At 50.9% G+C, this 60,948-nt stretch overlaps 2 protein-coding genes across 2 annotated transcripts; both read left to right on the top strand.

The window, feature by feature from the left end:
- Window positions 1-3,601: 3,601 nt before the first annotated feature.
- On the top strand, window positions 3,602-30,331 carry VAX2 (ventral anterior homeobox 2; the record flags this gene model as incomplete). The annotated part of the gene is made up of 3 exons (XM_082852014.1): window positions 3,602-3,839; window positions 23,422-23,609; window positions 29,894-30,331. 3 exons carry the CDS (start codon window positions 3,602-3,604, stop codon window positions 30,329-30,331), a joined length of 864 nt encoding a protein of 287 aa, XP_082708140.1.
- Window positions 30,332-32,636: 2,305 nt separating this feature from the next.
- On the top strand, window positions 32,637-58,856 carry ATP6V1B1 (ATPase H+ transporting V1 subunit B1; the record flags this gene model as incomplete). The annotated part of the gene is made up of 14 exons (XM_082851997.1): window positions 32,637-32,754; window positions 39,333-39,388; window positions 51,849-51,947; window positions 52,156-52,249; window positions 52,841-52,918; window positions 53,808-53,947; window positions 54,886-54,987; window positions 55,505-55,602; window positions 56,582-56,705; window positions 56,851-57,001; window positions 57,241-57,323; window positions 58,171-58,275; window positions 58,473-58,602; window positions 58,693-58,856. 14 exons carry the CDS (start codon window positions 32,637-32,639, stop codon window positions 58,854-58,856), a joined length of 1,542 nt encoding a protein of 513 aa, XP_082708123.1.
- Between the last annotated feature and the right edge of the window lie 2,092 nt (window positions 58,857-60,948).

Raw genomic sequence — 60,948 nt, forward strand, 5'->3', positions numbered from 1 at the left:
AGAAGGGACGGATCAGTACCTGGGGTTTGTCTGCACTCAGCTGTCTCGGGACCAGAGCCACTGAAAAGGCAGTTTAGGTTATCGCCCCGCCCCCTATCGGCTGAGATCGCCCCACATCCCCCAAGCTAAGGTTCTTCAATCGCTTTACAAAAAGGGTAAGTGTGTGGGTGGGGGCAGAGAAGCAGAGGAAATTCTAGGGGTTCCTTGCGTCTTGGCCGGGTCGAGATGTGTCAGACGGCGGTTGGAGACTGGCGGTGACGGTGAGGGCAGTAGGCATAGGCCACGGGCCCTCTGGTCCCCGCTGCCCGGTGAGGAATCCCGGATCCACCCAGATCCTCGAAAATTCGAGCCAGGCGGACTCAGGACATCTGGAGCTCTGTGTCCCACTTACCCTCCTGGGCGGGAGAGTCCCGGCAGAGCCAAACAGCGTTCCAACCTGTCCGCAGGCGCGCGCGCACGTGCACACACACACACACACACACACACACACACACACACACTCAACAAGGCCGATCCTACACATCCCTGCCACGTGGCCATACAGAGCACTGGCGTTCCCAGCCTTCCTCAGCCAGGGCTCAGAGGATGTAGTCCGGCAGGGCACGGGTGGGAGCCCAGTGGACTCGCTTCCTGGACGGGGAACTGGGCAGCCTAGGCAGTGTGCCCCAGGAGGGTTCAAGAGCCTGGGTTTAAGGGTCGCCCAGGCTCCCGGATCGGCTTGGTCAAGGTCTCTGCTGGGCCAGAGCGGGGGATTGACGAAAAGCTCCAGCCCACCACCATCCCCAGCCATACACACACGCGCACCACAAACTCCGCCTCAGGGAGCAGAAGCCCTGCGTTCCTCACTGGATCCCCGCTCGCACAATCACGGAGGCCGCGATCCCATTTCCCAGTCCTGCAGAGTAGAGAGAGCCGGGACTTCTGCGGGACGCCAAATCCCTTACTGCCTCTTAAGAGAGAAGGAGAGGATAGAAGAAAGGGCGCGGGAGGAAGACTGGGAACTCCCAAGAGTCAACCTGGGGCTGGCCTGTAGCCGCCTCCCATGCTCCCTGCCGGGCTCTCCCAGCAGACAGGAAAGGGGAGGCGGCCCCAACTTCCCAGGTCACGGTTCCACGGGACCCTGCGGGAGGCCACCAGCCTCTCTCGGAGAACGGCCCGTATCCCCCGGAAGTGTGCGCATGCCCGGAAGCCCATCGACTGACTTTGGAAGAGGACGCCGGGACGTAGACCTGAGTTCCTGGCGCGTAAACCATCATTCATCAAATGAAAATTTAGAAGGGTGAAAACAAACAGAACCTGGTAGGGTTCAGCAGGTGCTGTTCTATTTTTCTTTGAACAGAAACCCGGGCCTCCCATGTGGTCGACGGAACAGCGAGGACTTGGGGGCCGGGGAGATTCCAGCCGAATGTTTGCTTTCTGCTTAGAATTTTTCTACACCAGACACGTCTTACTTGAATAATAAAAATAAACTTGAGAGAGCCAGAGAGGAAAGACTGAAGTGCAGAGCGAAGATGACGGGGGCTGGATCAAGCGACCAGCGCCCTATGGGTCTGGGGTGGAGGGCGGGCGCCCTGGCCCATTGAGGCGGGGTGGGGGGATTCACAGAGGAGTTCGGCATCCCCTCCAGGCACCAGGCTCCGAGGGACCAAATGCAAGTGCAGGGCTCACGGTGCCACGCGGCATGGGTCCTTCCAGCCGAGCTGGATCCCTCTGGGTTACACTCCCTAGAGCCCTTCTGTAACTATAACCCTCCTTTTTTCCCTCTGAGAGTTAGGGCGCCACAAATTCTCAGGCCCCGCAGCTGGTGCGCGCTGCTCTCACTCTGCACACCCTGCCCTACACCCTGGGCGCGATCCCGAACTCCCCTCCCCCACCCAAACTACCTTGCGACCGTTTCCTTCCTTTCTCCCTCTCTCCCTCCCTCCCTCCCTTTCTTTCTTCCTTCCTTCCTTCCTTCCCTCCTTTCCATTAGTACGGACCAGCAGGCCTCCTCCCCTGCCCCCTTTACCCTCCCTTTTTCCCATCCCCAACCCTGTGGGGAGGCGCCATTAGTCACCCAATTAAATAATTGGCGCGCCCCTCCCACTTCGCCTTCAGTTGGGGACATTTGAGATTGGACACATGCACACACTCAACCGCGCACAAGCACACTGGACACCCACTAAGGCACTGACTCACACACTCACTCATTTACCACTCCTCCGGCTCAGGGAGTCATGGAGGCTGCACCAGCAACGCTTGCCACCCCACTGCCACTGGCACCCGGCACAGCCATGGGCCCTGCCCACTCTCGATCGGACACACCGAAGCACCCCCGCTCGCTAGCATGCTGCACAGAAAAGGGAAGACAAGTCTGAAGTTATAGCGTTTTAGGGAAGGGGGTCACGGGCCCTCCCGCGCGCACACACAGGTTTGCACACACGTCTTCGCTGCGGCCTCTCAATCTTTCTTCCAAGCCCCTTTCTGAGTCAAAGGAAGGGAAATCCGGGCCTGGCCTCTCCAGGCGCTGTCCAAGGAGAAGCTCGACTCACGAGAACACCAGGATCCTCATAATGTGCTTGGGACTCGGAGGGCCCAGGGGCCCCACTGCTCAGCTTCAAAACCCAGCTCGGCTTCCAGCCGCGCTCACCTCCGCCCTTCCCCGCTCCCCAGCCCGGCGAAGCGGAACTGGGACCCGGGAAAACCTCTTCGGGGCCGGGAGTCGGGTGGGGGAGACAGGGAGATTTTCACCTTCTATCTCAGTCTGAGATACCCCGTGTGAAGGCCTCAGAGCCGCAGGGGACCTGGGCGTTTGCAGCCTACCACAGTCTCGGCCTCACTCGACCCTCTCGGCTCCCGGACCCGGCTATCCGTCTGCAAATCTGTCTTCTCACCCCGGCGAGTGCGGGTCATTCCCTCAGTACCCTTGCTTCACTGTCTCGGGCTCTTTTTACCACAGTCTTGGCCTTGCCCTGCAAGGAACGCCGGGAAGGGCCTGCGATCTATGCTCCTGAGTGTGGGCAGAGGTATGAGTCTGGAGGCAAGGGCGGCCACTGAACCCCAGGCCTGAGCCCCAGCCCCAGCCCCCCACCCCGCCAAGCGCCCGAGCAAGGCCAACTTCCTGTTTTCTGCTCGGTCTCGTAGGTGTCGCCTTCCTGGAACACTTGGGTTATTGATCCCGCTGAAAGAGCCGGCGTGCGGAGACAGCGCTTCCCTGGGGATGAAGGGAGTGGGGAGGGGAGTAGGCTGGTGGTTGGGGGAGGGAGTTGATAAAATTTAGGAGAGGATGTAGGGCCTCCCTGGCCTCCCTCTGCCGGGCTAAGTGTGGGGCTAGACAAGGGTGGGGGAGCAGGGCCAACGAACCCCCATCCCTAGGCGCAGCTCCCTCGCGCACCGCTGGGAGTCGGAGAACCCCGACTCGAGACCAATCAGCAGGGAGGAGTGGAGCGGCCGGGCGGGGGCGGGGCCGGAGGAAGAGGAGGCGGGCGGGGGGCGCGGGGGGGCACGGGGGGCGAGGGGGGCGAGGGGGCGAGGGGGGGCGGGGGGCGCGAGGGGCGGGGAGGAGCAGGCTTGGCCGGCCCAGGCTGGCCAGGCGGTGGCTAAGGCGAAGGTGGCGGCCGGCATGGGCGATGGGGGCGCCGAGTGCGACCGCGGCACCTCACGCCGGGAGTCGCGGAGCGGGCGCGGCGGGGACCGCGGCGGAGCGGAGGACTCGAGTGCTGATGCCGGCGGCCGCAGCCCAAAGGAGACTGCCGGGACCTCCGCCTCCAGCCCCGCGGGCTCCAGGGAGAGCGGCGCCGACAGCGACGGGCAGCCGGGGCTCGGAGAGGCAGACCACTGCCGCCGCATCCTGGTGCGAGGTAAGAGGACAGCTTGAAGCCCTGGCCCACCGGACGCCCCTCCCATCCCCTACTGGCGCCTCCGACCTTCCTGCATCCTCCACCTCCCAATTCATATATTCATTCAGACAGTCATTATTCAGTCATTCATTCAGCAAACATTGTTTTGAGCGTCTATTGTGTGCTGGACAGCGAGCTGAGTGCAGGGGACAAAGCGGCGCCCGGTACCGAAGAAATCCGCATTTCACCGCCTTACGATTCTCAGCTTCCCAGGCCCATCCGGGCGGGTTACTGTGGCGGGGGCGGAGTTGCGAGTGCGGGATGCGGAGAGCCGAGTCCCCGCCCCGCGGCCCTCGCGGCGGGTGCGGAGAAAAGCGTCACGAGCGCTCCGCGGGGTCAGGACGAGGAGGCATCAGCGTCCGGAACCGCGGGAGGAAGGGGCTAGGCTCCGCTCAGCAGCTGGGGCGCTCCCCGACCCCTGCCCAGCCCTGTTTCCCGTTCCCAGCCACGCAGACGCACCGGGCTGCTCCCGGGAGAGGGTGCCGGGACGCGGAGGGCGGCGTGCGCCCCGCTCGCCCGCCTGGGCTTCGCTTTCTCGGTTCCCACTTCCTCGCGGCGCCTGGGCGCAGCGGGCTCTCGGCGCGGCATTCTCCCGGCCGGGCCTTTTGCGTCTCTCCCGTTCTCCCTCACCCTTCGCCCTCCTCTCTTCTTTCCTGGCCATTTCTCTCCGCCGAGCTCGCATTCCCTTCCTGCAAGCGTCCGAGTGCCCAGCTCTGCCTGGCTTCCTCGCCGCGAAGCTGAGGCTACCCCGGCCCCCAAAGACAGCCTCACGCGAAGCTCTAGGCTCGCCTTTAGCCGGACCCGGGCCTGGCCTAGCGAGATGGGAGAAGACAGGGAATCCCAGAGTCTTGCCTTCAGCCCGTCCGTAGGCCGTGGTCGGAGCCTGAGGTCTGTTCCCCCATCATCCCGGAGTCCCAGGACCGGGAGACCCAGCGCCTAGAAGAGGCCACTCGAGAGTAACGGCTGCCCCGGCCTCCTCCTCCAACTCGCTCCCGGCTTCCTCCCGCTGCCTGTTTCTTGCCCCTTCTTTTTGAGCACCTCTCCTGCAAGCCTAAGGGCCTAGAAAGAAATCAGCCAGAGCTGATTTCCTCGGCCACTGCCTAGGGAAGGGAAACCAGCCTGACTGACACTGGCTCGAGCTCGCTCCAGCGCTAGGACCCCGAGTTTGTCTGATCTCGGCTGGGCTGTGTGGGAGCTACCCAGACGCAGACTGGGACACCTTGGCCTGGTCGGGCACAGCTGCTGGGTTTGGGTGGCTCTGGGCAAAGGGGCTAAGGTAGAGCATGGAGGCGGCCCAATGTGAAGTTGACTGATGACCATCTTGGACACAGACTCAGGGACCCTGGTCTTCAGAAAACACAGGAAACTCCAGGCCAGGTATGGTCACCCAGCACTGTTCTGGGTCAGGCTTGGGTCAAAGGACGGTATGGGGAGGTGGTCAAAGGACAGGGTATGGGGAGGTGGTCCCCGCCCAACAGGGATTCCAACAGGTATGTGGACCTGTTGGGCACCTGGGATTAAATTAGATCTCATTCCATAGACTGTGGGATGTCCTGGGTACAAGGTGTTAGCAGCCAGCTTGGAGTTCCATTAAGGAAATCTGCAGGGCTTCCAGAAACAGAGAAATCAGCCCCTTAAGCCCACACTCCCAAATTTAGGACCTCAAGTCCCTGCAGGACACTCACCACCTCACACTCCATCTATGGGTAGTCATTTCCTTCTGCCTGGACAGTTGTGAGTTCTGTGTCCACTTACCATCCCTTCTGCTCTACTAACTCCACATGTAGATCGGATAGATTTTGTGTATGATGTCAGTCAAATAAATCCTAGGTAAAAAAAAATAATAATAACTCCTAGGTGTAGACTCACAAAAGGTAGGAGTAAAAAATTACCCTCCAAGAGACCACACTCTAGGAGCAACCCACAGCCAGGAAGAGAGGGACCCCCTACTGTATGTGGGGCAGCTTGTGTGCATTGGCAGGTGTACTTTTGCAAATGCGTGTAGGCAATACAGCAGTGCCATTACACTTATACAGTATAATGGAAATAGAGCACAGAGGAAGTATTTATGCACCTAAAAGAAATAAAAGGTAAACAGGGCCCTCCTAAATCCCTCTGTCCTTTCCATTTAATGACAAGGAGGTTATTACAGGCCTGAGATACCAGGGACCTCATTTACCGCTAATCCCGCCTAGCCAGGGTCACCTGTGTCACTCCAGCCCCACTGGGCCCAGGGCAGAGGCTCTGACAGATGAAAGGCCCTGCACTGGTGAAGGGAAGTCTGCAGCGTCTTGGCCCCTGGCTGAATGTCCCTCCAGTATGCTCTAAGCGAAGAGTACATTTTACCCTTGACTTCCAAGGACACATCCTCCCAAAGTACCCTTGGAGGAAACCATAAAAAGGGGGGAGGTAGGCGGTTAGCATCTCAGCTGTCAGGTTGCTGGTGGGGTGAAGATTCTGGGAAAGAGCCCCACTCTCTCTGGGTCTTTCTTTCTGTCTCTTTTCCACTCAGCACTTGCTCCCTTGAGGGCTCTACCCCAGGGTAGCAGATCTGCTGGGGGAGTCCCAAGGTGCAGGGGAAGAAGAGGAAAGCCTGGTGCTGGAATTAAGCGAAGTTGGCTTGCAATACAGGCCTTACTACAGCCCTTTGAACTTGAACTAGTGTCTTTGCCTCTCCGTGCCCCAGTTTCCTCATCTGTACAAAGAAAGCATAGTGCTTCCTTACAAGGGCTATGCTAAGGGTCAGAGATGGTGTCTATAAAACTGCAACCAACCGACAGGATCTCCATAAATATTCCATTGAATGAAAGGGGAGAGAACTCAGGAGACTCAAACTGCTTCAGGCAGTGGGCCTACTTCCTCAGAGGCCTCCCCAACTTCACCCCCTGGGCCCAGAGGCTGTGTTAAGTGTTGGGAGGTGAACGGCCAAGGGGTCAAGGACCGGCTAATGAAAGGAGGCCCAGTGCCACCTTGCAGACCACGCAGTGCGGCCCCCTGCATCCCCTTTGAGGAACCCTCGCTCCACCAATCACTCACGTTTCCCTGCCTCTGCAAAATGTGGGTCAGGGAGCCAGGGAGGCTGACCTTGCTGCATCCCCTGCCTCAACATGGAGGCTGCTTCGTGCCACACATGGGCACAAACAAGGCCACTGGGATGACGGACGTACACACAACAGGCACCCCACACACCCCACCGGGGACACAGCTAGGCTTCCACAGGGACCTTAGAGCCGCCTAGGCTGCCCCACACCTCTGCTTGCACAGCCCGTTGACTGATGAGGGGAAGGGGTGGGAGATCCTTTTGTTTTATGTTTGGAAAGGACAAGAAGGGGTGGGAGATCCTTTTGTTTTATGTTTGGAAAGGACAAGGCGCGGGCAGGAAGCAGATGGAAGGAGAGCCATGGCTCTAAGTTAGCCGCAGCCTTGGGTGATATGGCTTTTTCCGTTGAGCCGGGATCCCTGCAATCAGAAGAGGTGGGACAACTCTCCCCCCAAAACTCCCAAACCCCACAGTCTATGCACACTCAGATGCACCTACGTGATTCGCAAGTTAATCGAGTCGAATTCAACAACCCCTCTGGCTAGAGCCGGAAATGGCTGCCTGCCAGCGTCACCCCACCCAGCAGATGTTGTGAACAATGCCTAGCGCTGGTCCCAGCTCACCCAAAGCGTCCCTCTGACCTGCCAGTCTCAAAACCCCAATCGGGCCTCACCAACTCTGTGCTGCCACCTTGGCCTGAGTGGAGCAGGATTTAGAGGCTGCCGGCCGGGCACTCCCGCACCTTGAGGCCTGCGGGACTCCGGGCCTGGCTCAGCACCCCTCTGTCTAGGAGCAGGGAGACAGGAAAACTGTGGAATCCTTTGACTGAGTGAATGGCTACCCCCTCACCCCATAGCACCAACACCCACTAGCGGAAATGCTTTCATCTGGGAGCCTGATGTATGTGACCAGTGGCTGGGGATGTGGGAGGACACAGGAAGTCCAGGGCCTCTGGCTGTGGCTGAACAATTCCCTCTGTGGATGTGGGTTTGGGGCAGGGGGTCATTGAATTTAGTGGTGTTGCAGCCCCCTGAGAATCCGAGTGCAGTGATGCACCCGCGCTGCAGAAATGCATGGGTCAAAACACAGCACAATGGTGTACACCAGGCAGGGCACTGGACGGATGCTGCAGACATGTCTGAGGACGCTGGGCAAGGGGCCAAGCCTTCCGGGGCTTGAGCTAGTATCGACCCATGGGAACAGACAACCCCCTTCTGCAGCCAGGGCTGGGCTCAGCGTTGACCAGCGTCGCCTCCCTTTCTACTTGAATTTACAGCAGCCCCTGGACCTAGGAGGACTCCGCCCAGACCTATCAGTCCTCCCCCGGCAGGTTGTGGCAGCTCCACAAGGGCACACCTGCCATCTTCCTGATGGGGTGTTTTGGCAGTGGAGTCGGTGAGGCAGAGTGTTGTATTGGAAGGAGCACTGGATTGCGAGTCCCAGCACCTGGGCTCTCCAGACACCGGACCTCGGGACTATAGCCTCAGTATAAGTCTGCTGAGAGGCGATAACCCAGGACCAGCCCGCCAGGCAGTGGTTGAAAGGTTTAAATGATTCACGCAGGGGATTGCATTTTGGGGTTTTTGGTTTTAGTTTTAGTTTGGGGGCTTGTGGCAGGTATTAGGTTTCTTTTATATTTTCCTGGGATTGTATTTGTTTCATGTTTATGCCTTGTTTTTGGCAGAAGGACCCGCATTCTCGGGCGGGTCTGTGCTGGGCCCTTTCATTTTTGCTCTTTATTTTTCTCCTTTATATCCATGCCCCCACCCCACCCCCAACACACACAAGCAGAAGCAGACCAAATGCATCGTCTTGTTGGTGTGTCTTGCGTGCACCGTTTCATTTTCAGGGAACTGTGCAGGGCGTTTGGCGGCTCCTTGTGTTCTCAGCTCTTGCTGCCGCCCTGGGTGGGCTCTTGAACTCGGGTGCCGGTGGACCCGCTGCCGCATCCCGCGCGCGCCCGCGCGCGCACACACACGCACACCTGAAAGGTCTGAGCTCCCAGGTGGCCCACAGGTGACCCAGCCGGGCAGGGAGGCTGGGACTGCATGTGCGTACTCGGAACTGGAGGGGAGGGAACGGACTGCAGCAGCGTGTGTCCCTGGGCCTTTGTACGGTGACACCAAACAGATTGGGTCTCCGCACACTGTGCACCCCCCGTGGCGACAGAGGGCTTCTAAGGCTCCTGTTGGCCCTACGCTCTTTCCTCAGTTATGCCGGACTCAAGTCTGGGGCCGTAGAAAACAACGCAAGCTCCTCTCAGTTCGCAGTTGCTTTGATTTGTACTTTAAGTGGGCGTGGGGCCGGCGGGGGCGGGATAGAGAAAAGCATGTGAATTTCGCCTTTTATTTCCTGTTTGCTTAATATAAACTAAAGATCGGCTTGACTCTCCTCGGAAAGCGGGTAGCGGATTGCTCTCCGTGCATCCGCGGAGTTGCGTACCCCAGTTTGAACATCTCTGACAGAGGACGCCGAGGCAGAGTAGGCCTGCCCAGGGATCCCCGGGACCAGGGGTGGTCAGTGCGCTTGGTTTGCCCCCCACCCCGCGCCCATCCAGGAGGGAGGTTGGAGGGTCTCGGCTAGGGGTGCCGGGGTGGCAGTGGACACTTCGGAAAGAGGTGGCAGTGCCAGGACCGAATCTGGCCTACAAAGCCGGGGAGTGGGCGGACCCGGAAAAGCCAGGGCTTCGAGCGCGGCCGGGGGATGGGGGCGACCGTGGGATGCTGCTTGCCACCCCTCCCCCGAGGCCTAGTCAAATCCCCCGAACCAACTCTCCCACGTTCTCCCATGATCTTGCCCTTTGCTTGCTAGTTGATTCATTCCACAAACATTAATGAGTACCTACTACGTGCCAGACCGACCCGGTGGGGCTGCAGGTGCTCAGCTTACCAACCGAGAGACTGCCTCGCAAGCGGGGACTTGCCGGGGTCCTGACCCGCCCCGGCGGCGGGGCCCGGGTGGCGAGGGAGCGATGTCGGCGCTAAACTCAAGGGAAGCGGGCGCCGGAGCCCGGTTCCCTTGATGCCCCGCGGGGACCACGTAGGAGGTAGTCACCGCCCTTGCCAAACCCACGCGATCTCCCCAGACGCGTTCCGTACACATACAGTAGGCACTCAGTAAATATTTGCCGAACGAATGAGAGGAGGCGAAACCATCCACATCTCGTGTTTCACGAGGTAGGAGGCCGCAACGCCCCTCCCTGGGAAGAACATCTGTTGTGAAATGACCTCCTTATTTTTTGACGTTACAGAGTCGTTCCTTACATGAAATGGTGATGATGCCAGAGCGCAGAATAACTGTTAAAATATAAAGTTGACGACGCCATGTTTCTGTAATTTCGTGCAATCCTCAACTTGGGAACCACTGAAATACAAAACCTGAAAAAGTTCAAATATGGTTTGTTTTACTGGTTCCTTGGATCCCCAGGGCCGGGGAGGCCCCCTAGAGGAACAGGAGGCCGAGGGAAGCACAGGGCCGAAAGGGCGGTAGTGAGTCTCCCGGCTCTCTGCAGCTGCTTAGGGTGAGGTTCCACCCGCAAAGACAACCAGGTAAATAACTAGATAAATCCGCGCTCCTCCTCCCCGTCCAATTCACACGTCCCCAGTCCTCTGTTGGAGCTTGAAATAGCCGGGTATTTAAAGTCACGGTTTGTTCTGTGTTTTGCTTGTCCCGCCGCCCACGGCGGAGCTGCGGGGAGCCAGGGCGCGGCGGGTGGAGGACCCCCCGCGAGGAATGTAAAGGCCACGCTCACGATGTAGACAGGAAGATAGAGAAATTAAATTCAAAAAGTAATATGTGCTCAAGGTAAAAACAAACAAACCGAAGTGGTAGAAGCCAGCATACCCAGTTTCAGGTGTGTTTCAGGAGATTTCCTCGCTCTCCTATACAGACAGTAGCGAAAGCGGAATCATATTACATAAGTTGTCTTGCGATTTACCATTTAAAAAAAAATACAGTCCGCAGGGATCATCTCTTTGGCCCGTTTCACACAGTTCCGTGACTGTACAGTACTCCTCTGGTGGGGGAATGCCGGATTCTCCTATCCTCTGGGAGAATGTTCCTGTTATTTTTCCCTGGTACAGGGAAGCATTGTTTGTAACTGTGAAAAAGTAGAACCAACCTAAATATCCATCAACAAGGGACTGGTTAAATTAAATTTTATTATATCTGCTTAATGCAGTACTATGCAGTGGTTAGAGCACTTCCAGATACAAAGACTTTTTGTTTGTTTGTTTGTTTGCGGTACGTGGGCCTCTCACTGTTGTGGCCTCTCCCGTTGCGAAGCACAGGCTCCGGACGCGCAGGCTCAGCGGCCATAGCTCACGGGCCCAGCCGCTCCGCGGCATGTGGGATCTTCCCGGACCGGGGCACGGTGTCGACTCTCAACCACTGCGCCACCAGGGAAGCCCTAGATACAAAGATATTTATTAAATAAAGTTTATCAAATGAAAAAGTAGTTTACAAAAAATCTTACTTTTGTAATATATAACCTACATATTTATTATTTTTCAATTACTAGGGAAGGTTTGGGAGATTGCGAAATGAGCTCTCAATGCCCGGGTCTTTGTGCCCTTGAGTGTTTCCAAAGGATAAATCCTAGCAGTGGAATTGCTGCTTCAAAAGGTTTACACACACTAAAAATTTTTTTAATGTGTATCCTTTAATTTTAAAACAGTAACTATTTCATTTGATTCAAATATCAAAAAGTTGTTTTAAGCACACAGTGAATAATCTCTCTCCCATCCGTGTCCCCCATCCTTCAGTTCCCACCTGGCTCAAAGGCAGCCATTATTTACTGCTTTCCACTATGTTCTTCGAAATAATTTCTATGCTTATGCAAGTCAGTGCAGCTATATTACCTTTTTTCCTTTTGTTTTTTACTCATATGGTGACATCTCTATATATTTTTCTGCACCTTGTTATTTTCACTTACCAGTGTATCTTGGGACGTTAAGAACTTCTTGTTAGTTTTTTTACAGATGCATAGTATTACATTTATAGAGACTGGATGGACCATAATGTATATTATATAACCCGTGCCTTAATGGCAGGCATTTAGCTTTTTTCTTATCTTCTGTTATTATATACAATGCTGCAATAAATCAGCTTGTTCCTTGGTCATTTCCACATGTGTGAGTATATCTGTCAGAGAAGTTCCTGAAAGTAGGTTACTGGGTCAAAGAGTATCTGTATTTGTAATTTGAAAGACAGTGCCCAGGAGCCCTCCATAAGATGGTACCCACCCACTGCCCAGCAACGCCTGAAAGTGCTTGTATCCCCAAATCTTGCTATCACAGTTCACACTTTGTATCTCGATAGATGTTAAGTTGTTCTTCCAGGGGAAAAAAATGTTTAGCAATTTATACCCCGCCTTTGCCCTTTCCCCATATTGGACATTGTATATCTTACATACCTTTGCTAAGAGGTACCTCACCGACATTTTAATTTTTATTTCTTTGATTATTAGTGAAGTTGAGCATTTTTTCATTTTTATTGGCCAGTTGTATTTCTTCTGCTATCTATTAATTCATTTCATTTGACCATTTTAATTTTCAAATATTCCTTTCCTTACTGATTTGTAGAAATTCTGTATTATGGACGGTAGCTCATTGCTTTCAATATATGTTGCAGTTGTTTTTTTAGTTTATAGATTGTTCTCTAATTTTGTTTCTGATGTCTTGTTTTCTGAAGTACAAAATATCTTTCTAATTACAAAACCAATCTGTGCTGTTTTGCTGTATCATGTAAAAATGGAAAGTTCTTCATTTCCTCCACATAATACACTTCTACTCCCAATATGCAATCTCCCAAACTTTCCCTAGTAATTGGAAAACATAAATATGTAAATTATATATTACAAAAGTGAGAGTTTTGGCAAACTGCTTTTCTTCATTTAATAAACATCTTTCTGTCTAGAACTGCCTCATTATTTTTAACAGCTGCATACTACTACATTATGCAGATATAATAAACTTTTATTTAACCAGTCCCTTGTTGATGGATATTTACGTTGGTTCTAGTTTTTCACACTTACAAACAATGCTTCAGTGAACATCTTTGTATCCTAATTTGAACAGATTTTTTTTAAAGTCTCAGGAGACAATGTGAAAAATATGTAAACAGGTGAGAGATTTTATTATATTAAGAAATGGTTGTTAATGTTTCTAATTGTGACAATAGTATTGTGATTGCTTTTTTAAAGGAGTCTTTAGAGATACGTATAAAAGTGTTTCTGGATGAAATGATATGATGTCTGGGACTTGCTTAAAATCACAGGGATATAGAAGGAATGGGACTATTCCTGAGTTTATAATTGTTGAAGTTGAGGGATAGGTATATCAGAATTCATTATACTATTCTCTCTCATTTTGTATGTTTGAAATTTCTCATGATGAAAATTTTAAAATTATAAACATCATTTCACATATGTCTGGTATGCATATAATTACAGGATAAAGTCCTAGAAGTGAAATTTTAAAATACAAGTATATATGCTTAAAACTGTGATTGTTATTTCTAAATGCCAAAAATGTACGAATTTATACTCGCAGAAATTGTATATAAATGTGCCATTTCTCCACATCCTCCCAACCCAGGATATACTCAATCTTTTAGAGTAAAATCTTTTCAAGTGAAAAAAAATCTTATTTTATTTGGCGTTTTTAATTACTAGTGAGGTTAAACATATTTTCATATACTTATTTTTCATTTTTATTTCCTCTTCTGTGAATTTTTCATTCATATACTTAGCCATTTCTCTATTGGTTTGCTCATTGTTTTCTTATAGTAGTAAACATTATTTATACATATTTATATATCAATATATGTTATATAAATATACTTATGTAAACATATAACATATATGTAGTATATGTAAACATACAAACAAATACATATTTTAAAATATTTTATAAAAGGGAAATGATCCCTTTTTCTGTGACGTGTTGCAAACATCCCCAGATCTTTTTCTTTTTCTTTTTCTTTTTTTTTTTGACTTTGCTGTGAGTTGGGGGGTTTTCTGAACTCAAATTTAAACTTTAATCACATCTAATGGTCATTTCCTTTTGGACTTCTACATTTTAGTTCTCAACTAGAAAATTCTTCTCCAACAAAAGGTAACAATATTATATATATTATATATAATGTATATGTTATATATATTTATAATACAATACTCTTAAATTTTGTTACAAAAAATTCAGTATACATTACAATTTTTGAGTTTATAATTTATCTTTTATTTTTCTTTCTAATGTCTCTTCATTTTTGAAGTATAAAATATCCATTTTTTAAATTTTTTATTTTATATTGGAGTATAGTTGACTAACAATGTGTTAGTTTCAGGTGTTCAGCAAAGTGATTCAATTATACACATACACGTATCTATTCTTCTTCAAATTATTTTCCCCTTTAGGTTGTTACATAATATTGAGCAAATATTAGGGAGTTTGAGATTGACACGTACACACTGCTATATTTAAAATGGATAACCAACAAGCACCTACTGTATAGCACAGGGAACTCTGCTCAGTATTGTGTATAAGATCCTTTTAATTACAAACCTAATCCATGCTGAAATCATGTGAAAGTTGAAAATTTTTCATTTCCCTCACACGATACACTTCCACTCCCAAGACGTAACCTCCCAAACTTTCCCTAGTAATTGAAAAACATAATTATGTAAGTTATATATTACAAAAGTGGGATATTTTTGCACACTGCTAAAATAGTCTCTTCACAGACTGTGATAGTCTTGGCAACAAACCAAATAATAGAGAAGTGCATAAAGTAAGATGGAAGAGGGGCTTCCCTGGTGGCGCAGTGGTTGGGAGTCCGCCTGCCGATGCAGGGGACACGGGTTCGTGCCCGGTCCGGGAAGATCCCACATGCGGCAAAGAGGCTAGGCCCGTGAGCCGTGGCCACTGAGCCTGCGCATCCGGAGCCTGTGTTCCGCAACGGGAGAGGCCACAACAGTGAGAGGCCCGCGTACCAAAAAAAAAAAAGTAAAATGGGAGAAATCTTCTCTCCCAGACCAGCTCCCACTCCACAGAGCAAACAGAAAAGAGGTGTTCAACCTGCCAGACTTAATTCTATGTAGGTACAAGCACACACACACACAAAGTTTAGTTTTCCCTTTTGTTCTTTATAAAACTGGGTTTGTACACATGTACTTGTTGTTTTCACGTAGCAGGATTTAATGGACATCCGTTCAGGTCAGTGTATGGAGATGTACCTCATTCTTGTTAATGTCTATATAACAGCCAAAGGCAAGACTATACTGTGACTTTATCAACAGTATTCCTGTTGATAAACATTCAGCTTTTTCTTTTTTTTTTCTTTTTGTCCTCTTACAAACTGCTACAAACAGTGAGTCTATCTTTATGAAAGTATACCAATATTTCCCAGGGGTAGAAACCTCTATAAAATTTCTGAAACAAAGGAACTATGCATTTTTTAATTTAGCTAGGCATTGTGAAATGACCCTCCAAGAAAAGCTTATTTTGTATTAATTTGTATTCTCACCAATAGAGCTTGAAAAAACCTATTTCCCCTCACCTTTGCCAGCACAACTTTCCCAGCCTGATAAATAAAATATGGTATCTGAAAAAGAAATTATCTCATTGCTGTTCTAACTTTCATTTTCTCTAAGTCCCTCTGAGCTTGAGTATTTTTTCATATATTTTAGCCATTAGTATTTCTTCTCCTCTGAATAACCCTTTCGTTTAATTTGTTAAGTTTCCCACTGGACTGCTTGACTTTATTTATTAGACTATAGAGGCTGTGTGTGTACTAGACATTAAGACTGTTATGCATGTATCATTAACATTTTCTCCCAATCCGTCACTTGTCTTTTAACTGTCGCTCATCCTGCAGAAGCTTTTATTTCTAGGTACTCAAATCTGCCATTCATTTTTTTTAATTCTTCAGAGTTTTTATTCCATTTTTAGAGCTTTGTTTTTCACACCTAAAGTTTTAATCCATCTTGTGTATATTTTTGCATGCAGTGTGAGATAAATTACTTTATTCCAGATAATGAGCTAATCGTCCAAAAGCCAGGTCTTTAATAATCTCGTCTTTCCTCCAACTAACTTGAAATATCTTTATAATATACCAATTCCTCATATAGGCATGGATTTCCTTCATAACTCTTGTGTCATCATCATACCATTTTAGTTGCTGTAGATATGTAATATATTTTGCTGTAATGGTAATACAAGTATTCTCTCCTCATTCTTTACATTTTTTCTCAACTATTCTTCCATTTTTAATTTTCCCAATAAACTTGAGAATGAATTTTTTATAAGGAATTTTTATAGTGATCACATTATGTTTGTTAAGGCAGGAAGGACCTTGTCACACTTAAAAATCAGCACAGGACTTCCCTGGTGGCACAGTGGTTAAGAATCCGCCTGCCAATGCTGTGGACACGGGTTCGATCCCTGGTCTGGGAAGGTCCCACATGCCACGGAGCAACTAAGCCCGTGCGCCACAACTACTGAGCCTGTGCTCTAGAGCCCATGAGCCACAACTAGTGAGCCCGTGTGCCACAACTACTGGAGCCCATGCACCTAGAGCCCGTGCTCCGCAACAAGAGAAGCCACTGCAATGAGAAGCCTGCGCTTCTCAAAGAGTAGCCCCGCTCCTTGCAAATAGAGAAAGCTCGTGCACATCAACGAAGACCCAATGCAGCCCCCCCCCAAAAAAAATCAGCATGTTAACAGCTTATCATGCAAAGGAACTACCTGGGTGCTACCTGGATGAAGTCGGGTAGGACTTTGAGGGGGTCTATTGGGAGAGGTAGGTGGAGAGGGTAATTTTTGGTCCTGGAGGTCAAGGGCATTAGCTATCTGTTATCAAGCAGGGGTCATCACCTCTCCCATGGCAAAGGCTCTTTGGATGGAACTCACTCTCCCCTCTACCCCTAGGGCTCACCTCTCTTTGAGGAGATCTGAAAGACAGCAAAACTCAGCCTTCATTCCAGTTAGACTTACGCAATTCACCCTAACAAGACCCTACCCACAAAGAGGCTCTGCAGTTAAGCTGCCCCTCCTTCCCGGTGCTTCCCCCGCAACCCCACCTAGAAAAGGAACAATTCCGGAAAGGGGGCTCTGTCAGTAGGATGGACTAGATTTTGCTGCAGAGACAACCCAAAACTTCAGAGGTTTAACAAAACACAAGTATATTTCTAACTCACTTGATAAGTCCATCACAAGTGGGCAGGGGCTGGTCTTGGTACTCAGAAACCCAAGCTTCAGCTTGGCTCCTGCCTCTATGACTATCACAGTAGGGCGAAGGCGGTGTGGCAAATCACGAGCCAGCTTTTGACGTGTTCTCCTGAAAGTGCCTGCATCCTTTCCTCTTGACTAAAACAAATTCTATGGCCACATCTGATTGCAAACGGCAGAAAATCAGTGCAACCCTACCACGTGCCTGGAAGGAGTTGAAAACACTGGCGAACAGCATTCATGGCTTATACATTAACTTGACTTTGATGAGTGGCCTTCTCTGCCACTCCTGGCTAAAATAGCAAATACAAAAACACACACTATGACTCTTTTTTTTTTTTTTTTTTTTGGTCTGCCTTGGGTCTTCGTTGCTGCATTCGTGTTTTCTCTAGTTGTGGTGAGCGGGGGCTACTCTTCGTTGCGGTGCTCAGGCTCTAGGCGCACGTGCTTCGGTAGTTGCAGCACACAGGCTCAGTAGTTGTGGCTCGTAAGCTCTAGAGCACAGGCTCAGTAGTTGTGGCACACCGGCTTATTTGCTCCGCGACATTTGGGATCTTCCCCGACCAGGGATCAAACCCACATCCCCTGCATTGGCAGGTGGATTCTTAACCACTGCGCCACCAGGGAAGTCCCACACACTATGACTCTTGTATGTTAGCTATTTGGAGAGGGTCAGTAATATCCCCTTATCTTGTTTTATTTTCTTCACAGCATTTATCAGTACCTTTCATATTCGTTTTTAAATTTATTATCTGTCTTTCTCCCTTACACAAGGTCTATGGGAACAGGGACCTTGTCAATTTTGCTCATTTCTATATCCTCAGACCTAAGAATACTATTTGGCACATAGCAGGCACTTATTAAATTTATGTTGAATGGTTGAATAGACACAGTTGTTTTATTTACATAAATGGGGTAGTACTACTTACTTTCTTTCACTTAATGTCAGTTCATATAGATATTGCCTCATTCTTTTAAATTGCTACATGGCATTTTATAAAATATGAATGGTATAAATGTACCACAGTTTGTTCAGCCATTTCCCTTACAGGGAACACTCAGGATGCTTTCGAATTTTCAACATTTTGAACAGTGCTTCAGCAAACATTCTTATATATACCTTGGAGCACGTGAGCCTGTGCTTTTCTGGATAAATACCTACTAAACTAAAATTGCTGGGGCAGTAGTTGTGTGCATCTTTAAACTTGACAAATGCAGCCTTAAACGTTGTGACAATTTATGGTCCTACCAGCAGTGAATGGGAGTGTGGATTCCCCAACAGCGCATCATTGCTTTATTAATCATCTGCTAATGTCTTTCCAACCTTAAGGGAGATAAATGATTATCCATTGTTGCTTGAACTTGCATTATCCTGATTACTGTGAAGCTGTGCTCATTTTTTCATATATTTATTGGCCATTTGGATATCCTTTCTGTGAATGGCTCACATAAATTTACTTGACCATTTTTTCTCTTAGACTATTGCCCTTTTTAAAAAAATTGTGTATTCATAATTGCATTTTATATATCTGGATATTATTTCTTTGCCTTTTAAAAAAAGATTTTCTTCAATTCTGTCTTTCATATTTTATCTTGGTTTTGGTGCCTTTGTCATACAAAAGTTTTAGCTTTAATGTAGTCAAATACATCCTTTATTTTTCCTTTACAGTCCAGGTTTGCATTTTGCTTGGAAAGCTCTTCCCAAGCTTAGGATTCTAAAAATAGCCTCCTATATTTTCTTTTAATCCCTTTATCATATTATAGTCTATGATTTGCTCTCTAATCCATTTGAAACATTGTTCTTTATGGCGTGAGATGTGAAGTTAACTTGATTTTATTCCAAACGGATAATTTATGGTCATCAATCTACTTAACTCCACTGATAGACTAGACCAACCTGTCCCCATATAGAATGTTCCCTTTATCATAAACTCTGTCACTATATGTACATGGCTCTATTGTGTATTCCTTATTCCATTTTGTTTCCCAATATTCAGTTATTTGAATACCAACTTTACTATTTCTATTATACCCATGTTTCATTTATTTACTTAATATTTTAGCATAATATATTTTAAAACGAAATACCTACTTTAGCTTCATGCTAAGCATATAAAATCATAGATTTAAATTTTTTCTAGTAAACCCTAAAATAAGTGCATATCTTTTGAAATGACAAAGGTTAATTTATGTACCATTCTAAATCATCTTACAAACCACAAGTGAAATGCAAAGGCATTTGGGGAAACACTATTGTATTCTTTCCACTAATGGATTTGTCAGTTTCTGTGACAAAGCATCGTTCTAGCTTCATGGCATGTTTTGTTGTTGTTGTTGTTAATGTTTTATTTTGAAATAGCTGGAGAATCACAGGAAGTTGCAAAAATGGTAGGGAAATCCCATGTATCTACAACCTAGCTTCTCACAATGGTCACATCCTATATAACTATAATAATGATCAAAATCTGGAAATTGACATTAGTACAATGTAGTTAACTAGACCACTGACCTTCTTCAGATTTCACCCATTTTTTGCATGCACTTTTTTCTTTGTATATAGTACTATGACATTTTATCACAGTTATAGATCCATATAACCACCACCCCAATCAAGATACAGAAACTGTTCTGTCACCACCAAGAAACCCCTATATAGTCACAGCCTCCCTTCCCTAACCCCTGGCAAGCACAGATCTGTTCTCCACTTCCGGAACTTTGTCATTTTGATAATGTAATATAAATGGACTCATACAGTACATAATCTGAAGGACTGCCTTGGCTTTTTTCACTCAGTATAATTTCCCTGGAGATGGATCCAATTTGTTGTGTCTATCAATAGCGATTGTGGTACCACGGTTTGTTTATCCATTCACCTGTTGAGGGACATCTGGATTGTTTCCATTTGGGAGCTACCACAAATAACGCTACTATGAACAACTCCCTGTAGATTTTGATGTGAACCTAAGATTTCGTTTCTCCGGGATAAATGCCCAGGAATGAGGTCACGGGGTGGTTAATATAGGTTAAACTACCAGGTCAGTTTCCAGAGTGGCTGCACCATTTTACATTCCCACCAGCAAGGAATGAGAGACCTCGTTTCTTGGCATCATCACCAGCCTATTGGCACCCTTTTTTTTTTTTAATTGAGATGCAATTCACGTAACGTAAAACTTGAATTTTTTTTTTTTTTTTTTTTGGCTGTGTTGGGTCTTCGTTGCTGCATGCAGGCTTTCTCCCGTTGCGGCGAGCGGGGGCTACTCTTCGCTGTGGTGTGCGGGCTTCTCATTGCAGTGGCTTCTCTTGTTGCAGAGCACGGGCTCTAGGCACGCGGGCTTCAGTAGTTGTGGTGCACAGGCTTCAGTGGTTGTGGTGCACGGGCTTTGTTGCTCCGTGGCATGTGGGATCTTCCCGGACCAGGGCTCGAACCCCTGTCTCCTGCATTGGCAGGCAGATTCTTAACCACTGTGCCACCAGGGAAGCCCCTCAGTCTTTTACTTTTTGCTACTCTGATACGTATTTCTCCTGGTTTTCATTTGTTTTCCCCTAATGGCTAGTGATGTTGAACATTCTTTCATGTGCTGATTTGTAGGGCCTGTTTGGATATCTGGGGACCGGTCTGAGGTGCCTTTGTTCCATGCTCCTGCCTCTCCTGGCCCTGAGGAGGAGGGCTGCCCTTGTCTGCTCCCCAAGGCAGGAATGCTCCACTTAGCTCCTCTACAAAGAGGAAAGGGGGGGCGCTATATGGTTTGACCTCAGTGGTCAGGAGCACAGGCTCAGAGCTTCAGGTGGGCTCCAGGAGGCTTACCCGGAAGAGGATATGAAGCTTCCAGCACCACGTATGATACCCCTCACCCTGTCTCCTGTTCACACCACCCCCCAAGACACTTTTAATAAAATCAGTGCCTGTGGAGCTGGGCTCACTTGAGTGTTGTGAGGAAAGTTCTGAGACTGGTTTCACAGTTGTAGACAGTATAACCTGTGCAAAGGGGACCCAGTCACAATGGGATCACAAATATTATGCCACTATTTTAAAATGTAGAAGGTATCGGGGTGAGGGGAAGCTTGAGTTGTCCCCAAAGGCCTATGGTTCTACCAAGCCTCCAAGAGCAGGGCGCCCTTCCGTGTGCTGTGCTCTGCCCAGCGCCCTGGCAAGACTAGCCCAGTGGTGGGGGAGGGCAGCCTCTGGGCCATGACTCTGTCCCCCACCCAGGCTCACCTTCTCCCCGAAGGTTGGCCGAGAACACGAAGGTGCTCGAACCTCTGAGATCGGGGGCAGGACCTTCGAGCTAGGAGCCCATGAAGAGCTGAAGTGCACCCTGGAGGAGTGAACATTAACTGGCCCTAGCAGGAGGCAGGAAGAACCGGTCTCATAAAATACACTGAGGGACTTGGAGGGAGAGGTCTCAGGTTCACCCTCTAGAGTAGGGATTCTGAAAGTAGGCTTTACAGTCCTGTGGCTGAGAAGCAGCCTCTTAACAAACAGCACATCCCAAATGCAATTCCTTTCCTACGTCTTCCAGGGCAATGATGAACACATTCAGAAGATTCCATTTTCTACCCATGACAAAAGTTTTCTTCACTATAACCTATCAATTGAATCACTAAGGATTACTAAAAGAGGGTATTCATCAAGTAAAATGAGGGTGTTTCTAGACCTTATTAAACACTGTCAGTATGAACTTGGGTAAGTGACTTAAAATTTGTTCCTCCATTTCCCCATCTGTAAAGTGGGGATAATAACAGTTCCAACTTCACTGAGACATGCACAAAGTTTAAGTGCTTAAAACGGTGCCTGGCCCAGAGCAAGCATTGCAGAGATGTCAGCTATTATTATGAGCGGCCACAGCCACTTAACGCTTCTGACCGCATTGCAAACTTCCACTGTGCATGCCCCCTGGAGATGGGCAGAGTTCCTGCAAGCTTGGAGGTTTGCTTTGTTACCTGTGCTTGGTAACAAGTGCTGCCTTGAGTTGGTAAGTTTCCCAGTGACACTCACCTTCCTATGTAACAGTAAATTACTCTTAGTTTAGCTTTATCGTTATTAACAGCACGTGTTGGGAGAGGTTTGGTAAATCCTACAGAATATGATGCTGCATATTTCCACACTTTAATTTTTGACATAAAACTTTTCTAATAACTAGATTTCAAGCCATCAGTGTATGTGGTTCAGACGTGGATCATCTTTGCCCCTATACTGAAAGCTGATGTGTATATATATATATAAAACCCCCCACCCCAAGAAATTTTGCTTTTGCTGAGTTCTTTCAGTGGGACTATATGGTGAATGTGGGCTACAGATTTTTCAACCTTTCCTAGGTAGGCTCCAAAATATTAGAAGACCGGGCTTCCCTGGTGGCGCAGTGGTTGAGAGTCCGCCTGCCGATGCAGGGGACACAGGTTCGTGCCCCGGTCCGGGAAGATCCCACGTGCCGCGGAGCGGCTGGGCCCGTGAGCCATGGCTGCTGGGCCCGCGCATTCGGAGCCTGTGCTCCACAACGGGAGAGACCACAACAGTGAGAGGCCCGCGTACCGCAAAAATAAATAAATAAAAAATATTAGAAACCCCATGCATGGAGGGCATCGGACCAGGGCCCAGGAGGGTGGCCCTGCTGAACAGAACTAGGCACACGAGGAGTGGCAGAAGTTCCCCCTCTCAAAGGCACCCCAGAAGCTTGATACAGTGGCAATGGTTCTCGGGCTCCTCTTGGGGATCCCAGCTCTACCCCACACCAGCAAGCCTCTTCATGGACCCCAGGAGGGTCTGTGGACAGAGACTGCACCCATACACACTAGACACACATACACACTAGACACACACACACACACAGACACACACACACACACACACACACAGGGCTTAAGACCTGGCTCTGGACATTTCCTCTGGTAAGCCTTACCTGATTGATCATATCCAACTCTAATCCATCTTTTCCTCTGCACTTGAGGACTTGGTATTTCTCTTTCCATTTTTTGCTTATTCTGCTAAGGGAAGACAATCCTGACTGGGTCAGACTGAGTCCTTTCTGACCAGGCTATGATGATAGTCCTGACATTTGTGCTGAGGCCCATTCGCATACATACATTAGATACAACATACTGCATTGGGTGATTAAGGAGGTAAGGCCCAGAGAGGGTAAACAACTTATCAGAGGTCACACAGCCAGGCCCAGACATGAGGAGCTCCCCATCAGATTATGCTGCCTCTCATTAAGATCCTCATTGGGGGCTTAAATCCTTAACTAGTGAACTAACTTGCCTCTTTTCATGACCCCTGCAGATGCCAAAGGAACCATCCGGGAAATTGTCCTGCCCAAGGGCCTGGACCTGGACCGGCCCAAGCGGAGCCGCACATCCTTCACAGCTGAGCAGCTGTACCGCCTGGAGATGGAGTTCCAGCGCTGCCAGTATGTGGTGGGCCGTGAGCGCACTGAGCTGGCCCGTCAGCTGAACCTCTCGGAGACCCAGGTAAAAGGGCAGGGCCAGGCCACTCCATCCCTGCCCTGGCAGCCCGGGGAAGTCCTTGGGGTGTGAGGCCTGTGGGCTGCTGCTCGGAGACCCAGCTTTGGAGTTCAGACATGTACTAGGGAAGGGCTTAAAGTTACAGATAAACCAGAGAAAATAAATATAGTGCTGACAAGAGAAAGTTGGTATATGCCAACAGGGTGTGGGTGAGGGAGTCGGGGTGGGGTGGGGGGCTTCTGAGTGTATCAGGTGCTACTTCCAGTGGAGTATGGGAATGGGAGGAAGGGTCATTCAAGTTGCCGGGGGGTGTCTGTTGGTGCAGGAGGGAGCCTGCAGGAAGGCATAGTGAGGGGTGGGCTTGCTGGGAGCAAAGATTCAGCGGCGAGATGAGGCATTACAAAATTGGGCTCGGGACCTCTCATTTCCCCATTCTGGGCCTTCTCCCATCCTCCCTTCATCCCAGTGTGCCTCTAAACCTCCTGTTGGAGAGAAGGGGTCTGAATGCACCCTTCACCCAGGAAGGGCTTAGCACATAGCACTGAGCACCTACTCTATGTGAATGGAGGTATTTCAAGCTGGTAATAGAGCTAAATAATAATAATAGTAATAGTACTACTAATAGTATTGGGTTGGCCAATAAGTTCGTTCAGTTTCTCCATAACATCTTAGGGAAAAACCTGAACGAAATTTTTGGCCAACCCAAAAATACTTCCCCAGTACTTACTGTGCTGAGGCGCTGTTCTAAGTTAGTTGTTAGTTTACTAATCCCTCCCAACAACCCTATGATGTAGCTACCAATATTATCCCATTTTAGAGATCAGGAGAGGTTCTGCCCAAGGTCATATAATTACTAAGTTCCAGAAGTAGGATTTAGACAAGCAGCCCGGCCTCTTTATGCTGCCTGTAAACTGGGTAACCACCCTGGAGCTTGTCAAAAAAGACTTAGACACTCTAAGTCCAGCTACAGGTAAACAGCGAGGGAGGTCAGTCAATAAATGTATGGAAAGGGCCAAACCAGGACACATGAAGGGAAGGGGAGAGGAAGGAGAGGAGAAGGAAGCAGACAGTCTGGGGAAAGCCGCCAGAGGACCTGTGAGGCTCTCCGAGCACCACCCGCTGCCGCCCTGGCCCTGGCCTTGGTACCGCCGTCCCGCGGCAGTGAGGTCAGGATCGTGGGCAGCTGGGAGCAGCTGCTGTCCTGCAGGCCGGGGCATCTCCGCCTGGACTGTTTTCCTCCACCTGCCCCTGTAGAGCCCCAAACAACCCGGCAAATGACCTGGGGCAGCTGGGCCCTCCGTCCAGCTGAGTCACTGGGGCTGGAAACCAGGCTGTGTTCAGGGGGCCTGCAGTGGCCAGGCGGGGCCAGAGCTCCGGGTGGGGAGTCAGGGAGACCCCCTCAGACCCTGAGGTCTAGGCACAGAGTCACCCCTCCTCTTTGCCCTAATTTCCCTCTGCGTTGCCTAGCTTTACCCCCAAACTCTCCCCTGAAACTTTCTTTCCAAAGGCACCTCAGATGCCCAGGCCAGAAGCTCCTTCTCAGTGCTCATCCTTCCCCTGCCCTGCCTGCAGTACAGGCTACATTTATCTGCCCTTGAAGGTCAAGGCCAAGCCTCTTCTCCCCCAGGAAGCCTTCCCTAAGGCTTCTTGACTTTGCTGCAAGACCTATTCCACATGGCTTGACCTGTAAAAGTGTGTGGGGTGGGTGTGTGTGTGTGTGTGTGTGTGTGTGTGTGTGTGTGTGTGTGTGTGTGTGTGTGTGTGTGTGTGATGTGGTGGGCACCAACCAGTATGCACTTCCCAAAAGCAAGAATGTATTTGAAAGCCACATCTGCTCTTCAGCCCTCCCTGGGGAGCCCAGCACACAGCTGGGCACCCAGTGGGCCCTCAGTGAATCCTCGACTAACTGATTATTGCCAACCCTCCTTCTTCTTTCCCCAGTCCTGGGGTTTTGCAGATAATTTACAGTGTAACTAACACTTACTGAGAGCTTCTGTGCACCAGGCACTGTTCTAAGTGCTAGATGTGTTCTAACTGGTTTAGTCTTCACCACAGCCTCGTGGGATAGGTGTGCAGTTTTTCTTCTGACACCACTTCCCACATTAAATGTGTGGTGTTCTCCCACACCGAGAGCAACCAATTCTCCAATACCAGCTGGGTTTTCAGCAATGCAACTCCATTCAGTTCTGACCCTAACTCCCGGAGTTAACACAGACACTACAGGTTAAGGGCTCAGCCTCATGGGACAGTCCCACATCAGATGCCAGTAGCAAGTCCCAGGGCCGCCCATACTTCTGACCAGCTACAAATAGGGGGGTTCCCACATCCCCCTCCTTAGGCTTGATAATTTCCTAGAATGACTCACAGAACTCAGGAAAATACTTCTCACTGTATTTACTTTTATGGATTGATTATAAAGAATACAACTCAGAAACAGGCAGATGGAAGAGATGCATAGAGCCAGGTAGAGTGGGGAGAGTTCATGGAGCGATCCTCATCGTTCAAGAGACTTTATAACCCAGTGTCCAGCCCCTTCCGCTCCCTGGAGGGGTGGGGCTGGAAGTTCCAACCCTCTAGTCACAGGTCTGGTCTTTCTGCCACCAACCCCCATTCTGAAACTAGGGGTCCGCCCTGAGTCACCTCATTAGCATAAACTCAGGTGTGCTCAGAAGGAACTGGTTATGGATGACAAAAAGCTCTGGGCCAAGAACCAGGTACAAAGACCAGGTGTATTTTTTCAGTACACCAGAATGGCTCTTTATTATTTTTACGTTAAAGAGAAGGAAACTGAGGCGCACAGAAATTAAATCACACGCTCAAAATGTAAAGCAGGCACATTCATTAGCTCTTCTAATCTTTATAAAAAGATGACTTTCAGGGCTTCCCTGGTGGTCCAGTGATTAAGACTCCGCACTCCCGGGCTTCCTTGGTGGCACAGTGGTTGAGAGTCCGCCTGACGATGCAGGGGACACGGCTTCGTGCCCCGGTCCGGGAAGATCCCACATGCCGCGGAGCGGCTGGGCCCGTGAGCCACGGCCGCTGAGCCTGCGCGTCCGGAGCCTGTGCTCCGCAGCGGGAGAGGCCACACCAGTGAGAGAGGCCCGCGTACCGCAAAAAAAAAAAAAAAAAAAAAAGACTCCGCACTTCCAACACAGGGGGTGCAGGGAACTAAGATCCCACATGCCATGTGGCATGGCCAAAAAATTAAAAAAAAAAAAGATGACTTTATGGGTAATATTATCCCCATTTCAGAAAGCTGAGCCTCAGAGAGGCTAATTAACTTGCCCAAGTTTATATGGCTAGAATTTTGTGGAACTCTCAGTATATTCACCCATACTTTGGGGTGAATATATTATTGAATGCCTGCTATGTACCAGGTGCTGTTCTAGGCATGCCCTCCCTTCTCTGTTACACCCAGAGCTGCAGCAGGACTGGACGGGTAGGAGATCACTGGTGAAATCTTCCCTCATCATTGGTGGCACCCCTGTTACTGCCACTCCCTTTGTACCTACTTGCCCTCCGTCTGCTGGGAGCGGTCAGTGCCAGTCTCCACTACATCCTCAGATTCCTGAGGCAAGGAGCCATGACTTCTGAGTCTGTCCTGTCCCTCTAGTTCAGAAGTAGGAACAGAGAAAGCGAACAATAAACAATACCTCACCCTGAGTGTGGGCCAGGCTAAGCCCTCTACAGGGATTGCCTATTTGATCCCTGCCACAGCCCAGGTTTTTCGTTTTGTTTTGTTTTTGGCTGCGTTGGGTCTTCATTGCTGCACAGCTCTTCTTTGCGGTGCGCGGGCTTCTCATTGCGGTGGCTTCTCTTGTTGTGAAACACGGGCTCTAAGCGCACAGGCTTCAGTAGGTTGTGGCTCACGGGCTCAGTATTTGTGGCTCGCAGGCTCAGTAGTTGTGGCACACGGGCTTAGTTGCTCCGCGGCATGTGGGATCTTCCCAGTCCAGGGCTCGAACCCGTGTCCCCTGCATTGGCAGGTGGATTCTTAACCACTGTGCCACCAGGGAAGTCCAGCCCAGGTATTCTTAGCCTCATTATAGAGATGAGAAACTGAGACTCAGGGGTTCTTGGGGGTGGTGCCTGGCCTGAGGTAGGCGCTAGCCTGGCCGAGAACCCAGGAGGCTTCCCAGCGGGGGAAAGGATTGCAGTGACACGCAGAGCCACGGTCCCCACGGGTCTGGTGGGACCACTTCCTGGAGCAATCAAATTCCAGAGTGACTAATAGTCACTTCCTTCAGCCAGACTTGGTTGAATCTTCCTCGGCCATCCCTTACCCGTAACACCTTCAAATGTCGCCTCTTCAGAGGCGCTGTGTTTGCCACCCCACCGATAAGATGGTCACCTCCCCGCCTCTCCCCTCCTTATTGTGCCTCCAAAGTGGCAGCCCACACACTGTTACCTGTGCATGCCAAGTTAAGTACAGAAATGGAGAAGTGTTTAGAAATACACATAGCAATTTTTCTAGTAACTCATTTTAATTGTAGTTTACAAAAGTATTGGCCCACGACAGATTGGAAACTTAAATAAAAAGTGGTTCCTCCCTACGAATAATTTGAGAGACGCTGCCCAAAGCACTTATTGCCACCCGACAGCCACGCCTGTTTGTTTTTATTGGTTGTTTGTCTTCTATCTCCCCCTCTCCCGTGTGTCCACTCCACACGGCAAGGATTTGCTCTGCTTGGTGCACTGCTGATTCCGCCCGCCTAGAACAGCGCCTGGCACAGAGTGGGCACTCAATACCTATCTGCTGAATGATGAGTGAGTGAGTGAATGCAGCAGTCAACCTCAAGTAGATCCCGTAACTCCCTGGTCACTTTCAGTTATTGAAACTCAATCCAATCCCGTTTAAAACACCCAACTCACATCTGTTTCAAATCTTTTCTTCCCTCCCCCTTCGCCCACTCAGAACAGGCCTGACTCACTGCTGGAGCGACCTGCAGGGGAAAAGCCCCTCCCATCACAGCCGCTAGAAGGGAGTGTGCTCTGAGCCACCTGTCACCCTCACCCACAAGCAACCTCCCCCAGGGTAGGAGGGCAAGGAGAGTGGCACCTTCTGGCCTGAGGAGCCTCATGGCTGGAGGTCTTTGCTAGAGGGGCAGTTGCTCCCACAGGTGGCATGTCAGGCATGGCCCCAGGCAGCCTTAGCTCTGCGCTCACCCTGCCCAGGCCAGCCTCCTCCTCTCCACCTCTCCTTCACCTGGGACTACATGAGTTGCAGCCTCCCTTATGTCCTCCGAGGTTGGAGGGAAACAGCGGGTCTCCCCATGCTTTTCTTTCTGGGCCCTCCACTCCGTGGTCCCTCCTGGTCCTGCTGGCACAGACTACCCAGCCAGCTGCCAGCCTGTGGGCCAGAGGCAGGACCAGCCTCTGTGCTCCTGGGGACACGGGTCTGGGTGCTGCAGTGATTGACATGTTTTCCAGCTGAGGAGCAACTGTCAGTCTCTCCTTCTCTCAGGCATTTCCAGGCCCTGCAAGTGATTCAGGACCCAAAACCTGCTTCCTGGGGGGAGCACCCTGTCCTTCCCAGAGAAGGGAGAAAATCCCATCACTGTCAGGGGGCCCGCAGAACTGACCACTGAGCTCCTCCCCAACCCCCAGCCTTCCTTTCCTTCTACAGACTAGGATGGGGTTGGAGTGCTGGGTGCTGGGTGCCGGGTGCCAGGTGCTGGCAGAGGGCAAGTTCTCCTCCTCTCAAAGGCCTTGAAAAAGGTCTCTGCCCTTTGGTTGGTGGCTTCATTTAGGATGTCCCCAGCTTTGGGTGTGTGGCCGTTGGAAGTGTCCCTCACCATCCTGACGCATCTTCTTACACTTGGTATCACGTTGAGAAGCCTTTATAGGTGATGGGGTGGGAGGGAACTGCTGAGAGTTTCAAACAGGGGGATGGCCAGATGGGCTAGGGAGCTCCCTTCAGAGGCAGCATGGGGGCTGAGACAGGAGGAGGGGGGTGGCTAAGAGTGGAAGGAGTGCGGGCCAAGAGGGGAACTCATCTGTGCCCTCCCACCTCCACCCTCCAGCTGCCGATCCACCCCTCCATCCTAGGGTCAGCGTAGCAGTGGAGGGGTGCCCATGATTTGGGGGGCCAGTGTCTCTTATCAGTTCCCCCAGTCAGCCTGATTGTGGGAAGATCTTAATGACAGTCTGATTTCTCTTCTTTCCTCTCTCACTGCACCCCTGCTCCCCCCCCACTCCCCTGCCCCTTCCTTTGCTCGCCCCGCCCCCGCCGCCACTTGGCTCCTGTCCCCTCTCGCTCGCTGACACCCCTCCCCTTGCTCCACCCCAAGGTGAAGGTCTGGTTCCAGAACCGCCGCACCAAGCAGAAGAAAGACCAGAGCAGAGACCTGGAGAAGCGGGCGTCCTCCTCGGCCTCCAAGGCCTTCGCCACCCCTGACATCCTGCGGCTGCTGGAGCAGGGCCGGCTGCTGTCCCCGCCCAGCGCCCCCAGCCTTCTGACGCTGACCCCCGGCCCGCCGCGCCTGCCTGCCAGCCACAGGGGCGCCTCCTTGGGTGACCCCAGGAACTCGTCCCCGCACCTCATCCCGCTGACCTCAGCCTCAGCGTCGCCCCCGCTGCCGCCCCCTCCGCCAGCCTTCTGCTTCTGCACCGCCCCGCTCCTGGACCTGCCTGCTGGCTACGAACTGGGCTCCTCGGCCTTCGAGCCCTACAGCCGGCTGGACGGGAGGGTAGGCAGCCCCGGCGGCGGCAAGAAGGCCAGCGCTTAAGTCTCCACCCCCCGTGTGACACTGGGCCCCCAAGCACAGCACCACCCTGGCCTCCTGGGCCCAGAGACGAGAAGGGGCAGCCACACACCCTGCCCCGCCCACCCTGCAGCTCAGAGACTCTCCAGTGGATGACGTTGGTACCGCAGCTTGTGTGTGTGAGTGCAGTGTGTGTGCGCGTGTGCCTCTAACTGAAATAAAAGGAAAACAATGACAAGAAGGGAAACGGAGTCCCCACAGCACTGCCACTGCCCCTCAATCCCCTCTCCCGCTCCTCACTGGGAAGGAAAATGGGCTACAGTCAGGGGGACCTCTGATGGGAGAGGCGGATGCTGGGGCCACGTTCGCAACTGCGGGCGATAGGGGTACCCACCTGACTCCCACTGCCTGTTAGAGCTCCCACCGGGCGTTACAAGTCCCATGGTACCACCAACAATGCTTTCGTTGGTAAGCATTGCCCTCTGCAAGCTTCCCTTTCAAACGTGTACTCGAGAGGGGGGATGTCAAGGCCTTGGAGAGGGTGACTAATGAAGGGTGACACCAGGATGCAGAGAGCTGGAGAGAGGGCATCACAGGTAAACCCAGGCATGACCGCACAGTGCTTCAGAGGACCCCCCCATTACAAACACCCCAATTTGAAGCACTTTTTAAAATGTTTTCTTGCTTAAAGAAGACACTTTCATTTAACTTTTTATTTTGCAATAACTGTAGACTTATAGGGAGTTGCAAAGATAGTCCAGAGAGATCTGAGTATCCTTCACCCAGTTCCCCCCAATGGTTGCATCTTCCATAATTACAGTATAGTATCAAAACTGGGAAATTGGCATTGGTGCTGTGTGTGTGTGTGTGTGTGTGTGTGTGTGTGTGTGTGTGTGTGTGTGGTTCCATGTCACTTTATCACCTGTGTAAGATTCGTGGAACCACCACCACAAACAAGATACAGAACTGTTGATCACCACAAAGATCTTCCCTGTGCTGCCCTTCAAAGTCACACCCATCCCCCACCCCAGCCCAAGAGAGTTCTTTGAAAGACTAGGAATCGTGAGGGGGTTGAACCTGAAGTGGGAGACGGAGAACCCTGAAATGGGTTCTCAGGTCGGAGGATGCAGGGTGAGATTTTGACTCTGAAGGAAGAAAAGGCAAGCACCTTCAGCCCCAGTCTGCTCTGGGAAGCATGTTTGGTTTCAAGTTGGCTGCCCTGAGTTACCCAGGAGTGGGTGCTGGGAGACAGGGAGCCCCAGACAGCTGTGCTGTGGGGCAGTGTAGTTTGGGGAGGTCCTTAGAGATGCTGGGAGATCCTGAGTCTGCAAGGAGACACGTAGGTCACCGGAGCAGCCAAACACCGGTGCCCACGATGCCTTGCCCAACAGACCTGTGCGTGCCCCACGGCCCAGGGGACAACTTCTTTAGCCACCAGGCATGAAGAGGGATCCTCTATTTGTACTTTCTACCTTGGGTTGAAAATGTCAGGGCAGACCTGCTGTCTGGGACCCTGGAGGTGAAATATAAGGTGAGACGGGGTCCTGTGATCAACGGAGAGAGACATGCCCTGGTTCTCAGGGAGCCCTCAATATTATGAGACAGAAAGGCTTAAGGAGACCCAAGTCTGATGGAACAGCACAGGCTGAGCTCGTGGGGGCTCACAGCCAAGTGGCGGCAATGAGAGAACTCCCCAAAAGGCAGGACATAGGAAAGAGATCAGATGTGTGGTGAATCCAGGGTGCTGGAGGATCCAGGGAAGGCTTCCTGTAGGAGGTGGCACTGAAGCTGGCCCAAGAATGATCCTCTATAGATGTGCGAAAAAAGATGATGATGGAATTTTGTGGGGGAAGAGGTACCCAGATGTGGTCAGGGCAAGGAGGGCAGGGTGAGAGCAGGTTGGGAGGACAGTGAGAAGACCTGAGGAGATGGCAGCCTGCCGGAAGCAGGGTGTGGGAGGGAGCCCAGCAGGAGATGTGAGGGGCATGGGGCTGTCAGAGGACCTGAGGTTCCGGCGGAAGGGCTGACTTCACACCGGCTGCGGGGCCGGGGGTGGGAATGGAGGAACAGACAGAGGTGGGAGAAGCCTGCCCTACCCCTCTGCCCCTCCCCCAGCCTCCCACTCCCAGGTGGCCTAGGGCACCTCCCAGATCTGGAAGAGCTCAGAGCCAAAGCGCCAGGTTTCCGTGTTTACAGTCAACCCCCGGGGAGGAGAGGAGGGTGGAAGGGAGGGGTGGCCGCAGGGGGAGGCCGGCCGGCTCTCTCCAGCTCCAGCTGGGCCAGAAGTATTGGAGGCTCAGGCACTCAGCTCCCAGCCCTCCACCCCACCATGGCCGCAAAGGTAGACAGTAGCCCCGGGGGGGTCCCCAGCAGTGGCTCCAACCTGGGTGCCACCAGAGAGCACATGCAGGCGGTCACCCGAAACTACATCACCCACCCCCGTGTCAGTGAGTATGACCCCCAGTGGGTGAGGTCGGGCGGGCTGCTGGGTCTGCAGGTCCTCCTTCTTAGCCTCAGGGAAAGCGGAGGACCCGAGACCTGGGGAGACCTAAGGGGCTTTCGGTCCTGCGGAGTGATGCGGGTAGGGGGATGGGGGTCCCCAGCCCAGGGTACCCCGGAAGAAAGGGCAGGGGAGTAGCTGCAGGAACCTTCCTGTCATCAGTGATATTGCACTGAGACCCCAAGTCCACAGAGAGCTCCCAACTGCCCCCAAGAGTGTGTGTGTGTGTGCACTCTTGTGTGCATATGTGTGTTTGGCGTGTGTGCATGTGTACACCAGAATACTCAGTGCGAGGAGTTGTATAATCAAGTGTCCCTGGGGGATGTATGTGGCAACGCAGAGTATGTGTGCGTTCTCAGGATGGGGAACACCTGACACCGTGTGTGTCACGTCATGTGTGCATTCTGGGGGAGGGTGCCTGGGTGTGGAACCAGGGGGGTGCCTGGGTGGGCGTGTGCCCCCACCTTCACTTGGGTGATGACATACGTGTGTGAATATGTATGTGACAGTGTGTGTGTGATCAGAAAGGAAATGTGTGAGACTGTGTGTGCTTGTACGCTCAGGGTGGGGGTGTGTGTGCAAGCATGCGTGCTCACGGGGAGAACATGGATGAGTGTGTGGTCAGATGATGTCACATGTCTGTGTGAGCAGCTAGGAGAAGGGCACATGCCTGGCATCCGGGGGTAGGGGTGTGGGAACCACGGGCACTGGAGTGGACCCTTGCGGGCTTCCGTGGGGGCATCTGTGGGTGTGGCTCGAGTGCCCGTCCTGCAGGGGTGGGCCGAGTCCGGGTGTCTGGGGCAGAAAACCCTGGAAGTCCCCAGGACCAAAGTGAGCACCCCTGCTCCGGCCATATTTCCTTGTCCAAGGTCACATTCCCTGGTGTGGTGAATTGTTGAATTCTCAGAAGCCCCGTTCACTGGAGTAAACCGGCCTGGCCGGCACCAGCTAAGCAGAGCCAGAGGCTCCCAAGAGGGTGTGTATGGGGAGAAGCTGGCCTAGCACGGCCACCCCTCCCTCTGCAGCCAGCCAGCCCCATCGGGGCAGGGGGAGTGTCTGGAGAGGCAGCTGAGAGCTGCGTGTGCGGCGGGGCCACACCACGGAGAGCAAAGCAGGAGCAGAACGGCCAGGCCCAGGGCTCGGGGGGAGCAGCGCCTCGGCTGGGTGGGCCACCACCTGAGGCCCGAGGCAGGCACCGCGGGGTGCGGAACACTCCAGCTAAGGAAAAACTGACAGCGAGTGGGGTCGGATTTATCAAGAAGGCCCCGCGGGCCCGGGGAGGACCAAGGTCCAGATCCTCCCCGACTGCAAAGCCGGGGTCACCAAGGCCCAGAAATATGCAGTGACTGTGCCCCCCCGGGGTCCAGAGCCCGGGCCTGGAGACCTGAGTAGAGTCGGCTGACCTTTGTCCAGGCCACCGCCGCAGGCTCCTCCCCCGTCTTCCCCTCCCCCTGTGAGAACGGGAGAGCCGCCTGGGTGCTGAGTGGGGGGTGGGGTCTGAGGTCTGGACCTACAACTCGGCTTTCCTCTTCCCTGGAATGTGCCCTCCCAGGGTGCAACCTTACCCGGGATCCCCTCCCAGCCGGCCTCTTATTGATAGTACACAAGCCCTGGCACTAGGGCAAAGGCCCAGGAGGTTTGACCCCGGCTGGAAGCAGGAACAGCAGTGTCCCCCCCGCCGTTGGCACCATGCGGCCCCCAGCCAGGCAACTGTGTTCACACCCAACAGCCCACCCAGAGTCACGGGTGAGCGCGAGGTGAGCCCCTCGCCCAGTGCCGCGTTAAAGGCGTTGCTATGAAGACAGAGGCCGCTCCTGTGCTTTCGCTGCACACCAGCGTCCTGTCCTCACAGGTCCACGCTGGGGCCGGCCGGCACACCCCGCACGAGGGAGGCTGGACTCCTCAGCGTGCGTCTGCACCTGCAGCTTTCTCCAACACCTCCCTTCCTCCTCGGGGGCCTGGGCAGGTGGACTCCTGTGCCCCTCTGTGCCCTCCTGCCCCACCAGGGGACTCTAAGCACTTCCAGGCAGAACTTTGTGTAGAGGCAGAAGGAGCCTAGGAGGAGAGCTGGGGGACCAGAGGGCCAGGGGACGGGGCAGCTGACTCCCAGCCCCAGAGCTCGCTTGGCCATGGGCATGGGTCCAGGGGAAGACTTCCTGGAGGAGGAGGTGGACTAAACAGGCCAGAGGCATTAAAGGTGACTTCTCTGCAGTGGCTGAGGGAGGGAATAGGGCAGAAAGGGGGGTGGGTAGAATCAGGATGGGGAGGGACCCCAGCAGTATCCACCCTGGGAAGGAAGGGACCCCTCTGCCTTCCTCAGAGCTGGAGCTGTGCTCCACGGAGAGGAGGCGGCAGGAGCTCTAGCCGGGTGTGTGGGGCAGAAGGGGTGGGGCGAGGGGTCGGGGCGCCCCGCAGGAGCAGAGGTTAGGACGGACGGGCTGGCAGTCTGGCTGGAGGGCTGGAGCCCGGTCCGATGGCCCAGGGCCCTGAGTGCCAAACCACTGGCTGCCTTGGTTTCCTCAACAGAAAGGCAAGGGAGGTTACACGGAGAGAGTTCCACCGTCAGGGTCTTGGGCCGATTCTAAGAACCCTCCGCCCCTGCCCTCCCTCCCCTAATCCCTCCAGCGGGGATCTGGGAGGAGGTGCAGGGCCTGATCCGCTCCGCCCCGCCCCCCGGCCTCACGCATGGACGCCCGCCTCTGCTGGCTCCCAGGACGCTGCAGGTGTGGCTGAGCCGGCCCTAATTAGCGGAGCCCCGCTGAGCCTTTGCCGGGGAAGGCGGTGGGGAGGTGGGAGCAGAAGGGGCCCGCAGCCCGAAGAGCAACCCGAAGTGTCAGCTAGGACAATGGAGAGGGGGTGGGCAGAGCAGCTGGAGGGAGTGTCTGCAACGTGTCCGTGCCCTTCAGGGGTCTTCTCGTCCAGCCCTTGCCTCCAGCACCACCTCCAGGGTCAGGGACGTGCCCCGGGCTGGGGTAGGGCCCTAGGCCTCGAGTGCCACAGGCTACTGTCCTGACTTGTGGTGGGCCCTAGGAGAAATCCGCCGACCTCCTGGGCCTCAGTTTGCCACTCCATGCGACGGACACCATCAGAGCTGGGGGTGGGTGCAGACAAAAGACCTGGCTTCCGGTCAAGGACACCTTTGTTGCTCAGCCACCACCTTGGCCGTGTCCAAACCAGACTGCCTCTAAGAAAAGATACTGTCTAGTCCTACAGAGGAGACACCCTGGTCTGAAGGGACGGACACGATCTGTCTCCAGTACCGGACAAGCTGGAGAGCAGGGCACCCACTTGGGTGGCAGCTGTGGGACTTCAGAGGGGAAGGGCCCAGTGAGCTGCCGTAGTCAGTCAAGGGCGAGGCCTCGGACAAAGGAAGGCAATAGCCAGACACTGAACCGAAATGGCCACGTCAGTGGATTATCTGCGATGAAAGGTCCAGGCTATGGAGCGATATATCCACCCAGCAACTAGAGCCCAGAACCACCGTGTCCTCGGGAATCCTGGGAAGGCAGCTTATGGATGAGGCTGGTGTGATGAGGTGGGGACTTAGAGACCTCATGCTGCATAGAATTGAGAAGTGCCGAGCACCCCGCTCTGCTGCAGGCATGCACTTTGCCTGGGCTCCCCGCAGACCAGCCCCTCCTTGGGAGCTGGAGTGGCCCCCCCCACGTCCAGATCGCTCCCCTCCTTGTGCCTGTGACCTTCACCGCTCCTCCCCTTGGCGGGTAGAGTTGTTGGTACTTTAGAGCTGTCTTGGTATTTTCTCCACAGGGCCAGTAAGATGCCAGCTCTTCCCCAGGGCTATTGAAAACGCAGGTCTCCCTGCCCCGTGCTCCTTCCCCTGTTCTCACAATCCTCCACCCTCCCTCTGCTGGGCTCCCTGGCTCCTCTCTATTTCACACAGTCCTAGTAACCCAGAGGGTTTGATCAAAATGCCCCCTGGGCAGGAAGGGCTGTTTGGTGATTTTCTTGGTGGGCAGGTGGATGCGCTGGCCTCTGCCCTAAACCTCCAGAGGCTGGGGTCTTCCTGTGCCTACAGCCCCTTTAGCCTGTGTATTCACTTTATCATCCCTTCCATTCTACCTTCCCAGGGGTGGCAGGAGCCAGAGTAGGCGACAGGATCCTCGTTTGGTTTGGGGATGGGAAGGTGTGTGTGTATATGCAGGGGGAACACATAGGTCCTGATGTGGGATATACGGGAATGGGCTGGTGGGACAAGGTGACACCTTCCATAATTCACCCAACAAGTATTTACTGAGTGTCCATCATAGGCCCACACTCTTCTAAGAGGTGGAATCCAGCAGTGAACACTGTTCCCCAAAGGCCCCAAGTTCTTTCTCTGGGCCCCTAGGCCTCCTTATCTCTGCCAGATGTGCCCTTTGCCCAGCTGTCTGGGTGCTGCCTGGATGACTGCACTTGACCCTGGAGCCTCAGCTCAAATGGCCCTTCCTGCAAGGCGCCTCCTCCGTGAGCTCCAAGCCTGGTGTTCAAGCCCATTCCCGCCCACCCTGCTCTTTCCCTTCAGACCAGTTGGCAATTGTTTCATCTTTATCCCCTTTTAAACTGTAGGCTCCATCTTTCATCTGCCTCCTTTATTTGCCTAGCCCAGTATTGTGAAGGCATCTGAGAGGCAGGCTTGAAGATAGGACGGGAGGAGGGAGGAGGAAAGCAGAGCTTGCAGGGCAGGAGTGAGATGTCAAGAACCAGGTCCCAGCCTTGAGGTCTCAGCATTCAAAGGTAAGGAAATAGGCTGAGGAGTAGCCAGAGGGGTGGAGGGGCGGGGCAGGGCGGGGCCTCCAGGAACCTGCAGGAGAGAGTGCATCCAGGCCCTGGTCCCTTCCAGGGGCAAAGCCAGACTGGAAGGTGAGGTGTGGGTGGCAGGTGGAGAGGGCAGTGGAGCCGGGCTGTGATCGTCGCTGGACAAGGATTGGGGTGGAGGGTGTGATTTTAAGATGGAAAATACCAGAACTTCCTTGATGAGAAGGCCACAGAGAGAAGGAACGCTGGCGGGTCCCCCTAGTGCTCAGCCTTCTCTAGGGCCTGGTTCCCAGTGCCGGGGAGGGGCTGGCTTAGATGGAAGATGGGACACCACCTCCGTGGGAAAAGGACAAGAGAGTGGCTCAGGTGCACGTGGGGGCTGGTAGCTTGAGGGCAGGAAGGAGAGGGGAGTGCCCCAGCTCTGGGCCCAAGTCTGAGAAGAACTTAGCTTTCTTGAGTTTTCCTAATAGTCCTTAAGTTCGGGAGAACATAGAAAACATCTGTGCAAGGATCACCTTGCCCAGCCGGTCTTCCTAGACTAAGTCCCCAGGAAAGGAACTTCGATCTGACAAAAATAAGGGGTTGACCACTGAGCCCCGCTTATCTTCGCCTGGTGGGAGCAGCTGGGCGGCAGGCCTGCTAAAATCATGAGGGCAGGTGGGAGCCCATGTGGTGTGATAGGAAGCACGAGGGGGGCCCTGCCCCTGCTCTGCCACAGGGGTCTGTGTCCCTGGGTGGACTTTCCACTCCTCTGAGCCCCATTCTCCTGGCCTGTTGAGAGGAGGGCTGCACCGCTCTCCTGTCGGAGGCCCTTCCAGCCTGGGAGTGACCCAGCGACCTCACAGTCACCCCTGACCATCCTGCCCTGCCAGGTCCCTTCACCCCAGTTGTCCCACTGGCACTTCAAAAGGACCCTGGAGAAAGGCTACCATGTCCCGGGGTCATGGGTGATGGAAGGACCCAGGGCCCCTCAGCTAGCGCCTCACAGAACCAAAGAAAGCTTCCTGTCTGCCAGTCTGTGCTTCTCCTACTGGGGTCCCCAGCACTGGAGCTGGGAAGTATTTCCTGATGTCTAAGCCAATCCCTCCCTGTAAGCCGCGCTCACATCCCCATCTGTGGCTCTCTCCAGCCGTCAGGACGGGCCAATCTGCTTCATCCTCCTTTTTTGTGGCTCTGCTCTCTCCCTGCTCCCACAGGCGCCCAGTGAGCCCGGCCTCGTGGCAGCGCAGGGCCCTGGCTGACTTTTCTCACTGATGCCTGCACCCCCAACACACACACACACACACACACACACACACACACACACACGAGTGCCCAGTCAGTGTGGGGTGATGGAGAGAAGTGTGGCCCTGCTGAGGTGCCGGGAGGGCAGCTCTCATCACATCTCTAGCTTTTGGAAAATGCTGTGGGTCAGAGAGGAGGGAGTAGTGGGTAAGTGGGGGCCGAGGCCAGACGGGAAATAGCCAGAGATGAGAAAGGCCTCTGATGGCTGGGGGTGTGGGAGGGAAGGACTCGAGGGGCCTCTGCCCTTGCCCTGGCCCTCCCCCAGCCTCCTGCAGGTGTCCGAGGCAGCGGGGGCCCTGCGGGCAGGGGCATGACCCTTACAGCAATGGTGGCTGGCCCTGTCACAGCTAATGACCCTGACGGCCCAGGCTCCAGAGAGGGGAGGGGGTGGTGCTTAGAGCGAGGGAAGGTGGAGGATGCTTATGTGTGTGTGTCTGTCTCTCCGGGTGTCGGTGTGAGACCCTCACCCCCCCACCCCTCCCCCAGCCTACAGGACCGTGTGCAGCGTCAATGGGCCCCTGGTGGTGCTGGACCAGGTGAAGGTAAGACTTCTGTCTCTTCCCAGGCACCACGGCCAAATCCCAGTACTCCCGGCCCCTGTACTGATCTCTTCTAAATTGCCCTGCCCCTCGGTGGCCCCCATGCTCCAGATCCCCAGACACCCACTTCCACATTCTCCCTCCCTGGCCACCCGAGGTTTTCTCTTCCTGCCTTTTCTGTGGGCCCCGCTGTGGGCCTTAAGAGACCTGCTCCTACCAGCAATGAACAGGGGCATTGCAGCTATCGTGCCTCTTTCATCAGTAGAGTGGCTGTGTCCAGCTTCCCCGGAAGGCAGGACCCTCCCACCTGCCTTTCATGGGTCTTCTTTTTTTTTTTTTTTTTTTTGTGGTACTGGGGCCTCTCACTGCTGTGGCCTCTCCCGTTGCGGAGCACAGGCCCCTGACGCGCAGACTCAGCGGCCATGGCCCACGGCCCAGCCGCTCCGTGGCATGTGGGATCTTCCTGGACCGGGGCACGAACCCGTGTCCTCTGCATCGGCAGGCGGACTCTCAGCCACTGCGCCACCAGGGAAGCCCTCACGGGTCTTCTTTTAAAAGGAAGAGGAGGAGGCGGCAGGCAGATGGATACCAGCTGACTCTCCAGAGCTTGAGGCTTTCAAAGGTCTTGGACTGTCTCCGCCCGGGAGCCAGCAGCCTGAGCTTGAGGGAAGTGAGGCGGGCCTCACGGAGGAGGTGGGGTGCGGGCCACTTGGTGTCCTCAGGGAACGTAGGACCATGGCAGACACTGGCAGTATTCTGAGTCCCGGGGTTGGGGATTCTCGAGGCGTGAAGAGCTCTGCAAAGCTACCCGATCACTCTGCTTCCCCCCCAACCAGTTCCGCCCCTGTCTCCCACCCCACGCCACCCAACCCCAAACTGGAAATCTGGGTGCCACGTTGATTCCTCCCTTCCTGGCCCATGTTCTGTCGGCAATCTCCCACCCACCACACCCTTATCATGGCCATGGCCTCAGGGGCCCCAGCCTAGCGCCCTCCCATCCTCTACCCTGCAGCCATGCAGCCCTGACCCCTTCCCTCTGCTGCTCCAACCTCACTAGGTCTCCCCATGGCTTCACCTTACAGGCCCTCTGTCCTTTAAGGGTCCTGCATACCTCTCCACATCTCATCACTCTCCCTTCCCCACTTAGAAACCCACACTGTCTCTGTGTGAAGCTGCCATTTGATGTCTCTGGGCCTTTGCGCATACTCTGCCTTCTCCACTGCCTGTCCCCCTGGTCCCTTCTTCTGACTCACCTTCTCCTGGAAGCGGTGAGCCTGTCCCTGCTCTCAGCTTTGTGTATTGTCTTGCTGGCAGCATCCTTCGAGGCATTTGGTCACCACCTGGCCCCATGTCTTCTCCCTGCCCCTCTCCGCCCACCACAATGTGCCCTCCTGTTGGACTTGGATGGTGTTTGTCAATCCTAAGCTCCCAGAGCCCCACGGTGCACTTTTACTGAACACCTAGCCCATCATGGGGGCTCAGTTTGTTCAAAGGAAGGGTGAGTGAATGAATGAATGAATAAGAGCATGAATAAGTATGGGCCTGTCAAAATCTGAGCCAACTCTATTAAAGAGATCAGAGCCACTCATTTCTGGAAAACAGATTCCAAGCTCATGGAGACATCACAGTTGGGCCCATTAGTGTCAGGGACGCCCTGGGAAGAAGTATGGCGGAGTTGGTCTGCATGCGCACTGGAACCAGATCGTGTGATTCAGACTTCTTGAACTTTAATCCCAGATCCATCCCACCCTTTCTATTAACTACCCATCAATTCTAGATCAGCAGCATCAGCACCACCTGGGAACTTGTGAGAACTACAGATTCTCGGGCTCTACCCCAGGCTGACAGCATCAGAAACTCTGAGGGCCCACAAGTTTGTTTTCACAGCCCTCCAGGTGATCTGATGCTGCCTGAAATCTGAGAACCATCCGTCTAGGATTGTAAATCCTGGTTTCCTCATCCATTAAAAGACAATAGGGGACTTCCTTTGGTCGTCCAGTGGTTAAGACTCTGCATTTCCACTGCAGGGGGCATGGGTTTGATCCCTGGTTGGGGAACTAAGATCCCGTATGCCCTGCAGCAAGGCCAAAAAAAAAAAAAAAAAAAGACAATAGAATTGTGGTGAGGATCAAATCAGTTAAATGTATTGTTATTATTCCTCCTTGAGAACAGCTAGCGAGAGCCCTGCCTGGAATGCGGAAATGCTAATATGCCTCATTAAATAAACAGTTGGTCAATCTCCTGCGCCTTTGCCCACCTCTGCCACACTCCCTGTCAGTCTATATAGGACTCTATGGAGAGTCAGTACCTATGCAGACATCCATTTTCCAGCTGTAAGGTGGGGCTGGACTAGGAAACTGGAGATAGATTCCCAGGCTATGGTTCTGTGATTACTGGACACATCGGTAACTCGTGTAGAACAGAGTAACTGGGTGAGGGAGACACCCAGAAAATCCTGGGCTTGCAGAAGGAAGGAAAGGAATCAGAAGCTGACAGTCTCATAAGTGCAGGAGATGGAGAAGGCACCTTTATGCACCCCTCTCCGCTGTCCCACACGCCTTGTTCTAGAGTTGCTTGGGCAAAACTGCCACAATTCTGTCTCTGTAGCGCCACCTTCTGCCCGAATTGAATCACACAGGCAATAACGCTTTCTGCTTCCATCCTTCTCAAATGGAAAAATATTGGGGGGAAGAATTTTGCATAGATCCAAAGTTCTTAGACAGGTAATCAGGGCCTTGAAATTGTATGAAAACCTCTTCAGGTAGCAGCCTGGGTTGAGGCCCAATAATGTGCATTCCTGACAAGGTCCCGGTGGCTAATGCTGCCGGGAGGGCCGCATCACCCTCGGAACCGCTGTTCTAGAGGATCTTCCGCCTGCTATATTCTGTGATTCAAACCGGCCCTTGTTTGAGATTCACATTACCCACCAGACTAGGTTCCAAATGTCTGTGGCTGCTCCCAAACTCTTCAGGGAAAAACTTTCAAAAGTGTGTGCAGGGCTTCCCTGGTGGCGCAGTGGTTGAGAGTCCGCCTGCCGATGCAAGGGGACACGGGTTCTTGCCCCAGTCCGGGAAGATCCCTCATGCCACGGAGCGGCTAGGCCCGTGAGCCATGGCCTTTGAGCCTGCGCGTCCAGAGCCTGTGCTCCGCAACGGGAGAGGCCACAACAGTGAGAGGCCAGCGAACCAAAAAAAAAAAAAAAAAGTGTGCGCATCAGCTCCAAAAACAATTTCCAAAGAGGAGTTCCCGAACTGCCCTGGGCGTTGTCATGGGGAGAAGCCTTGGAGGCTGCCCGCCCTGTCCAAGTCCTGCCAGGCTTGCTAAGAACTTCCCAGGCTCCTGAGTGGATGCGACAGCACCCCTGTGCCTGACCCCTGTCTGGTTGGGAACTCGGTTGAATCTCCAGCAGAGGAGGTGGGCTGCACTGAATCGTCCACACTCCCTGCAATTCTCTTAGTAACCAACGATGAGAGCTGAGAGAATCAGGTCTGCGGCTGGGAAACGGGGTATAAATAAAAGCTCACTGCTGCACATTGGAATTCTCCCGCTGCACACACTGCTCTAAGTGGCTAAACCCACCCTTCCCCCCAAACAAATAACTGGCATTCTCTTCCTAAGGATTCCAGATAACACCCTCCATGCTTGGGCTCCATGGTTCTGAGAGTTCTTCCTCCTATCTGGCTGTAACCTCTCTGCTGCTTAAAGTTCACTTTCTGTGATATTTCATCTTTCAGGGACACACAGTGTGCCACCTCTTCTCCCCTCTCCATCACCCGCACAAATCCACATACCAACGATCGCTTTTTTTTTTAACGTAATAGAGAATTTAAAAAATATATTTATTTTGAATGTGCCGGGTCTTAGTTGCGGCTTGCGGGATCTTTAGTTGCGGCACGCATGTGGGATCTAGTTCCCAGAGCGTGGAGTCTTACCCACTGGACCACCAGGGAAGTTCCCAAAGGATCGATTTTTATCAGCCTGCTGCCTGTTTTTCATTGGGCCCACTGCCTAATTGCTTTGGGGCCCGCTCAGGCTGGTGTTCTGTCGAGCATTTTTCCTCCTGAGGTTAGCAGCCCACCATCTGCGCCCTAGAAAATGAGGCCAGTGGCCATTTCAGGGAGAGAGAGAGACACAGGCCCACAGAGACCGGAAGAGGGGTTGGAGCCAGGACTTGTATTTAACTTGTTTCCCGGGGCCTCGCAGTCCTTGCTCTTGGGCTCCCTCTTGTGGTTATGAAGCCAAAGGCTGTCCGGCATCAGCCCCTCTGCGGACCTCAGCACTCCTCTTGGGGCTCGCCCCCTCCCCCAGTGACCCCATTCCGTGGGGCCTGACGGTGGTTTGGGAGGGAACAAGATCGCTTTCCTGGCATCCCCAAGCCAGAGCTTCTCTCAGTGACTGTCAGAGCTGGGAATCCTCCTGTCTCAGGTTCAACCTCCGGTCGCAGGGAGCCCTGGGGGGAGGACCCCACCCTACTCACACCGCTTAGGGGAATGGAGCCATCCACCCCTCTTCGCTGGCCCTGAAGGTCACTGGTGTGTGGACAGCAGGGGATATAATGATAGTCGTGATGGTGACAACGACGTCACTGTACTTGAACATGTTCCCCTACTCCCCCCGCCCTTTTTTTTTTTTTGGCCGCACTGCGCTGCTTGCCGGATCTTAGTTCCCCGCCAGGCCTGGAACCCCGGCCCCCTGCAGAGAGAGCGCGGAGTCTTAACCCCTGGACCGCCAGGGAATTCCCCCAACCCCCCCTTTTTTTTTTTTACATTTTAATTACACGCACACGCAAAACATGCTTTTTGTAACTAGTGAAATAAAAGACACAAAGTTAACTATTTGCCCCTAACCTCTTTATTCCCACCCTCGTGTGATAACCAATGTAAAGATCCTGCTGTATATGGGCAAATATAAGCAAGTTAGATGTTTACGTTGGTGTTAGTCTCTTAAAATGTATCGAGTATTTTCCTCCATGTCAGTAGATACACATTTTACTCATTCTTTTTGATAGCGACTATGGTTTGGACATACTGTGGCATGGATGTACCGTGATGTATTCCATTTTTGATAGACAATCAACATGTTTCCAGGTTTTGCTATTACAAACAGTATAGCAATATATATCCCTTTTATACTGGTGCCCTTATTGCTACAGGTTAGATTCCCCCCAAATGGAACTGCTGGTTCAAAGTTCTTATTTATTTTTAAATAGATATTGACAATTTGGAGCAAAATTGCTTGCCCAGCAAGGTTGTGGTAATTCATATTCCAACCAGCCATGCATGAGAGGACCCACTTCCCAGCATCCTTGCCAGCACTGAATATGTGCTCTCCAGTAATTTTGCCTAATGGTTAAGACTAGTCCCATCTTGCTTTTATTTGCATTTCCCTGATGACTAGCGGAGCTGAGTACCTTTTTATCAGTTGAGATCGCACTTCCTCCTCTGTGACCGTTTCCTACACACTGAGTTGTACGTTTTGCTTGGTTTATTGTTCACCTTTGTTTATGGTATCTTTGCCATACAGAAATTTCAAATATTTATATTATCAAAGATTTCTATTTTTTTGTTTATGGCTTCTGGATTTCTTATCTTGCTTAAACATGTCTCTCTTACCCAGCTTTTAACTGGATTATTCCATAAAAAAGGAAAGAAGAAAAGCTTCTGGTATTTTGTTTTAGTTTTATATTTAAATTTTTATATGCCTGGAATGCGTTTGTGTTTATGATAGGGATAGATACCCAGTGTATTAGCACCATTTGTACAATAAATTCTTTTTCCCTATGAACTTATATGCCACATTTGTTCTCTAATAGTCTCCTAAAATCTGGGATCTGTTTCTGGACTCTAGCCTTCCAACATCTCCGTTCATCTGCCTCACCCCAACACTGACCACTTGACCTCAGTAGCTTTAGAGCACGTTTCCATTATCTGACAAGGCAAGTCCTCCACCCCTGATCTTTTCCATAACTGTTTTTGGATATTCTCAGACATTTACATGAATTTTAAGATCATTTTATCAAGTTCCAGGAGAAAGAATCCATTAGGAAAGCATTGAATTTATATATTTTTGAAAAGGATTTATATTTTTGTGATAGTAAGTCATTCTGTCTTGGAAAGCACTAGTGCTCTCCATTTGTTCAGGGCTTGTTTTCTGTCCTTCAGTTAAGAGTTTATTATTTTCTTGTACCTTGCTTGTTAAATTTATTTCCAGATATTTTATGGGTTTCGGCCCTATTGTGGATGAAATATTTTTCTCCATTTCCTCTTCCGTTTATTGCTGGAATAGAAAAAAATAGCGATTGGTTTTTTTTCACTTTTTGCATACATTTTGTTTAATGATACGTTTTAATATTCTGTGATTCTTTTGGGGGGAACACTTTTCTTAATTGAAGTATAGTTGATTTACAATATGTTAGTTTCAGGTATACAGCAAAGTGAATCAGTTTTTTATATATATATATTTTAAATGAGAAGCTTTTTTTATTTTAATAAATTTATTTTTGGCTGCATTGGGTCTTCGTTGCTGCACGCAGGCTTTCTCTAGTGCGGTAAGCAGGGGCTACTCTTTGTTGTGGTGCGCGGTCTTCTCATTGCGGTGGCTTCTCTTGTTGCGGAGCACAGGCTCTAGGCGCACGGGCCTCAGTAGCTGTGGCACGTGGGCTCAGTAGTTGTGACTCATGGGCTCTAGAGTGCAGGCTCAGTAGTTGCAGCGCACAGGCTTAGTTGCTCCGCGGCATGTGGGATCTTCCTGGACCAAGGCTCGAATCAGTGTCCCCTGCACTGGCAGGTGGATTCTTAACCGCTGCGCCACCAGGGAAGCCCTATATATATATTTTTTCAGATTATGAGATAAATTAGGAGTGTGGGATTAACAGGTACAAACTACTTAAATAAAATAGATAAGCAACAAAGATTTACTCTATGACACAGGGAACTACACTCAATATCTTATAATAACATAATGGAAAATAATCTGAGATTGATTTTTATATATTTATCTTGTATACAGCCAAATTCTCTTATTAATCCTGGATGGGGTTGTTTTTGTTTGTTTTCGTTTTTAACTAGATCCTCTTAGGGTTTTTTAGATATACAATACCATCTGCAAATAAAGGGAATCATGTCTCTTTTTCCACTGGTATACTTTAATTTGACTTTTTATTGAAACAATTTCAAATTTATAAAAAGTTGCAAAAATAAAAATAGTACAAGGAATATCCATCTACCCATTTGTTCTATCACTGCTCTGAGTGTATGTGTGTGTGTGTGCTTAATTTTTTTTTTTTTAGGTTTTTTTTTTTTTCGAAACTTTCTATTTTTTTTTTTTTGAAGATGTTGGGGGTAGGAGTTTATTAATTTTTATTTATTTATTTTTGCTGTATTGGGTCTTCGTTTCTGTGCGAGGGCCTTCTCTAGTTGTGGTAAGCGGGGGCTACTCTTTGTTGTGGTGCACGGGCTTCTCATTGCGGTGGCTCCTGTTGTGGAGCACAGGCTCTAGGCGCGCAGCCTCAGTAGCTGTGGCTCACGGGCTCTAGAGCGCAGGCTCAGTAGTTGTGGCGCATTGGCTCTAGAGCACAGGCTCAGTAGTTGTGGTGCATGGGCTTAGTTTCTCCACAGCAAGTGGGATCTTCCCGGACCAGGGCTCGAACCCGTGTCCCCTGCATTGGCAGGCAGATTCTCAACCACAGCACCACCAGGGAAGCCCTCTACAGCCTTTCTTTAACATTTCTGAAGAATACGGTCTTCCCTCATTACCTTTTTTTAAAATAGAACATTCTCTATTTATGTTTATTGGTATACTTCTCAATTTCTTTTTTTTGGTCTTATTGTATAAACCAAAAATTCCAAAACAACATTATGTAACAACGGTGATACAGGCATCTCTCTCTGTGCATAGCTGATTTTATTGGAAATGAAAATAGGCTTAGCATTTTACCATTTAGAAGGATGTTGATGTTGGTTTTGGTAAATAGTCTAGTATTCAAGGAGTTACCTTCCATACCTGTTTTACATAGAATTGCATTCCAAACAGCTGCTGAATTATATCAAAAGCCTTTTGATTTCTATTTGCATAATCCTGTAGGGTTTTTCTTTTAGGTTCACAAACTCCCTATTATTATAAATGATGTTGTGAAATGTTGACTCCGTTTCAAAATTTCCCAGAGGTTGACTGATCTAAGCTTGTATGCTTGGAATAAACCCTATTCGGTCATACATGTTTATTTATTTAATACATTGTTTGATTTGACTGGCCAGTAGTTTATTTATAATTTCTGCATCTATATTTATAAGAGAAATTAGTCTATAGTTTTTGGGGGGTACTAGATTAGATTTGGGGTTTGGGAGTTTTCCATTGTATAGTTTTGTTTTCTTCTAATCTCTGTTTTCTCTTCATCTTATTACTTTGGTTAGTTCCTCCAGTACGATGCTGAATGGAATGATGATAGCAGGCAGTGTTGTTTTGCTCCTAAATTTAAAGACACTGTTTTATACTTTATACCATTGAGTATATTTTCTGTAGGTTTTCTGAGGCTACTTTTTGGGGTTAAAGAATTTCCCTTTTATTCTGTTTTCAAAGAATAGTTTTGTTCTTTGTTTTCAGTCATAGTTTTTTTTAAACTTTTTGTAAAACTTGTTGAGATAACGTGTTTTTTAATCCTTTAATTCATTAATAAGATAAATTTATTAGTAGATTTTCTAATGTTAGACTAACCTTGAATTCCTGGAATAATCCCAACTTGGTCTTTTGTGTGTATGTGTTTATCTTCATTTCTTGAATTTTTTCTTTTATTGTTTGGTTTGTTTGTAACTTGTGGTCTTTTTTGGTACATTGCTGGATTTAGTTTGCTAATATTTGCTTAGTATTTTTGCATCTATGTTCATGATTGAGATTGCCTATAAATTTCCCATTATTATCTTATTTTGTATCAAGATTATCCTTGCCTCATAAAATTAATTAAGACTGGAGTTTTTCTTCCAGTCTTTTGAAGAGCTTAAGTAGGTTTCAAATTATTTGTTCCTTGATTGTTAGAACTCACTAATTATCTGGGACTGGTGTTTTCTTCCTGGAAAGATTTTAAGTTATTTATCCAATATCTTGAAGATTATAGGACTACCCTGGCTTTCTATTTTGTTTTTAATTGGATTTGGTTTGATTTGTATTTTTCAAGAAATTTATTCATCTAAGTTCTGAAATATATTGCATAAAGTTATTCATAATTTAAAAATTATTTTTAATATTATTAGTATAGCTAGCTTTGACTTTTTTTATTCCAACAATTATTTACTCATGTCTTTTAGTCAGTGATGCCAGAGATTTGTCTATTTTATTAGTCTTTTCAAAGAACCAGTTTGGCTTTGTTGATCATCTCTATTATATGTTTGTTTCTATTTTAACGATCTCTGCCCTTTTATTATTTCTTTTATTTTATTTGGAATTTTAATGCTGTTCTATTTTCTAACTTTTCATGTTGCATACATTTAAACTACCTCTACCTTTTTTCTTTTCTAATATAAGCATTTAAAGCTTTAAATGCATCATATGTGTGTTGAAAAATAGTTTCTCATTATTGTTTAGTGCTAAATGTTTTCTAATCTGATTATAAGTTTTTCTATATTTATTTATTTATTTTTGGCTTCATTGGGTCTTCGTTGCTGTGCGCAGGCTTTCTCTAGTCGCGGCAAGTGGGAGCTACTCTTCTTTGCGGCGCGTGGGCTTCTCACTGCAGTGGCTTCTCTTGTTGCGGAGTACAAGCTCTAGGCACGCGGGCTTCAGTAGTTGTGGCATGCGGGCTCAGTAGTTGTGGCACATGGTCTTAGTTGCTCCACAGCATGTGGGATCTTCCCAGACCAGGGCTCGAACCCATGTACCCTGCATTGGCAGGCAGATTCTTAACCACTGCACCACTAGGGAAGTCCCAGTTTTTCTATATTTAGAACGTTTCAAAATTTCCAAATGTATGAAGTTTTTCTAACTATCCTTTTGTTATTGATTTCTAACTTACTTTGATTATGATCAGAAAACACTGATGTGTTCGAAGTGATATCCTTTTTATTATTTTCTGTTTCTTCTGTGATTTTAGTTTTGATTTCTTCTAATGTCCAAGGAATAACTTACAGGAGTACTTTAATTTCCCAGAATATTAGAAACATTGCAGGGAGAAATGCAGTCTTTTTTACATTTATTCTTATTGGATTAAGATTATGACTTACCCCTGAAGTGAATCAAGGAAGCCAGGTGGATGGGCAGCAAGGTGAGGGAGGCTGGGCGATGCCATGCATTCTCTCCAGGACCTCCCCTGGGAAGAAGATGCAGGTGGAGGGCTTAGCTCTCCTGGTGCTGACCAGAGCTGAGGACCAGTGTCAGCTGGGAGCGTCTGCTCTCCCAGCCCAGCTTCTTTGGCTTGGCTCATAGCCTCGTCTAGAACTTGGTTCCTGAAGCACACACAGACAGTGGAGCTCAGGGATTCCCTTGGGGCAGACATCCACCTACCCACTTGCTGCCTGGGTTCCTGGAGGGACAGCCTGATTGGTTTTTAAAATTGAGTTATAATGTGTATACTATAAACTTCACTCTTTTCAAGTGTATAGTTCAGTGGGTTTTAGTCTATACACAGAGTTGTGCAACCATCACCACTACTTGATTCCAGAACATTTTCATCACCTCAAAAAGAAACCCTGAACCTGTTAGCTGTCACCACCAATCCTCCCTCCTCCAGTCCCCAGCAACCACTAATCTTTTTGTTTTGTGGATTTGACCAGTCTGGACGTTTCATATCAATGGAATTATATACTGTGTGGCCTGTTGTTTCTGGCTTCTCTCACTTAGCATGATGTTTTCAAGATTCATCCATGTTGTAGTACGGATCAGTACTTCATCCCTTATTTTTTTTTAATTTATTTATTTTTGGCTGTGTTGCACGCGGGCTTTCTCTAGTCACGGCAAGTGGGGGCTACTCTTCCTTGCGGTGCGCGGGCTTCTCATTTCTCACTGCGGTGGCTTCTCTTGTTGCGGAGCATGGGCTCTAGGCGCGCAGGCTTCAGTAGTTGTGGTACGCGGGCTCAGTAGTTGTGGCGCATGGGCTGAGTTGCTCCGTGGCATCTGGAATCTTCCCAGACCAGGGCTCAAACCCATGTCCCCTGCATTGGCAGGCGAATTCTTAACCACTGCACCAGGAGGGAAGTCCCCTTCATCCCTTTTTAAAGCTGACATATTCCACTGCCTGGATATCCCACCTTTTGTTTATCCATTTGTCAGTTTGTGGACGTTTGGGTTATTTTCACTTTTTGCCTATTATGAATAATGCTGCTATGAGACTTCATATGCAAGTTTTTATGTGGACATGTGTTTCTATTTCTCTTGGGTGTACACCTGGGAGTGGAATTGCTGGGTCATATTGTAACTTTATATTTAACCTTTTGAGAAACCACCAGATTATTTACCAAAGTGACCACACAATTTTACATTCACACCATCAGTGTCTGAACGTTCCAGTTTCTCCACAACCTTAACACGTGTTATTATCTGTCTTTTTTATTACGATCATATTAATGAGTGTGAAGTGCTGTCTCATTGTGTGGCTTTGCGTTTCTTTAGTGACTAATTAGTTGATCATTTACATGCTTATTGGGCACATGTATATCTTCTTTGGAGAAATGTATATTTAGATCCTTTGCCATTTTTAAAATAGCGTATTTGTCTTTTTATTGTTGAGTTGTAAGATTTCTTTATATATTCCAGATGTTGGCCTGATGCTTTCTACATTGATAAGAATGAATACTAAAAAAAAAAAAAAAAAAAAAAAAAAGAATGAATACTTCACTTGGTCTTAGCCAAAAGCAAAGTGATTGCCTGATTCGTTTTTTTCCTGAAGCCTGTGAGGACTACATGTGAATTGATCCCAGCCCCATGGCTAGGGAAAGATTGCCACTGGTAGATGGGGACATCTGGGAGCCGAGGAGAGAACTTTGCCAGTGTGTTCACCATTAGTCCACAGGGGCAGAAACAATGGTGCTGTCAGGAGACCTAAACAGCCATAACAGCTACTACATTTTATTGAGCGGTTATAAGGTCCCGGCACCAGCTAATGACTTTCCATATATTTCATCCCCACAGCAGCCTTATGAAATAGGTGTTAGTATTATTCCCATTTTAAAGATGAGGAAAGTAAGGCTCAGAGACATTAAGTAACATCCACAAGGTCACACAGCTTCTAAGTGTCAGAACTTCATTTCTAACCCTGGTCTTCCAACTCTGAAGTCGGTACTCCTACCCACCCAGGTATACTGCCTCCCAAACAGAATTTAAGCTTTCCACTTACAAGTCTCTGAAGTTCATTTCCAGGAGTATCTGGGCACAAGATGGGAGAAAGGAGCTTGAGAATGGGTCAAGGAAGTCTGGGGAGGAGACAGGGACTTCACCTCTGGTCTCACTGACACTCTGGGGTGCTCTCCCCTCCTGCCAGTTTGCCCAGTATGCTGAGATCGTCAACTTCACCCTCCCCAATGGGACTCAGAGGAACGGGCAAGTGCTTGAGGTGGCTGGGACCAAGGCAATCGTTCAGGTAAGTGGTGTCAATAAGATGTTGGTGGTTGAATAAATGAATGAATCCACAAGGTTTCCACACTATCTTATAAACTCCAAAGGCAGAAAATATTCTATTTCCCCTGAGAGAGCTTTGCCCGGAGCTGGACACAAAGTGAGCCTAGAATGGGAGGCCCTGTTCTCCCCAGCAAACCGCTTATTAGACTAACTAACCTCTTACCCTGTAGGTGTTTGAAGGGACCTCTGGGATCGATGCCCAGAAGACCACCTGCGAATTCACAGGAGATATCCTACGGACTCCAGTGTCGGAGGACATGCTGGGTGAGGGGTAGGGATGGGCAGGGTGAGGGCGTCCCTCTGTCCAGCCAGCCCAGCTTCCCTGACCAAGTGCTTACCTAGCAGACCGCACTGTCATTGCCTCTTTACCTAGTCTGCCTCCCCTGGGAGCCCTTTAAGGTCAGAGGTTGTACCTTGTCTTTGACCCCCAACCCCAGCTCAGGGCCTGACATACAGCAGGTGCTCAATACATGAGGAAGGCAGCTTCAGTAAATTAGAGGCAGAGGAGGTAGCTGTCTATTTGGGGTCAAGCTGAAACGAACTGCACATCCCTAATTTTCTCCCAAGATCTGCCATACCTGGCCCTGTCCCCTTTCCAGCCCTAAAACTCCCCATTAGAGTCATTGTCCTGGGCCAAGGCCTTGCCTGTAAAGGTTTCCAGGAGAGGAGGAAAGACCCCCAAGGAGGCAGTCACTGCAGCCAGCTCCCTGGGGGTAACCAAGGGCTGAGGGGAGGGGGACATGGGGCAATTGGGACACGAGGGCTGGGTGAGAGCTGGTGGTGTGGAGGGTGGGTGGCAGTGAGAGACCCAGGGCTGTTCCTGAGCACCACTCAACCCCTCTCACCCACTCCCAGGTCGGGTTTTCAATGGCTCTGGCAAACCCATTGACAAGGGACCAGCGGTCATGGCAGAGGACTTCCTGGATATCAATGGTAAGTGGCTGGAGGCTCGGGACAGCTCTCGGGACCCAGCCCCCAACTGCCTTCCCCACCCCAGTCACTGCCTCTGTCACCTCGCCCTTGGAAATTCTGCCCCAGATGAAAGCCAGGGCCATTGCCCAGGGCTCACCCCCAGGACTGGTCATACTAACAGGCAGGTCAGGTGAGATACGAGAGCAGCAAAGGCCCCTCTGTCTGGGGCCAGCTGCATTTCATGTCCCATTCCTATAAAATGCTAGCATCATTGTGCAAAGTTCCCCAGGTGCCCAAGACCCTCACTCTCCTGCCTTCTGGGATCCACCTGCCTGCCACTTCTAATGTGCCTGGGTGGCACCGTCCAAGGGAGCACTGGACTGTGGCTACTGAAATACGGACTAATTCAAATGAAATAAAAGTTCATTTCAAAACCACATGGTGGGACTTCCCTGGTGGCGCAGTGGTTAAGAACCCGCCTGCCAATGCAGGGGACACGGGTTCGAGCCCTGGTCTGGGAAGATCCCACATGCCGCGGAGCATCTAAGCCCATGTGCCACATCTACTGAGCCTGCGCTCTAGAGCCCGTGAGCCACAACTACTGAAGCCCGCGCGCCTAGAGCCCGTGCTCCGCGACAAGAGAAGTCACTGCAAGGAGAAGCCCGCTTGCAGCAAGGAAGACCCAACACAGCCAAAAATAAAATAAATTAATTTTTAAAAAAACCCCACATTTTGCATGCTCAATAGCCACACGTGGCCAGGGCTACGTTTTGGGCAGCGCAGTTAGAGCACATTTCCATCATGGAAGAAAATTCTTTTAAACAGTGCTGCCCCGGAGTCTGGGACAGGGGTGGGGGAGGGCAGGCAAGGCCTGAACCCTTGAGCAGGGTCCATGGTCACCGTCTCCCAGGCCAGCCCATCAACCCCCACAACCGCATCTACCCGGAGGAGATGATTCAGACGGGCATCTCACCCATCGACGTCATGAACAGCATTGCCCGTGGCCAGAAGATTCCCATCTTCTCAGCAGCTGGGCTCCCCCACAATGAGGTGAGGACTTCGAGGGGCCTGTGGGCACGACCAAGGGGAAGGGACGGAGCAGAGGCCGGGGCTGGTGGGCCAGCGAGGGGGGCCTCCTGTGCCGAGCAGGCTGGGGTCTCCGGCAGCTGTCTCCTGGCAGCTCAGGGACTCAGGGCCCCCAGACAGATCTCCAAGCCTCCATCCTGAGTGAGTGGGGCTCGCACTGGCTCATGAGAGAGCCCACGGGTAGCCTCAGTGTTGAGTGTCCTGTGCAGCTGAGCCCACGGCTCTACCACTGGTCCTTGCAATGGTCTTTACTTGCCTGCACTGAGCGAACCCCACCTCGGGCCAGCCCCACGGCCGTCTGAAGCCTCCCTGTGCAGGTTTGCTGCCCTACCCCCTCTACCCAGAGTGGACAGCCCATTTCTTCCGGAGTAGCTGGTGTGACAAGGTTTCTAGAGGATCCCCCCCGACCACCCCCACTCCTCTACGCCTGGATGCGCCCCGGCTCACCCTCGAAATGCTCAGAGAGATTAGACGGCAGAAGTGTCCCTGCCTTCCCCCTACACACACGCTCATCCTGGACCTGGACATGACGACTGGAAACTCCACACGCTGCAGGCCTGCGGCAAACCCCAGAGATACCCCTAGCAGGCTGCGGGGCAGAGGGGACTCTGAAGGGCCACGTTGCCCCTAACCCGTGGTAGGCATTTGCTCTCTGGAACTGTTTTTCCACGCTGCTCCTCATGACAGGCACCCTGGGTCCTCAGGTGCCACAGAATAAGGCAGCCCTCCCCTGAGGGCGGCTGTAGGACCCAGGGCAGCCCTTCTTCCTTGCTGACCTTGGGTCCCTCCCACCGAAGGCCTTGGCGGCAGGATGGGCTGGGAGTTACCCTGTCCGTGCTCCTCAGTGGTGCTCAGAGGGCTGACTCGAGCTCTGGTTCTGCTGTCCTTCCTCCCATCCCCAGATCGCCGCCCAGATCTGCCGCCAGGCTGGGCTGGTGAAGAAATCCAAGGCCGTGCTGGACTACCACGATGACAACTTTGCCATCGTCTTTGCAGCCATGGGGGTAAGAGGGGCTGGGCCAATTGGCAGGTTCTGGAAGCTATGGGCGGGCAGCCTTGGGCCCTGGCACACCCAGTCTTATGGGGGAGGCATTATCCTTCTTCTTGAGAAGCCGTCAAAGTCGGAGCCTGTCTGGTGAGAGAGGCAAGAGCATGACTGGAGGAGCGGGCAGTGTGTGCCCCACAGAAGCCCAGAGGCCACGGCAGCTATAAGATGAGCCCAGGACAGCTGGGATCCCGGGGGCCCTTAGAGGGCCCAAGGCGGGGACGGGGAGTTTAGCAGGGAAGCAGCGGGTAGGGGAAGGGGCAGGGGTGGCACTGAGCAGAGCCGAGCCTGAAGTCTGAAGCTCTCTCTGGGGCTCTGATGAGACCCTATCTCGGCCTGGGCAGCAAACCCAGCCCCTGCCTTCTCAAGCCCCAGGTTCACCCCAGTGACCGTTAGCAGGTCAGTCAATAGGCATTACTGAGAAGAGAGGGAAGGAGCCTGGTCCCCACCTCCAGCCCTCCCTGCTGTGTGTCCAGGTGAACATGGAGACAGCCAGGTTCTTCAAGTCCGACTTCGAGCAGAACGGTACCATGGGCAATGTCTGCCTCTTCCTGAACTTGGCCAACGACCCCACGTGAGCCGTCCCCTAGCACCCATACTGCCCTTAGGCAGCAGGCCCTGTCCCCTTCCAAGACCCAGAGTACCAGGTCTCAGGCATCCCAGAACTACAGCCAGAGCTGGGAGAACAGCCCCTCATTGTGGAGATGGGGACACCAAGGCTGGGGAAGAGGTAGGGACAGCACACGGAGAGACAGGGAGCTGGACCACAGCCCGCCTGCCACCTGTCACCCCTCCGCCCTGCCCACAACCTGCGTCTAGCCACCATCCCAAGTCAGGACCCCTCATCCGAGATTCACTTCCACAAGGCCACCACTAAAGAGACATTTCCCTAAACCATTCGCTTAGAAAAACTGCTATTTTAAAAGTTGAGAAAATGTGAGTTTAAATCTGTAGGTTAGGTGATGAAAAAAAAAAATCTAATAAACTGTCCTGGGAACTGAAGGTACTCAGAAGGAACTCAAACCAGGTAGCAGAGTTCAGGAGGCCCAGATGACGTCACCAGAGAAAAGCGCCGCAGGCACAGAGCCCGGGGACTGAGAGTGCCTGGACTGCCCCCAGTGGAAGGGGCTGCCAGGGCAGGCCAGCCTCTGACCCGTGCCCAGCAAGGAATAGTGAGGGGAACAGTCAGGAAAGGACCCCGAGGACACAGAGTGTGTGAGTGCTCCAGATGCCCAAGCTCGGGTGTCCTGGGGGACGAGGGACACTGTCATCCTCATCAGTCACTCCTGGCCCTGCCCGTCCCTCTCTCACCCAGCTCCCTGCCTGTCCCCGCCTCCGTCCTCATTCCTACCTTGAATAGCAGGATGTGATTGAGGGCCCACTCCCAGGAACCATGGCCTGGATCTGGGGGCTGGGGCCTGGGGCTCATCTTACCCAGTCCTCTGCTGCTGTGCACTGTACCAGCTTCCCAGTTCACCACCCACTCAGCACTGGGGCTAAATGGAGCACAGGCCTGGGCCTCGAGGCTCTCTAAACATTGGCCGTATCTGCAGGATCGAGCGGATCATCACCCCGCGCCTGGCACTGACCACGGCTGAATTCCTTGCCTACCAGTGTGAGAAGCACGTGCTGGTCATACTGACGGACATGAGTTCCTACGCAGAGGCCTTGCGGGAGGTGAGGTGGCTGTAGTCACTGTGCCCAGAGCTGGCCCACGCAGGCCTGTCCCCACCCCTTTCCTCATGGTCACTGAGACCCCACTCCCCTTCCTTGTGTCAGCCTCTTGCCCCCTTTCTTACCCCAAGGCCCACGAACATTGCAGGTCTCAGCTGCCAGAGAGGAGGTGCCCGGGCGCCGAGGCTTCCCTGGGTACATGTACACAGACCTGGCCACCATCTACGAGCGGGCAGGCCGTGTGGAGGGCCGGGGCGGGTCCATCACTCAGGTCCCCATCCTCACCATGCCCAATGACGGTGAGCCGCCTCCCTGCCCACTACCCTCTGCAGCCCTCTTGCCCTCCCATCCTACCCAGACACTTAAAGGACCCATGCTTCTTTATATAGGTGTACAGTAGCTCTGTTCCTCCATCAGGGCAGACACTGTCCCTTCCTTGCGTCCCCCGATCACCCACTCCCACGAGGGAATAGAACCTACATGGCCCTGAGTGGGTGGAGACCTGGATCTACACTGACACCAGTGCCTTTCCTTGCAGACATCACCCACCCGATTCCAGACCTGACGGGCTTCATCACAGAGGGACAGATCTACGTGGACAGACAGCTTCATAACAGACAGGTACTGTCCCCTCCTTACCCACTTCCTGCTCTCTCCACCATCTCCAAGTACACTGACTAATAACCAATGTCCCACCACCCCCTGTACTTCATCTCCCTGTGAATGAGGAGGGGCCAGACAAGGCTAACCGCTAACAGGAGATAATCCCCAGGAAGACTGTTTGGTTCCCAGACAGAAGACACGTCTGGGTGGAATCCAGCCTACCTGGATGTGGGACCTTGAGAAAATCATTTCACCTCTCTGATCCTAGGTTTCCTCATCTGTAAAATGGGAATGATAATATATGTCACACAGTTGCATTGTGGAGAATAAAATAAAATAAATTGGCCCACAGAAAGCATCTAGCAGATCGTAGATACAAAATAAATATCACTTCTCTTTCCTTTCTAGTAATTTGTTTTGGTGAACAAAAACAATAGGTAACGGACACAAGTAGGTGGTGAATAATGTACCAAAGGGTTAGAAAATGTGTCTGTCCCATCTTAGGCCACCCCCTTACTCTTTCCTCTTTGTTTGGCAGTTTTTCTTTGCAACTATGAACTATTAAGTTTCTACCTGGCTTTTGTCCAAATAATCAGAAGTTTTGAAATAGCGAGACTTTCATGAACTAATGTCATGTCATCTCCCCCCTCCACTCTCCTGTCTAGGTGCGCACATGTAGACACCTGTATACCCAAGCCCTAGAATTTGTGGGCGATAGAGGGCGGGGTGTGACCAGCTGACCTCTCTGTGGGATGAATAACGACCAGTCTGCTGAGAACCACAGGGGGAGGGAAGACAAGTAGAGGTGGGAAAGAAGGGAAAGTTTGGACCCTGCCTTCTGACACGCCTTCTTCGCCCCGCCCAGATCTACCCCCCCATCAACGTCCTCCCTTCCCTCTCGCGGCTGATGAAGTCCGCCATTGGGGAGGGCATGACGAGAAAGGACCATGGCGATGTCTCCAACCAGCTGGTAAGGAGAGAGCCCAAGGGCTGGTGGGGAAGCTAGTTTCAGAAGCTGGAGATTGGAGCCCTAGCTGGACCACGAACTTTTCTCCTGGAAGAAAAAAATTCCTCCCCTTTTGGGGGTCCCCGCACAGTCACATGGGGGAACACGGGACTCCCGCGGTAAGCCTGCCGTGACCGCTGAACCCCTCCCCCCTTCACCAGTATGCCTGCTACGCCGTCGGGAAGGACGTGCAGGCCATGAAGGCAGTGGTGGGGGAGGAGGCGCTCCTTTCCGAGGACCTGCTCTACCTGGAATTCCTGCAGAAATTTGAGAAGAACTTCATCAACCAGGGTGAGGCGCGTTGGGGACGTTCAGGCAGCAACCCCCTTGGTCCGACACCCACACGCGCACACACCCTTAACACTCCTGCTCTGTCCCTAGGTCCCTACGAGAAACGCTCGGTGTTCGAGTCTTTGGACCTGGGGTGGAAGCTGTTGCGCATCTTCCCCAAGGAGATGCTGAAGCGCATCCCGCAGAACATTATCGATGAATTCTACTCCCGCGAGGGGGCGCCGCCGGACCCCGAGCCCGACACGGCGCTTTAGCCCCGCGGGAAGCCTGGCCCCGGAGCCAGGTCCTGGCACCGCCCTCGCCGGGCGCCCGATCTACACACCCCCCCCATCGTCTTGGTCCGCACACCTTAACCCATCGCTCCGTGCCCACCCTCAGTCCCCTACAGGTTATGGGGGGCTCCTACGCTCCAGTCCTCTCCCTGGATTCCCCGACATGGGAAACAGAAGGTGGTTAAGCCTATATTCTCTGTCTTGTTCTGATAGGAGCATTTGTATTTTAAAAGTACCACCGCCCTCTCCCAAGAATTTATCTCATGTAAATAAAAGATTGGCAAAACACTGATAATTGTTGGAGCTGCGGGGGTACATGAGGTTCACTAAACTATTCTCTCCACCTTAAAAAAAAAGGCTACATTAGTGTCTTAACAGGTGACAACAGAATTCTTCTTAGGGAGATATTTATCTTTGTTAAAAAATATCTTGATAAATTTCTTGGGTGGAATGTGAGCTCATGGGCCATAGAAAGGACAATCTCAAGGCCACAAAAGATGTGTCTGATTCTAAACAGCTCTGCCTAAGAGATGCTAGGAAGGAATTTGGTTTGCTCCAGATGGGGAGGGGAGTTGCTGGGGAGATGGCCTGAGGAACAGTGAGGGCAGTGTGCAAAGGCTGAGGAAAGGCCCCCCAGTTAAGAAGTGGGCGAAGAGCTTCCTAAAAACCAGGCTACCTGGTGTCCCTTTGAAAGCTGCCTGCTCTTCTGTAATGCCATCCCTTCCTGTCTCCTCTGCCCCACCTACGATGAAGTCATGGGTGCTTCCTAAGAGGTAGGGCAGGTTGGGAAGATAGAACTTCAGCAGAAGGCGGAGTTCCATTTCTGGGTCAATGTGTTGTGGAACCAGGCCAGAATTCTTGGATTCCCATCCCCAAGACAATTTCCAGCCATTTTAGGGAAAGCTTCTGGGTGTCCACGGGACATAGGGTTGTTCTGACTTAATAACAGCTTTATTGAGATTGATTCACATACCATACAGTTTACCTATTTATAATTGTACAATTCAACAACTTTTAGTATATTCACAGAGTTGTGCAATCATCACCACAATCAATTTTAGAACATTTTCATTACCTTAAAAAGAAACCCTGTACCCCAAGTTATCACTTCTCAAACCACACTTCTGCCCCCTCCCCAGCCCAAGACAATCATTCATCTTTCTATCTCTGTAGCTTTGCCTATGCTGGTCAACTCATATAAATAGAATCATACAATATGTGGTCTTTTGTGTCTGGCTTCTTTCACTTAGTGTAATATTTTAAAGGTTCATCCATGTTGTAGCCTGTGTCAGTACTTCATTCCTTTTTATTGCTAAATAATATTTCACAGTATGGATACACCTTTTATCTCTTCATCAGTATATGGACATGTGGTTGAAGCAACTTTTCACTGTCATAAATAATGCTGCTATGAACAATCATGTACAAGTTTTTGTGTGGATGTATGTTTTTATTTCTATTGCGTACATACCTAGGAGTGAAATAACTGGGTATCAGATGGTGACTCCCTGTTTAACCATCTGTGGAACTGCCAGACTGCAAAGCTACTTCCAAAAGTGGCTGCACCATGTTACATTCCCCAACCATGCAAGAGGGTTCCAATTTCTCTACAGCCTCAAGCACACTTATCTTCCCCCCCCTTTTTAAATTGAAGTATGATTAACTTCCAATATTAGTTTCAAGTGTACAACCTAGTGACTCGATATTTTTATACATTACAAAATGATCATCACAAAAGTCTGATTACTGTCTGTCACCATAAAAAGTTGTTACAATATTATTGACTAATTTCCTATGCTGTACATTACATTCCCGTGACTTATTTATTTTATCTACAAGTTTGTAGCTTTTTATCTCCCTCATCTATTTCACTCATCTTCCCCTACTCCCCTCCGGCAACCACCAGTCTGTTTTCTGTATCTATGAGTCTGTTTCTGTTTTCTTGTGGGTTTTTTTTTAGATTTCATATAAGTGAAATCATACAGTGTTTGACTTTCTCTGTCTGACATTTCACTTAGCATAATACCTTCTAGATCCATCCATGTTGTTGCAAATGGCAAGGTTTCTTTCTTTT

The sequence above is a fragment of the Leucopleurus acutus genome (assembly GCF_964270905.1).
Source record: "Leucopleurus acutus genome assembly, chromosome: 12".
Classification (NCBI taxonomy): Eukaryota; Metazoa; Chordata; class Mammalia; order Artiodactyla; family Delphinidae; genus Leucopleurus; species Leucopleurus acutus.